A 72089-nucleotide genomic window follows, 5' to 3' on the forward strand; every position below is an offset into this window, starting at 1 on the left:
TTGAATATAAATACAATAAATATTATAATAATATATCTCTATTACGATTTTTTTTTCGAGGGGGGGGGGCCGTGAAATATTTTAATTTTTGCAAAGGGGGCCCCTGACATCTAGAAGTTTGGGAAGCACTGGTCTAAGGTCTCACGAGACAGTTTGGCCTTGACCAAGTGGTGGTCACTAAACGTTAGTGGTGCGTGGCAAACTTCCTTTATAGTGGACTTTAGATGCTGGCTTATCTATATTCTGTCTAGCCGCGAGGCATTGGTGGGGTCAAAGTACGTATATTCCCTCCGTCTAGGATATAGTATGCGAAATGTGTCCTTAATAAGACATCGCTGGATTATGTGTGTGAAGTTTTTTTTTTTTTTTTAAATGTTTTTAATTTCCCTGTCTAATTTGTCATTTTCTATGAAGTTCATATCCCCGGCGGCTATGATATTTTTTATGTTTATCATTTTATTTTCAAGTGTATCCCAGAAATGTTTTTTGTAGTTGTGTTCAGTTGGGCCCTATATGTTGATTAGCGATGCTCTTTGCTCTCCTCAGGCCATTCAACCTCGAGCGCTGTGTGTTCTATTATGGTGCTGTGTGATATGATTTGTACGTTGCTTCTTTTTCTGTTGAGTGTTGATAAACATGCAATCCCATTACCTTGTGCTGGCTCGCTAACGATGTCGTAATGAGACTGAGTCTGTATGTAGTCTCGTGTCTTGTAGCATTACAATGTCTGTGTGGTTCTGATGTATCGTGTTTCTTAGTGATTTCTGTGACTGCTTTTGCTGTTCATAATTTTTTTTTTTTTTTTTTTGACATTAGCAGATCTTTCCTCTCTGAGGTTTTACTTTATCTCTTTTTCCTTTTACGCTAGGCGTAAATTTCATTTTGTTCCTTCTCACTGTGGTGAATGCATTTGGGCTTTTTGTTTTCCCCCAGATTATCCGGACTTATAGGCTGCTTTTCATCATTCTTCGTCTTGAGATGTCCTTTTTTTTTCTGCAATGTCCTCTCTACAGTTTTGTTTCTGAGAGGATACGCAAGGTGGTTCCTCTTCTTGCATTTTATCTTCATCCTTTTCGGCATTTTCCTTATCTTCTGCGATGTCCTCGCTATCTTCTTCGGAAATTGCACACAGTTATTCTAAGCAGGCGCTATTTTCTTGAACATCGTCTGCTTTTTCCAGCTCATTTTGTGTACTTGGCTGGTCTGCAGCCGTTCGTTTGGCTAACATCGATGCGTACGTCTGAGGACATTCTAGGACAATTACACTGCTCGCATTTCGGAGCACTGCATTCTTTTGTTAAGTGACCAATCTTTCTACATCGAAAGCATGCAGGGGGACGTCCTGGGATGATGACTAATCCCGACATTTTTTGTACCTTTATAACATAAGGTATTTCTTTTGTTTGGGTCCCTTCATTCAATCTGATGGTTATCTTTCTTTCATTAGAATGGACATGTGCCCACACTTTGTTTATTATTACACGTCGGAAAATTAACTTCTCTTTTATGATCATTGTGGTTAACGATGTTGCTTGTATAACAGTTGGAATATTTTACCTATAAAGCACGTGATTTCGCGTGTTGGCGACCAATTCGGACGTCCTTCACATGAATCGACTATTCTTGGAAAGACGCGAAGCAGGGACCTACAAACGGTGGGCAAACTTTAAACACTCAAAACGCGGAGCTCCACTATAATAAGTCTGCTCTGGTCAGATTCCTAGCATACTTTCTACTGAGCTACACAGACTCTCGATATATGACATTAAACCTGAAATTAAGCAGTGGCATTTTAGTCAATGTATAAAGAGAAGAGAGGAAGTTGCTCTCGCTAGCCTTCGCGTAGGTCACAGTCATTTTACACATTTACTCAGGACTGATGATCCACTTGCATGTTAAAAATGTAATACGCGTGTTACTATTTGTCGTATTCTGGTCTAGTGCCAACACTTTACACGAGAGGGGAATGAAACGTTTACCATTCTAGCCAAGACATATACACTCAGGCAACAGACTCAGACAGATTGCTTGATATTTTTAATCTTTTACAAAGAATTAATTTGTACAGACACATTCCACTGTAATTTTATTTATATGTACCTACTGTATTGCTTAAAAACTTAATTTTTGTGCATACATATTATTTACTAATTCCTCTTTGACTTTATACATTGCAGGAACCTTTGCTGTTCTGGCACCAAGAAAAAGATAAACCAGCCACCAAACCCATTGACACTATATGACTCTAGCGTTTTGAAAACTTTTTCTGTGATTTTGAAACCTTGTCATATGATTTTTCCAGATCCACAAAACGTATACAAATCCTTTGTATAAATGTGAACGGTATTACTTATTCATTGTTATTAACTAGATGTAACTGAAACTTAAAAAGTTTCAAAATATTCTGTACACCTTAAGATAATGTAACCTTCGGAATCGGATTAGCCTTGTCTTGAACTACTTAAAAGTCACGAAATCTGTCTAGAAACCAGTATATTTACCTTTTATAAGTGTTTTGAGGTCTTAAAGCCCAGGTAGCATCTTCTAATATTCGTGCTCATCAGGGACAATGAAAAATCCTTAAGGGAGTAAAAACCCTGTTGAAGTCGATAGCATCCCATGTCAGATTTAAGCAAAATCTTGCTAGATACGAGTGGATCCATAACAAGGATGGATTAATAATATCTTTCACAACACATGCAATTTAACTTGCCAGATTGAAGCGTATTGGGGTCTATATTCTTAAATCTTTATTACATTTGTTTTCTCAGCTATTTATCTTAAAGTAGAATTTTTATCGTGAAACCAGCCTTTATATTGTAGAACCCAAAAGAAATCACTAATTTTTTCAACAAGAAAAAAAAAAAAAACTACTGTCCAAGATACACAGAAACTTAAAAAGATACACAAAAGCAGCACATTTTGGAGAGCATTTTTCTAGGAATTGATCAAAGGTTATTTACATAAACTTCTTAAATTATATTTGCATGCAAATAATACTTCTTAATTTTCGCTTGAGGAGTCATCGAAGTAATTTGGAAATACAATTTGTTTATGATCCAACATTTTAATTCGTTAAAATCGAGGCATGATAATATGGTATATTTAATCGTAACTTAAAATGAAAATCATTTGTAAACGATGCCAAATTATGTTTATAAATATAATCTACTGATATTTTCTAACATAAGTTTTAAAATTCCTCATTTGAATAAGTTAGTAACATAAAAAGAACTGTTTTCCTGGATCATGAATCCAATATTAGTTGGATTAGTTCCACCGAAACTCCAAAGGATACTGGAGTTCTCATGGAATACTTCCCGGTGGAGATAATTGAGTGCAGGACTCCAGTTGGCTTCACCACTGACACAGAACGCCAACTTCCCTTGGAAAATGTGATGCAGGGTGTTTAGCACTAATCCGTCTCGATCACAGAAGCTCTTCATATGACAATAGAAAACACTGATGTGACATCAACATCGGAAACAGGTTGAAACTATAACGTCATCACCAAAATAATCAAACAAAAAATAAGTCAGTTCTTTACAACATTAATATCCTTCTGTTAAGATGTACGGAATGGCCAAACCTTTAAGGAGGGACCAATTAAAAAAAACAAACCTATTCACAATGTCTCAGTCTACTTTCCAAGTCTCAAACTGATCTCATGAAGTCTCTGAAAAAATGTGAGCAGGTCATTGACAATATGTTCGTAGTTAAAGATGTCGCTTAAGGTGTCCACATAAGTGACATTTCAATGTCAGACTGTGAAATTGATTTCGTGATCGTAAAAATCGGGTTTGTTGGAGGACATCTGAGTTCAATTACCTGAATCCCTCTAATCTGCTTCCATTTTCTTCTCATTCTGCCATCTTGAACGAAGACAGTAAATCTGATACTTACATTTTCTTCTCGTACATTTAAATAACAAGGTGGATTCATCTCATATGTAATACAATTACCATCAACGATTTCCTCTAAACGTATGCCTGTATTGTGGTTACCTATAATCAAGTGGCAATTAACATTAAGTCCTCTCCTTAATCGCTCGTTTGTTAACAAATCCAAATCTTTGAAATCCATGCTGAGTCCAAGAATGAAGATATATCCTTCTTTAACTGTAATGGTTACTGAAAGTTCCTTATGTTCATCTGTTTCTTCATCTGTTAAGCCTGCGTTGGGCAATATTATCGATTGAAAATCATCGTGTATTCTGTTAAATATGCTAGATGAACAACGTCTTTTGTAATTGAGATCAGACCTTGTAATAACACCTACTGGAGCTAACTCAGATCGTAACACTTGCATACGTTCGTCCTCATCCATGGCCAGGAATCGAATATGAGGTAAAATCGAGCTTAGAGCGTCTTGCAAGGTCAGCCCCTTCCTCCTTTGCCGTTCTTGTTCACCCCAATTGCGCACAGCCCGAAAGAGATCCAATTCAGATGAAATGTTTAATGAGTCTCTTTTTACGATGAATTCTACTATGCTAGATTCAGATTCCAGAAAATCCTTAGTGCGAATAATGGCCTCAATATTTCTGTCGATGAATCTATGACATTTGCAAAGGTCTCTTTGGTCCTGTTGTATTGCATACCGAAGTAGAGTACACACATTTTCAATGGCCCGGGGAATGTTTCTAATAAAATTTCTGCAATTTTCTTCGAGTTCTCTTAAAGAAAACTCTCTGACACAAAAAATGGTGTCCACGGCCGCTTGCACTGACGTCAGCTGAGGTGAGTTCACATAAAAGTACCTGCAGAAGGAGAAAATAAAGGAATTAAACGTTATATAATTAGAAACATCAGTAATACGAGTCAATTTAATGTCAGCGAAAAATATTTTTGCCCCTCTTACCTCAACATATTTCTGAATCCTCTTTCAGTGACGTCATCTATTTCGATATAATCCACCTCTGAATCAGGGATATCGCATTGCAGCAGTCTTTCTAAGATAGCACTTCCTTTGGATACCAAACATCTGTTAGCTGGAACATGAGTTCCATCGGGTCCCACGCAGAAGGTGACATCGTAGAAACTCAGGTCTCCCATCATACGTGACAGACTGTCTTCAGGTGTGTTGTGATTCGTGTCTCATTCTGCCATTGTATTCTTCGTAAACAGCAAAATTACTCAATTGTCTTTATAGTAATAATTAGAACGATGACGAATCCAGAAAGGGGGAAATAGGATGATGCCAACTCAGGAAATCAGTGCGAGATTGCTCTAATTTTTCTTCTAAATACTAAGAAGGAAAAACATTATATAATTGATTTCAAGTAAAATTTAAAAAATTCGATATAATGTCAATATTGAAAAATGCAACTTAAAACTAAAACAACAAGAAAAAAAGATAATTCGTGTTATTCAATTATCTCCTGCAAATGAAGTCTGGTACGTTCATAAACTAACCTGCATTGCTTGAATAGTAACTGCTAGTGATGTAATCGATTTTCTAACATTACACATCTGCAGGTTTCTTTAAATTGTAAAATTCATACGTTTATAAACATTAAATAAAATAATAATAATTAATCCTGAAACGCCTTTGATCCCTTAAGGGATTATCCAAGAACATTTTTGTGTTAACCAGCTTTTTGAAGATTACAAGGTTGTATTTAATATTATATAATTAAATATTTTATAATTTCGAAACTTTACATATGCAAATGCAAACAAAAAAATTAGAAAAGGTAACTAAAATGTTTTAATATATAATAATTTCAATAGTTCTGTGATAAGTATTTAAGTATTTTTTAGCATTGAAGTCTATGAGAGACCGCTGGGGATGCAGTGATGTGTTAGCAGTCGCCTCGTCCTCGTTCGCCAACGGAAGTGCCGTCACCAGAAGGGGGGATGAAGTGAACGTTACAGCATGCACACGTCACAGTGACGCACCGATCCATAGAGGAAGACAGTGGCTTAACAAACACAAGCAGCACTCACGAGGATATAAATAAAACCACCATACCAGAAATGCAGTAAAAAATCAGATAGGTATTCGTTTCGTGCTTGCTATCAACATCGGAACGACTGGTGGATGTCGTGGGTTGTATGGTAGTGTCAGTTTCAATACAATGGACAATTTAAAAAAAAAAACAAAAAAACATCCAAACGTAACCAATACAAGCAGTACATACTATCTAAGAGACGAGAAATTTAGATTTTTTTACAAAACGAACAGCAACTAACTCCCTATAGCTGGCAACGAAGTAGACGAAGATGGCCAGTAAGTACAACAGCTATAGTAAGGTGGCGCTTCGGGTCTATGTTTTCGCGGGCGACTTGTAGAGCAGTATTTACAGAGCGATGAACATGAGGTAGTGTTAATATCACATTTTAATCTACGAAGTGCTTAACAGTTGCCCTCGAAATTGTGCATTCGTGCACTTAAAGGTGTCTGTCTCTAATCGCTTCTTATATATATATATATATATATATACATATGATAAATGAAAGGTATCAAAATCAGAGAGGAACCGATCAGTGTCTTTCTCCATTCATGAGTTAAGACATAACAACTTTTATCTTTCATCCCCGTTCATCTGCCCAAAACGAACTACGACTATACTCTGGTTCGACATCACGGTGGCCCCTTGCCCATCCTCCCCTCCATACAATAAACATTTCCGTAACTCATATCCGATAACTATCTGTAACTAAGGCATTATTGTTTCCCCCCTCACACACAAATAGACACGCTTCTCACGGAAACCAATTGCCTTATTTCTCTGACGACTTTGCTATGCCCTCAGCAAAAAATTTCCGACATCCTGTTATACCAGATCCTTCCTAATATACATATAATATATATAAAGTCAAGAATATTGGTGCAAGGATTAGCTCCAACCCACAATGTAATTCCCAAAGTGTTATCCATGTAGTGTTCATGTTATACCACTGTGTCCGCGGGCAGACTTAATTAAATAAATATATATATTTTGAATATCGAAACAAAACAAATTAAAATTGAAGAAGTAAGTAAAAATTGTTAACCAGAGGGGCAGAATGTTCATTCCATGAACATTCTACCCCTCTTTTATATCAAGGCTCAGTATATCTTCAGGAGTGCTAAGTGTTGAGCAAGGGTGTCGAGAGTTAACCCCAGTATTTATATATTTTTTCGAATTTTTTTAATAATGGAAAAGTAGCTTAGAACTAGGGATTTGAAAGGAAAAGCCAATGAAACAGGTGATGCTAACCTTAATTGGTGATAGACGTGTTGTAACGAGGAGTAAATTTGATACTGTTAAAGTAGAAGAAACAAGCAATTCAAAGAAAAATACAGTAGGAAATATCACAGTTCATATTTCGAATTCGGGTTTACTTTTTGTGGAGATGAAAGTGAACGGAAACCTCAATGTGTTTTGTGTTATGAAGGGTTGTCGAACAAGTGCATTAAACCTGAAAAACACCGATGACATTTAGGAACTAAACATTGTGATGTGAAAAATAAGCCAATTGAAATTTATCAGCGACGCTTTAGGACATTAAAACAAGGGAAAGATATAGTTTCGGCCATGGGTTGGATTATTATCAAGGCACTGGAAGCATCTTGTCTCTTAAGTCTGCGCACAGCAAAAGCAGAGAAACTTCATTCTATTGGGTAAAATTTACTACTTCCAGCTATAAAAGATGTGGTAAAAACAGAGGGTGATCTGAAGCGTTCTCGTCCTCGACCACAGATGGCGATGAAATTCTTTTAAAATGACTATAGGCATTTCAAAAGAACGTGTAGGATATATTGCATTCTTGATGCAAAATACTGCATTTTTGATCTGCTGTGAGCAATCTTTGTGCAAATGGGTGCCGCCCTTGCTGAGAGCAGATCAAAAATGCAGTCGCATGAAAATCTCTGAACAGTGCTTGGAGAGTTTTAACAAGAATAAAACTGATTTTGTACGTCGATTTATTATTATGGATGAGACTTGGATTCACCATTACACACCAGAATCCAAACCGCAGTCAAAACAGTGGATAGAAGCCGGTTGATCAGCGCCAAAGAATTTTTTTCGTCTAGTCTGGTTAAAAGATCGGAATAATATTTCTCGGTCACTGTTACAGACTATTACAGGCTACTGATGTTACAGATGATGCGCGGTTAATATGCTACATAAGATATGCGCATCATAACAGCATTCATGACGATGTTCTGATTGGTAGAACTTTGTCATCCCGAACAACTGGAGAAGAAATATTTCACACTCTCAATAATTACATAACCCACAAAGGGATCCAGTGGGAAAATGCATGGGCTTTTGTTCGGATGGAGCAAATTACACCAATTTTTTCTCTAAATTCGAGAAAAAATTGGTGTAATTGATGTACTTTTCCAATTAGAATCCTTTTTAGAGTGGGAAGTCTCATTCTGGTTGATTCTGATTTTCTGGAAAGGGTTTGTGACCACCTCAAAACTCTGAAACAGACTTTTGAAACACATTTTCCGAATAACTTTTATAAGAAATTTCTGTGGGTTCACGATCCATTTCAGGCTTGCAGTCACGAGAACGACCTTTCGTTATCGAAAAAAAGAACAGTTAATGGAGCTTTCGAGTGACAGTACGCTTAAAATGCATTTCCGTGACCTTGGTTTGACTCGAATCTAGATCTCACCTTCAGTGAGATGTGAATGCCCTCAGTTATCTGAAGAAGCATTGAAAATCGCCATGCAGTTTTCTACAGCCTTTGTGAGAAAAGATTTCCATCGCTTTTTCAAATAAAAACAAAATACAGAAATCGTCTTAGTGTGTGTGCCGATCTTCGCCTGAAGTTGACCAATATTGAGCCAGATATCCAGCAACTCTGCAAGGACCGAGAAGCTCAACCATCTCATTAAAAGTAAGTAGTAACATAATTATATCATGGTGTGGATTTTTTTTACTTTTTCTATCTTTTTTTTATATAATGTTAGTCAAGTAGCTTTATTTTATCGTCCAACATGTTTCGCAAATTTTTCTATCGGCATCTTCAGGGAATGCAAACTAGTAAGCTATATGAAGGTAAGAGACTAGGTTATAACTGATGGTTCTAATTCATACAAAAAATTAGTATTGAGCGAGACAATGCGCGTGTCTAGGGAACGTGGTTTATTCGTTATGGCTCATGATGTAATTGTCATGAAAGTTCATTTCTTTAATGTTTTGATCTGATTAAAGCTTTCCAAATTTCTGGTAAGGTTAGACCTTGATTCCTATTCAGGTTTCCTGTTGAACGGGTGACAATAGCAGCCTCGTTGAAGGTTCTTGAATGGTAGTTATCTTCTATTTTTGGCATAAGGCTCTTATCCCACTCAATGTGATGGTTAGTAGAGGCAAAGTAGCACGAAAGGCCTGAAATGTCTTGTCTGTTGTTTCTGGCATATCCTATGTGTTCTTTCTTTCTCGTTTCGAAGCTTCTAGAATTCTGACCTACGTAACTAATACCACACGAGCAAGGTATATTATATACTCCAGAGTACTTGTAGAATGGATGAGGATCTTTCGATGATCTTAAAAATTTCCGAATAGTGTTGATTGGTTTGAATGCTACTCTAATATTATGTGCTTTTAGAAGGTTAGCTAATTTTTTGGAAATGCTGCTGACAAATGGAATCGTAATTGTACTGATGTATTGGACGTCGTCATCACGTTGTCGATGTGGTATATCAGAAAAGAGAATCTTGTTGTAGAGTCTTTTTGGATAATCAAATTTTGGATAATCTTTAAATCCCCATTCATCTACCCACAACGACATTTTTATCTTGATCCCCCATTCGTATGCCCAGAGCAACTTTTATCTGCTGTCCTCTTTAACCCTGCGGAGGTCACGGTCGAAAAAATTGCAGCTTAGGTCGCGTGTATCTGAGAGATACGTTCATTACTAGTATGTGCTGAAATGCGATAAAACTTAAAAAAAAAAACTGCAAATATCATATATGATGGTTTATTTATTTTCAGTTACAATCTAGAAATTACTGAACAAAGAAATAAAAAGAATAAAAATTTAGCTGATTGTCGAGATGAAAACCAGCAAGATATAACAGACCTAAAATGCTTTCAATATTTTATCTATTTTTTTAACATCTCTTTCTCTGAGCTAACGGAAGTTGCGACTGTCTTCTTATGGGATTTTTCCTTCATTTTGATTCTTTGTCCTCTCCAAGAAAATACTCTTCTAATTCATATCTTGTTCGGATTTGACGAATCTTCTGAACGAAATTTCATATAATCATCATCTTCTCATTCGACTCCATCATTCTCATCATCGGACACGAATAATATTCGTTGAATCTCTTCAACATCTGATGGATTATCCAATTGATATATATTTTCCAGCCATTTTCAACGGTAAAAAAAAAAAAAAAAGTACTATACTGGCATCGGCTTCGCTTCGCTCAGATACAATTTGTTTGTATACAAAATCTGTCAGATCAGCCGTGACCTCCGCAAGATACGGAGCCTCGCTAAACAAGACGAGGGCCGCGTGTGATCGGCCGCATATTCGCGCAAGCGAACGTATCATTACCAGGGACCAAGGCGCCGCAGAGACCACAGCCGCTACCCCACTTGCCAGCAGAGAGAACCGAGCCACACCGTGATATGGTCAGGTCGCTTCCGTTTCATCCCCTTCCTGTAACGTCACTTCCGTAAGCGAACGAAGACCAGGGACCAGCTCACGCATGAATGCGTCCGATGCGGTCTCCCATAGGTCACCATGTTAAGCAACCGCCCGTTGAATGGGAAGGAGTCCGATTGTCGAAACGGATTAATTCCCAAACTGTAACGAGCGGAAATTTTAGTGAGTTGCGCTGTTACCACTAAAAGGTAAGAAATTGCATGACATGCTAATTTTGGAATTTCTAGAGGAAACATTAACCGCCACGCTTTGTCAATTGTAAATATAAATACCACATATTCTGCGTAACTTACCTTTAGTAGACATATATAAAATTAATCGCTATACTATCTCTTCTAGCAAGTTGACAGTTCCCTGAAGCAAATGCTGTCGCTGATCGCTTTCCAGAACAACACAAAAATATTAAAACGCCACGTGATAGATGTGAGTCATGTGACTGAACATCTCCCGCCTTTATCAACCACACAGGAGAAATAAACGAAATGACCGGAATGGCTCAATGTACATGCGCAGAGGTCTGGTTGAGTTATGACGTCACTTGGATTTCTTTTCCAATCTCAATAAAGCGTTTAACCAAGCGATGTTTTTCAGTTTTTGACAAGGCTTGCGTTTTTCTGTAAATATTGTGGCCTATGGGGCATCGATAAGCACACAGAGTATTGGCTCACAAGCCGACATTACTCATTTCTGCTTGTTATGCAGTAGTTGCCTGGTAACCATGGAAGGACGGGGTTTGTGAAGGATCAGTGAATACACATTCTTTAGTATATTAAACACATTTATTTAAACTAGGATACTTTAACACATTAATACAGTTTCAAATAAGGCTTCTAAACTTTCTTTCAACTAGGAACCACTAAAATTACAGGCCGCTTTCAAAGGCATTGGCCTTGAAGTACACAGCTTAACAATCCATTTCAATACGTACTTGTATGGTGTTTCGATTCACGCCCAATAAATAATTATAACTACCGTTAATATAAACTTTATATACAAACAAAATTTCCGCAAGTAGCGTAAAATCAAGAATTTTTTCTGTATACAACATTCGTGAGCTCTGTAAAAGTCGATGCAAAGTTTAAGAAAAAAATTCTTACTGCATCGAATTTTACAAAGAAAACACCGCCACAACCTACAGGAAAAACGCACGGCAAAACAAAATTCGAACAACCGATCTGAACTGCGCATGCTCTGAAATTGCAAGAGAAATTCACGAATAGAAGTGGAGATGACGTTTCAAGGACTGTCCTATTTCCAGATTGTAGGGAGGAAGTAGGACTAATGTGCTTAAATCTCGATGCTTATTGCAGACATTTACTTGAAATAAATAAAAAATAAAATAAAATAATAATAAATAATATCATATGAAAACAGGCTTTCAATGATAATTTAAATATATAGAAATACGAGCATAACATAACGGGTATTTGGTTCATTGGACCCTTCGACTGGAAAAGGACTGAGTTCGATTCTCGTCGTAACGAGAGAAATAGTTGTATGGGCTGTTTCAATTAATTGTACCGATCTCATATGGAAGTAGCAACTTTTTTTTATCCACGAAATTCGGGTTTTTCATCCCGCATACAGGCAAATCGATCATTAGAACACAAGCATTTACAGATGAAAAATACTGTCGTTGCGTGATGGACTGTAGATGGCATTTATGTATAGTTTTGTATAGTAGGAGTATTAAGTAGTGGGGAAGAACGGTGAGACGTGTGTAGTGGAGTGCCCTTGACCGATGAGTCCATGAAGGTGTCACGTGAATTCAATCATACACTCTACACTCACCACACCCAGTGGCAATCCATTTCAATCTTGCACCACCCTATGAGAGAAAAATCTAACTCTCGCCCCCTTCTTGACAGTATTCATTTAGAACCAAGGCTTACAACATGGAGTTTCCAGGTTAGGACCCCAATATGCAAGTTGCACATTACCAGAATCAACATGCAGCGTCGTCTTCAGTAGGTGCAAAGAGAGTGTACAATGGGATGTAGAAGCATAAAAAGCCGTGTTATTATGGAGCGACGTATCATGCTATACCCTCTACCAGACAGATGGACTGGGGTTAGTGTGGTGGATGCCCAGTAAACATATGTTACCAGAGTGCGTCACTTCTTCTTCTTCTTCTTCTACGCGTTATTCCCGCTTCCTATGCAGGGTCCGCGTGTTACTTTTAGATGCGACTTCTTGTTAGTACTACTCCCAACCGACCCGTCGCCTGGTCTGCCGCTGGGGGGGGGATATATTTTTGACTGTAGAGGCGTATGTTCACGGGGCCGGTTTGCCTGTTTGCGGGATGAAAAACGCCAGATAAACTGGCGGAAAAAACCCTACTGACCGCACCGAAGACCGGCTAACTTGGCTATGCCGGAGAAAGATCCTCAAATTCCTCACGTCTACAACGGGAATCGAACCTGGGACACTCCTTCCCCAGGCATATGGTTGCGAAGCGCAAAGCCACTAGGCTAACCGCGCGGTAGAGTGCGTCACTCCAAATATGAAATACAGAGGAGGTGGTGTAAAGGTATAATCCTATTTTTCCTGGTTTGACCTCGGATTTCTATTTGGGATGCCATGAACACTGAACTCCGAGAGGTATCTGAACATTCTGAACAGTTCAATGATTCCTACTTTGTGGCATTTCTACTGAAATGACAATTGACTCTTTCAACAAGACAATGGATCGTGTTAAGAGGCTGCAGCTAACTGCATTGACTCCATAGAGTTCCCTGATCTCAAACCTATTGAACGTGGGTTAAACTGTAGCATCCGGTGAGGTCAAGAGGCACACCACAGGATGCGTGTTGTGCCTCTTGAAGAATGGTCCAAAATTCCGATTGGTTGCTATTTTCGCTCGTGGAAAGTATTCCCCGAAGTATTGCTGCAGTAAACGCAGCAAAAGGTGGTCCTACGCTTTATTAAGGTTGGAGCCATGGCTGTTTGTTCCTCACACTATGGTGTCCGTTGACTTATTTCCATGTAGTGTACATATTGCACGATAGAAGTCCCAATTTCACTATAATTGTAACATTCTGAACATGTTTTTCTCTTGACACCTTGATATGCCTTTTCGAAATTTGCACAACTCAAATACCCTTCTTATATGTATTTTTTTCCGTAATTATTTTACTATTTGTCATAAAATCAAAATGTGATCCAGACAACTGGCCTGAAATTGGCAGAAAAAACTTTTTAAGCAGCAATTATGTTCATAGCATAAAAAATCTCCGTACAGGCTTACAAATGGTTGGAAGTTTTTTGTTTGTTTCGTATTTTCCTACGGTATTATCCAAGGAATTTGCTATTGCTAATCTTGACCATCGTTTCTCAACCCTTCGCAGACCAGTTAAATCTCTGATAATTTTTTGGCCAAGAAATATATAAAAAGTACAAAAAAAAATATTATAAGAACATCAATGCCACTTTATTTGAATATAATCCATTCATCATATCGTGTATTGTGACTTATAAAGTAGACGTGGTCCTGCAATGAAACCATTTCTTAATTTCGGCTTCATACTTGACATTCCCGAGAATCCTGATTCGCACAAATAACTTGTTGCAAACGCTAGTAACAGATCATTGCTGCCTTATGAAGACTTGAATATTTGTTCCTAATTTCAGTCTAAAAGTGATTTAAATTCGTGGTTCCAAAATTTGCTCTTAATGACGAAATCTGGACTTCATTCCAAAAACATTCTTGTTCTTTGTTAGTTAAATTATTTTTATTAAGCTCTGTGAAAGGATTGGTCATCTGCAAATTCATTTCTCGAATATATTTTGGGAATGCATCGTGCAGTGATTTTAAGTGATGGCAGATAATCGTATCCAAGTTATTCGTATCTAACTCTTGTGTGTTTGTAAAATCAAAAGAAGACACAAAAATATAATTTTTTTTTCGACTTCAGTTTGCCGAAATCTCAGTTTCTTTCCGAATCCCTCAATTTTCTTATATAAATGGAATACCTTTGTTCATACTTCCCTGCAAACTTAAATTTAAGTCAATCACATATAAAAACTTAAATAAACAAATTTTGCAATCCATTGTGTGTTGGAAACACACTGAGAGTGGCCTTTCTTTCAGTCAAGAATATTTCTACTTCTGTTCCTTAATTCAAACAATCTGATGACTATTCTACAGCGGGATAACCCCTCTTACTTCAGCATGATGTCATAAGTGCTCGTGTTCTGCACCTACTTACACCTAGCTGCTCCATCAGTACATATACCAACGCAGTCTTTCCAATCCAAATTATGGTTACAAATGTACGTATTTAACGCATTAAAAATTTCTGAACTTGTTGCATGCGAAGCTAATTCTAAACAACATAAAAACTCTTCTTTTATGTCCTCAACAATAAAGTCAATGTATCGAGCGTAACAAAGCAAATTGGCTTTTTTGAAACGTCTCCTGATTCATCAATTTGTATTGCAAACAGTGATGTTTTTTTAAATTAATTGATGTCCAACATTCTCAGATAATGTTACCTTCTTTGTGTCATATTTCAGCAAGCTGCTATTATTAAGATGCCTAACTAAAGAATTCCATAAATTATTAAATCGATGAAAATGTGTTTAATAAAAATAATGTAGTGAAACAGCAAGATCTAAAAGCATGCTGATTAACTGCAGCCGTAATAGTTATACGAGCGTCTAGCCCACGCGCCTTCCTCTCTATTTAGCGGGCTGCTGCCAGTCCATGGACCGGCCGTTGGAAAACACTGATCTAAAACGTACATATTGACACTCCTCCTCCTTGCAATAACATAAACGCTGACTTCTAGCGATTCACGAAGACATGAAACGATATTATGACGTATTTTTGGTTAAGTTTTATGTTATCGTAAAAATTGGCAAGAGGTGCTGCCATCTAGTAAATTCAAAATAAACTAATCTGCGATTAAATTACCCTAATATAGTCATCATCATTATCATCATGCTTATCAAGAATTTACGCCAAGAGTGGCCTGTTCCGGCGTTAGAAGTCATCGTTGAATCTTTTAAGAGGAAGTCCTGGTTTTCTTTTTCCTAATGGCTTGTACTTTTAAGGCTTGTTTTGGTAATCTTTCTGTTTTCATTCTTTGGACGTGTTCCATCCATTTATGTTTATATTTTTTTTAATTTTTCTATTATGATTTCTGGTTTAATTCCTTCATAATCACTTCGTTCCTTTTGTGATCAAATAGGGTATACTTTGCAGTTTTTCTCATAAACTTTATTCCTGCTGTTTTTAATCTTTGTTTGTCTTTTTGTTTTATTGTCCAGATTTCGCTTCCATACATTAAGACTGGTAGGGTTAATGTATTGTATACTTTCAGTCTGGTTTGTTTTTGAACTAGGTTTGGTTTAAATATAGAGTTAATTACACCTGTTATTTTTAAATATTTCGTGATTTTTAGGTTTATATCTTTTTCATTTTCATGTGATCGTACATCCTAAGTAGTTAAATGAATTCACCTGTTCTAAGATCTTGTTATCTATTACTATTTTAGTTCTTGCTGGATCTTGTCCTTTAAAGGCCATAGATTTTGATTTTTCCGTTGATATTATCATACCATAAGCTTTGGCTATCTCATTTAGATCTAAAATAGCTTTCTGTAAATTATCTTCAGAATCTGTAATTATTATTTGGTCGTCGACAAAATGGAGATTGTTTGAGGTTCACAGTAGGAGAAATTTTAACTCCTTGGTGGAAATTTTTATTTATTTTTATTATTATTTCATTTAGATAAATCTTAAAAAGAGTTGATGAAAGGAGACAACCCTGCCAGACTTCTTGGTTTATCTCTCTCAGATATGATAGTTAATAATTTAATCTTATTTGAATTTGATTATTTTCATATATACTTGTGATAGCTTTTAGAATGTTATTTAGTATTTGTCTTTCTTTTAATAATCAAAGAAATAATCAAAATAAAAAAAGAAGCATAACATAGATGGTTAAGCCATAGCTAAAAGGAAAGTCAGGAAAAGAAAGAGAATCATGGAACACATTTGTTTCTAATTTAAAACATGATTTGTATAATATAAGACGCAATGTGTATAACATTTTTAAAAATTTTAGTATAGATACTAAAGAAAGCGTAAAATTAAACACCGAATTGAAATTAGAATTTATAAATTTCTATACAGAATTGTGGACAGATAAATATTTTCAAAAAGATAAGTAGCAAAGATTTAATGAAAATTAAAGGAAATAACTAAAGAATAATTAGAAATTGGCCTGAAAGAAACAAGAGATGGAAAATCACCTCAAGAAGATAACTTAGGTTTAGAACTATATAAATATGCAGGAACTAGATTCAAAGAAAGTCTCTTATTTTTAAATAAAATCTATTCAACAAGCAACCCACCAATAGAATGGAAAAAAAGCAATAATGATTCCTATCTTTAAAAAAAGGTAGTAGAAATGACCCTAAATATTATAGAGGTATAAGTATTCTAAATTCCTGTTACAAAATATATAGCAGAATTTTAAATAACAAACTAATAAAATATTCCGAAAGCTTCATTTCAGAAGTACAGAATGGATTTAGAAAAGAACGATCATGAATAGACCCGGTCTTTTGCCTAAAATTAATAATAGAGAAAAGAAGAGAATACAATTTCGAAACACATATTACATTTATTGACTTTGAAAAAGCATTTGACAAAGTTAAAAGTATTTTATTTAACACGATGTTATGACGTATTTGTGGTTAACATTTATGTTCTCGTGAAAATTGGCCGGAGGTGCTGCCATCTAGTAAATTCAAAATAAAGTAATTTGCGATAAAATTACCCTAATACAATGCCAGGATATATTATTTGTTTTTCATTAACGTAATTCAGAAGTCATCATGAGTCTCAGTTAATTATTCCCATACAAAATTTTAATTTCTTATTTTTAAAGGAATGCTGAAGATTTGTATGGGATTTATTTACGAGGATATACGAACATCTACATAAATAAAAGTGCAGAGATTGACATTTCTATTTTGATAGAAATATTCAGATATTCAGATTTAAAGGCAGTTCTCTTCATAATCAGATCTAATGCAACCTTGTGCATTCGTCTTACAACTTATTTTCCATCAAACCATCTTCCTGTTCTCCCTTCAGTTCTAAGTACCGACTTAGCACTCAACTCTAGATTATATATCGCTGAATATAACGTTCCATGTACACAGGAGGAACATCCTCGTGTATCGATTAAAAATTTTCTTTCCGGGAGAATTTTCCAAGTCAGAGCAGGAAGTACACTCCTCTCCTATGTATAATCCACATTCAGTGAGGTGTGAGGTGTTACTCCTGTTGTACATAATAAAACCCCTTAATTTTGAAGTTCGGTTGTGCTGGATTCTCAGCCACGATGGAATTAGGGGGGAAACAAGATTGCAGCTGCTAGATCAGCTCATACATTCTTCACGTACTGATTGACAGTAACATATACAGACTACAGACAGTTTATATGATCAAAGCTAATTGCTCAATGGAAGTCATCATGGCAGGAAGCATTAACAAACAAATTATATGACATTAAACCTGAAATTAAGCATTGACATTCTAGTCAACGTATAAAGAGAAGAGAGGAAGTTGCTCTTGCTAGGCTTCGCATAGGTCTCAGTCACCTTACAAATTTACTCAGGACTGATGATCCACTTGCATGTTAAAAATGTAATCGGCGTGTTACTATTTGTCGTATTCTGGTCTAGGGCCAGCACTTCACACGAGAGGGGAATGAAATTTTTACCATTCTAGCCAAGCCATATACACTCAGGCATCAGACTCAGACAGATTGCTTGATATTTTTAATCTTTTACAAAGAACTAATTTGTACAAACACATTCCACTGTAATTTTATTTATATGTACCTACTGCATTGCTTAACTTAATTTTTGTGCATACATATTATTTACTAATTCCTCTTTGACTATTTATACATTGCTGGAACCTTTGCTGTTCTTGCACCAAGAAAAGATAAACCAACCTCAAAACCCATTGACACCATATGACGCTAGCGTTTTGAAAACTTTTTCTGTGATTTTGAAACCTTGTCATATGACTTTTCCAGATCCACAAAACGTATACAAATCTTTTCTATAAATGTGAACGGTATTACTTATTCGTTGTTATTAACTAGATGTAACTGAAACTCAAAAAAGTTTCAAAATATTCTGTACACCTTAAGATAACGTAACCTTCGGAATCGGATTAGCCTTGTCTTGATCTACTTATAAGTCACTAAATCTGTCTAGAAACCAGTATATTTACTGGTTTGGTGTTACTTGCTCACCGGTCTCCAGTTGGCTTCACCACTGACACAGAACACCAACTTCCCTTGGAAAATGTGATGCAGTATGTTTAGCAGTAATCCGTCTCGATCACAGAAGCTCTTCATATGACAACAGAAGACACTGATGTGACAGCAACATCGGAAACAGGTTGAAACAATAACGTCATCACCAAAATAATCCAACAAAATATAAGTCAGTTCTTCACAACATTAATATCCTTCTGTTAAGATGTAAGAAATGGTCAAACCTTTAAGGAGGAACCAATTAAAAAAAACAAACCTATTCACAATTTCTCAGTCTACTTTCCAAGTCTCAAACTGATCACAGATAGCTCTGAAAAAATGTGAGCAGGTCATTGACAATATGTTCTTAATTAAAGATGTCCCTTAAGGTGTCCACATAAGTGACATTTCAATGTCAGACTGCGAAATTGATTTCGTGATGGTAAAAATCGGGTTTGTTGGAGGACATCTGAGTTCAATTACCTGATTCCCTCTAATCTGCTTCCATTTTCTTCTCATTCTACCATCTTCAACGAAGACAGTAAATCTGATACTTACATTTTCTTCTCGTACATTTAAATAACAAGGTGGATTCATCTCATATGTAATACAATTACCATCAACGATTTCCTCTAAACGTATGCCTGTATTGTGGTTACCTATAATCATGTGGCAATTAACATTAAGTCCTCTCCTTAATCGCTCGTTTGGTAACAAATCCAAATCTTTGAAAAACATGCGGAGTCCAAGGATGAAGATATATCCTTCTTTAACTGTAATGGTTACTGAAAGTTCCTTATGTTCATCTGTTTCTCCATCTGTTAAGCCTGCGTTGGGCAATATTATCGATTGAAAATCATCGTGTATTCTGTTAAATATGCTAGATGAACAACGTCTTTTGTAATTGAGATCAGACCATGTCATAAAACTTGCTGGAGGTAACTCAGATAGCGGCACTGGTTCGTACCTATCCATGACCTTCAATCGAATATGAGGTAAAATCGAGCTTAGAGCATCTTTCAAGGTCAGTCCCTCCCTCCTTCGCTGTTCTTCTTCACCCCAATTGCACACAGCCCAAAAGAGATCCAATTCAGATGAAATGTTTAATGAGTCTCTTTTTACGATGAATTCTACTATGCTAGATTCAGATTCCAGAAAATCTTTAGTGCGAATAATGGCCTGAATATTTCTGTCGATGAATCTATGACATTTGCAAAGGTCTCTTGGGTTCTGTTGTATTGCATACTGAAGTCGAGTACACATATTTTCAGTGGTCAGGGGAAGGTTTCTAATACAATTTTTGCAGTTTTCTTCGAGTTCTGTTAAAGAAAACTTCCTGGCACAACAAATGGTGTCAAAGGCCGCTTGCAGTGACCTCAGCTGAGGTGAGTTCACATAAAAGTACCTGCAGAAGGAGAAAATAAAGGAATTAAACAATATATAATTAGTAACATCAGTAATACGTGTCAATTTAATGTCAGCGAAGAATATTTTTGCCCCTCTTACCTCAACATATGTATGAATCCTCTTACAGTGACGTCATCTATTTCGATATAATCTACCACTGAATTAGGGATATCGCACTGCAGCAATCTTTCTAAGATAGCACTTCCTTTGGATACCAAACGTCTGTTAGCTGGAACATGAGTTCCATCGGGTCCCACGCAGAAGGTGACATCGTAGAAACTCAGGTCTCCCATCATACGTGACAGACTGTCTTCAGGTGTGTTGTGATTCGTGTCTCCTTCTGCCATTGTATCCTTCGTAAACAGCAAAATTACTCAATTGTCTTTCTAGTAATAATTAGAACGATGACGAATCCAGAAAGGGAAAAATACGGTGATGTGAACTCAGGAAATCAGTGAGAGAATGCGCTAATTTTTCTTCTAAAGACAAAAGAAAGAAAGAAAAAAATTATATATTTGATTTACAGTAAAATTTAAAAAATTCGATATAATGTCAATATTAAAAAATGCAACTTAAAACAAAAACAACAAGAAAAAAAGATAAATAGTGTTTTTCAATTATCTCCTCCAAATGAAGTCTGGTAGGTTCATAAACTAACCTGCATTGCTTGAATAATAACTGCTAGTGATGTAATCGATTTTCTAACATTACACATCTGCATGGCTCTTTAAATTGTAAAATTCATACGTTTATAAACATTAATTAAATAATAATAATAATTAATCCTGAAACGCCTTTCATCCCTTAAGGGATTAGCCAAGGACATTTTTGTCTTAACCAGCTTTTTGAAGATTAGCAGGTTGTATTTAATATTATACAATTAAATATTTTATAATTTCGAAACTTTACATATGCAAATGCAAATAAAAAAAAGAAAATGTAAATAAAAGGTTTTAATATATAATAATTTCAATAGTTCTCTAATAAATATTTAATTTACTCATATTAATCAATGTTTGTTTGCCTTTCTCTTCATCGGTGGCCGCCTATAATTAGTGATAGACATGGGTTAGCTATCTCTGAATGGCTACGGGTGGAGATTGAACCGCCCACTCATTCTCCAAAAGTTAAATAGGGTTTAAAGGACTCGCCTAATCCTTATTAGGGAATAAAATGTACATCATTATTATTAATATAACACGATATAAAAGCAGAATAATGATTATCCTAAAATAGCTATTCAAAACCTCCCCATTATTGGATCCTACTTCCTCTTAATCTATACTCTGGATCCGTCATGTTATTTACTACGATGTTCTTAACCTGAAAATAGTTGCTAGTTGGTTTCTAATTCAATAAAGAGAAAATTTATATTTATAGACTGCGCCACTCTATATCTGAATTAGTTCAAGAATTGAAGATAAACCAACTCACAACTATCTCTCCTTAAAATATATACTGGCTGAGTATATTTAACTAACTTAATTCACCCGCTTTGGTTCGAATATTTTATGAATGGTGCAGTAAAAGAGATTCAGGCAAAATACAACTTTTGATTAACAAAAACAAACATTTAATTTAGGATCACAATTTATGCACATAAGTTCAAAATACCAATTAAGATACTCCAAACACTTCAGCTCTTCTGATAATACAGTCATACAAACTCTAACAAGACAAAACTGTTATCTCTATATTACAGACTTCTCACAATTCCTTAAGTTCCAAAATACAATAAAATCGCAGTAACACCGCTTTACAAGTAAACACTTTCAACTTTTCGCTTCAGTTAATCTTCGCGATAGTTACTGTTAACATAAGGAAATTCTGGGATGAAACTCACACACTTCTCTATATAGGAAAACTAAAGGTTGGAATAATCTTACCGATAATCTTCTATCTTCATCAATTTATACACAAACACTTTTTATAACCGCAAACACTTTTAACAATAAACAGCACTCATTAAAATAAATCTTCTAAGCATTAACTGAATTAATTCACGGCACAATACATATAATCAGACGCTCTTGTATGAATCACTACTGATCACTCTTGAATTAGGGCAATACACAATAATTCCTTAACTTGGGGTTTATATGTACAGATGTTCATTCCTCAGGCATTCAAATAATTCCTTTTTCACTATAATTCTAAACACCGCTATCATTAAACACAACTCTGTTGCCTCTATTTATTCTCTAGTTACTTCTTACTAAGCTTTACGTTTCAGTGTGTCCTTGAAAGGTCGGCCCTGAAAATAAATCTCAACTAAAGTATCGCAAGTCATTCAGTAGTCACTCAGCTATCTTCCGTTGCTTTATTTGTTATTGCGAAACTTATTAGCTAACTGCTTCTCGACTTGTAGACTTTATTTAGTTGCTCGAGTGACTTGCCGACTCTCTATTATCGCACTGTGATTGCCGAATGCTGAATGCCCGATTCCAACCTAATACCAATCTCTCTCTTATAAATCTCTAATCTCCTCATTAATATAAATCTCTAATCTCCTCATTAATAATTCCAGCGTTCGTCGCTTATATATCTGTTTTTCCCCTAAATTGCTCACGTCATTTCTTTCTAAAACTCTTTTCAATAATCCTTACGTGGTGTTCCAAAACGTGCTCGCTCACTTACATAAGTTTCCATGACAACAAAACAAAATATAATAAAATTGAGCTATTGCATAACGTTAAACTTTCGCAAACGGGAATAAATAAAGAATATTTATATTTCAATTAATGCGCAGTTAATTTATCAGATACAATTCCTAAAATATTGACATAACAATAAATAAAATAACTTATTAATATTTAATACAGTCTTTTCATTATTCATACATATAGCTTTGATTAAATAATTAAATATTAGACAAAATTAAGGTAGTTATATGAATATTCAATTCTAAAATAAGTTGTTTACATTAAATAATATTTACAAGTCTAGCCTATGTGATGGGAGATCATGTTGGATTCTGAAGCAAATAATAATTACTCCAATTCTCTATATAATCAGAATCCAACACCATTGTTCTTCAGTATTGATCATCTGACATTAATTAGTTTATGGAGTACATCTTGTGATATATTTAACAGTTCTTCGATGCAAGGATCAAACGTAACATCGATACACGGTATATTATAGTAGGAGTTACTGGATGGGGTATCTGGGGGCGGTTTTTGCTTCCTTTGGAAAATTACAAAATTGCACGACACACAATCCCTTACCTTTGGAGTGACATAGGGCAACCGACTGGAAATCCGGTAAATTCTTAGTTTTTGAATTAATCCATTTTTTAGAAGGGACTCTTTCCTTTCTAAAGGTCGTTTTTTTTTTTTAGCATTGAAGTCTATGGGAGACCGCTGGGGCCGCAGTGATGTGTTAGCAGTCGCCTCGTCACTGCTAACATGTGTCACTGTGACGCCAGCAAGCAGACGTCACAGTGACGCACCGATCCATGGAGGAAGACAGTGTCTTAACAAATACACAAGCAGCTCAGGAGGATATAAATAAAACCACCACACCAGAAATGAAGTAAAAAAATCAGATAGGTATTCGTTTCGTGCTTGCTATCACCACTCAAACGGTACACGTCATGACTCCATATTCTTGGCTAGTTACCGTACCGTCGTTGGCGGGAAAATGCAGTCGAACACCGTATCTGCCATACGCAGACAACATCGGAACGACTGGTGGATGTCGTGGGTTGTTTGGTTGCGTCGGTTTCCATACAATGGACAGTTAAAAAAAAAAAAAAAAAAAAAAAAAAAAAAAAAAAAAAAAAAAAAACATCCAAACGTAACCAAAACAAGCAGTACATACTATGTAGGAGACGAGAAACTTAGATTTTTTTACAAAACGAAATATATATATATGTTTCGTTTTGTAATTTCCTTATGTATATATATATATATATATAAAAGTCCGCAGGCAGACTTAAATTAATTAAGATCTTTTATATCAAGGCTCAATATATCTTGTTGAGCAAGGGTGTCAAGAGTTAACCCGGGTATTTATATATTTTTTCAGAATTTTTTTTTTAATAATGGAAAAGTGGCTTAAAAGTAGGGATTTGAAAGGAAAAGCCAATGAAACAAGTGATGCTAACCTTAATTTGTGATAGACGTGTTGCAACGGCGAGTAAATCTGATACCATTAAAGTAGAAGAAACAAGCAGTTCAAAGCAAAAATACATTTGAAAATGTTACAGTACATATTTCGAATTCCGGTTTACTTTTTGTGGAGATGAAAGTGAACGGAAACCTCAATGTGTTTTGTGTTATGAAGGGTTGTCGAACGAGTGCATTAAACCTGAAAAACACCTTTAGAAACTAAACATTGTGAGGTGAAAAATGAGCCAATTGAAATTTATCAGCGACGTTTTAGGACATTAAAATATGGGAAATATAGTTTCGCCCATGGGTTCCATTAACAGCAAGGCACTGGAAGCATCCTATCGCTTAAGTTTGCGCATAGCGAAAACAGCGAAACCTCATTCTATCGGGGAAAATTGGCTACTTCCAGCTATAAAAGATGGGGAAAAAACAGAGGGTGTTCTGAAAAGTTCACGTCCTCGACCATGGATGGCGATGAAATTCTTTTAAAATGACTATAGGCATTTCAAAAAGAACGTGTAGGACATAAGATATATTGCATTCTTCATGCCAAATATTGCGTGTGCAAGCTTTGCGCAAGATGGGTGCCGCCCTTGCTCACGGCAGATCAAAAACGTAGTCGCATGAAAATCTCTGAACAGTGCCTTTCCCAACATTGGAATCCTTTTTAGTGGGAAGTCACATTCTGGTCGATTCTTATTTTCTGGAAAGGGTTTGTGATCCCCCTCAAAACTCAGAAGCAGACTTTTGAAACATATTTTCCGAATAACTTTTATAAGAAATGTCTGTGGATTCGCGATCCATTGCAGGATTGATGTCACAAGAACGACCTTTCGTTATCGAAAAAAGAACAGTTAATTGAGCTTTCGAGCTCAAAATGCATTATTTAATTATTTTAAAAAAATTGTAACTTTCTTCAATGATGATACATTTTCATTGTTTACGTCCAATGTAATAAATTACGTTTCGATTTGGGAAAAAAAAAACTGTGCCATTCAGATTTAGTATGTTATAAATGGCAGAGTTTTTCCCAAATTTTGGCAATCCCCACATTTTTTTTTAATTATATAACTTCGAGGTCCATCGAATGTTTTAGTCATTTCAATGGTCCATGGGCTTAGATTGAGAAACGCTGTATTATACTATAATTATGAGGTGGTTTATTTATATTTATAGAAATATATTTTATTTATATATCCACCTGTGTGCTACTTGTATTGGTTACGTTGTGATATGTGTTTGGTACAATCCACGACATCCATGATGGTACTGACGTTGTTGTGTGCAGCAGATTCTTGTGGACCTCGGCCGCAAAGATACGCTAAACGAGCGAGCGTACCGTAACCAGATAGATGGACCGAGAGGAGACTATACCGTAAAAATCAAGATACGAAAGCCTCGCTAAACAAGCCGCGAGCTGGTTGTGGCCAGATAAACGGGGATGCATAAATGTCGTTGTAGATAGATGAATGAGGATGTCAGCGACGTCGCATTCATCCTCATTCATCTACCCACAACGACATTTTTATCTTGATCCTCCATTCGTATACCCAGAGCGACTTTTATCTGCTGTCCTCTTTAACCCTGCGGAGGTCGCGGTTGAAAAAATTACGACTTAGGTCGCGTGTATCTGAGAGATACACTCATTACTAGTATGTGCTGAAATGCTATAAAACTTTCAGAAAAAATAAAATAAATCAAAACTGCAAATATCATACATGATGGTTTATATATTTTCAGTTACAATCTAGAAATTATTGAACAAAGAAATGTATAGAATAAAAATTTAGCTGATTGTTGAGATGAAAACCAGCAAGATATAACAGGCCTAAAATGCTTTCAATTCTGTTTTGTCTATTCGTTTAACATCTCTTTCTCTGAACTAAATGAAGTTTGCGGCTGTCTTCTAATCTGTCTTCTTATTGGATTTTTCCTCCATGTTGATTCTTTATCCTTTCCAAGAAAATACTCTTCTAATTCATATCTTGTTCGGATTTGATGAATCTTGCGAACGAACTTTCATATAATCATCATCTTCTAAATCAGTCTCATCTTCTCATTATCGGACTCGACTAACATTCGTTGAATCTCTTCATCTGCTGGATTATCCAATCATATATATTTTCCAGCCATTTTCAACGGTTAAAAAAAAAAAAAAAGTACTATACTGACATCGGATTTCGCGGTATCGCTCAGATACAATTTGTTTGTATAGAAAATCTGTCGGATCAGCCGTGACCTCCGCAAGATACGGAACCTCGCTAAACAAGACGAGGGCCGCGTGTGATCGGTCGTATCATTACCAGGGACCACGGCGCCGTGACCTTCACAAGACACGGTACCTCACTAAACTAGACGTGGGCCGCGTACGATTGGCCGCATATTCGCGCAACCGACTGTATCGTAAGCAGACACCACAGCCGCTATCCCACTTGCCAGCAGAGAGAACCGAGCGTCACCGTAACTTCCGTTTCATCCCTTCCGGTAACGTCACTTCCGTAAGCGAACGAAGACGAGGGACTAGCTCAAGCATGAATGCGTCCGCTGCGGTCTCCCATAGGTCACCACCATGTTAAGCAACCGCCCGTTGAATGGGAAGGAGTCCGATTGTCGAAACGGATTAATTCCCAAACTGTAACGAGCGGAAATTTTAGTGAGTTGCGCTGTTACCACTAAAAGGTAAGAAATTGCATGACATGCTAATTTTGGAATTTCTAGAGGAAACATTAACCGCCACGCTTTGTCAATTGTAAATATAAATACCACATATTCTGCGTAACTTACCTTTAGTAGACAGATATAAAATTAATCGCTATACTATCTCTTCTAGCAAGTTGATAGTTCCCTGAAGCAAATGCTGTCGCCGATCGCTTTCCAGAACAACACAAAAATATTAAAACGCCACGTGATAGATGTGAGTCATGTGACTGAACATTTCCCGCCTTTATCAACCACACAGGACAAATAAACGAAATGACCGGAATGGCTCGATGTACATGCGCAGAGGTCTGGTTGAGTTATGACGTCACTTGGATTTCTTCTCCAATCTCAATAAAGCGTTTAACCAAGCGACGATTTTCAGATTTTGACAAGGCTTGCGTTTTTATTTAAATACTATGGCCTATGGTGCATCGATAAGCACACAGAGTATTGGCTCACAAGCCGACATTACTAATTACTGCTTGTTATGCCTGGGAACCATGGAAGGACAGGGGTTGTGTTTCATAGGTTTTCCAAGGTTTAAAACATTGTGGGGATTAACAAATTTTATTTACACTGGCGCCATCAAAACTCCCTTTTATGGCTAATAAATATAATTTAGATTACCTGCAGTATCTCTCTAATTCAATCCCAGGCTTTACTCTCAGTCGTGGCTACTCGTATTTAACTTTGCACACAGGTTCGCATTTTTTTTTTTTTTGAGAAAACAGTGCATTGGAATAAGGATCAGTGAATACACATTCTTTAGTATATATTATACATATTTATTTAAACTAGGATACTTTAACACATTAATACAGTTTCAAATAAGGTTTCTAAACTTTCTTTCAACTCGGAACCACTAATATTACAGGCCGCTTTCAAAGGCATTGGCCTTGAAGTACACAGTTTAACAATCCATTTCAATACATACTTGTATGGTCTTTCGATTCACGCCCAAAAAATAATTATAACTACTGTTAATATAAACTTTATATATACAAACAAAATTTTCACAATTAGCGTAAAAATCACGATTTCTTTCTGTATACAACATTCGTGACCTCTGTAAAAGTCGACGCAAAGTTTAAGAAAAAAATTCTTACTGCATCGAATTTTACAAAGAAAACACCGCTACAAACTAGTGGAATTGATATGTACAGGAAAAACGCCCTGCAAAACAAAATTCGAACAACCGATATGAACAGCGCATGCTCTGAAATTGCGCTGTTCAGATAAATAATTACAAAGTAATGTATGGAAAGAGTCTAAGAGAAGAAGGGTGACTAGCAGGAAACCTCAGGATTCTGTTCTTGGATTACTGTTGTTTAACTTACACACATGCTGGGGGGGGGGGGGGGGGGGCAGTTCACTTTGTCCATGCAAAGCTGCCCTTGAAGGTGATCGAAATTGGACGCATGCTTTGTTTCATAGTGTCGTTTTATATTGTATTCTTTTGATACTGACACTGACTTACGACAAATTAAACACACTGGCTTATCGTCGATCGGCACAAAAAAGTACAAATTGGCACACTTTTCATTAAAAACCCGACAAGAATCGCTCGATTTACACTTTGATCCAAAATGGCCATGTAATGGTTATTATCCACTGAATATGTCTCACACTAATGAAAGTCTGGCAATATAAAACCGTAACAGGCTATTGTTGACACGACGAACCTGCATGCGCTTATACACGAATATCACACTGTTCACGACTGACTGTGGATGAAATCCTCTTGTATTTATATGAAAATAACGAAGTATCAAGAACCTTCGAGATGTATCTGGAAGGCATCAGACAGTGCACTCAAACAAACTACTGCTTCAGCCATCTACCTGTGACGTTAGTACTAGTACTTAAGTACCGCTTGGCGCTGGTAGATGGCTGAAGAAGCATGTCTATTTAATATTTATTTTTATAGGATTTTATGTAAAGTATCAAATGCACAGCGTTCCTTGTGAATCTGGAAAGCATCTTACAATTCTAAATACCGCAGTATAGCTTAATGGCCCACAGACTTCATTGAAATTATTTTTTATTTAATCGCATTTTAATTTAGGTAGTTATTTTTTCAAAATGGCCGGCAAGCCACAGCAAAGAGCTCCACAGGCCATGCATTGAAGACCCTGGCCTAAACAGTTGCCTGCAACATTTTTAAAACCACCATTAAAAGGGCAAAGTCTAAATTCAATTGATGATAGCTCATTGAGTTTATAAGGCTTGTCTTGACTATTTAAAAAAAAAAAAAAAAACTGGACAGTAAAAATTCAAAATTAATTTCATTTTTCACCAAAGACCACCATTCATTCTTTATTTGAAGAACTTCTGTTATTTCACTGTTTTACTTTTCTAATGCATCTCGTATCTTATCTAAATTAAACTTAACTGATTTAACAGCATTTAGTCAGCATTCCTACTGTGTGCGTGTCCGTCCAAGACTGGTCGTAAGGTGAAGTTTGATGTGTTTCATCAAGATATTCCATCTTTGCACAGATCCAGAAAATATCATATATAATCTTGGAATTGTTCCAACGAATGTCATTGCCACTGGCACAATTGAGCCCATGTCTTCTAGTAACAAATTCAGACTATGTGCTGTACATGGCACAAAGAATGCTTCTGGATTTTCAAACAAAATTCTGGCTTTCACACTTTTTCTTTACCAAACATGTTGGCACCATTATCATAGGCTTGATAATGAAACTAAAATTTAAAGTTTTTTTTTTTTTTTTTTTTTTTTTTTTTATCAGTTCATTTAAGTCTAAACTTTTAAACCAATACTTTTTACAACAGATGTAAAACTAACAAAACTACTCATTAATTTTAAATTCCTTTTTTCTTTTTTTTTTTACTTCTGGTAATTCAATAATATGTATAATAAATGCTAATCGTTCACATGACTTTTATCTCTGGTATAGTCTAGTTGGACTGAGTAATATTTAGTTGTTGTTTTTTAATTTTGGGCTTTTATATGAATAATAGATCACAGTATTTCACTTTTTATATAGCCATTACAAACACTATCCACACATTAATTATAACTTCTCACTTATCCAGTATCATATATGATGACCACAATGCTTTCTGTTCAAGATGGCATGTAGAGCTCTGCAATATAAATTCAGATTTAACCCCTATAAGATGAAAGCAATCAAATACATGAACCATCTGACAAATTTTCAAGAATGAAAACATTACAGGCTTTTTTTGGTTTTGATCTTGTAATTACTCTATTCCACCATTAATCCCTTAGTGTTAGAACATTAATGGATTAATGAGCTGTAATGGAGTTGTGACCTTTGACACCACTTGATCCCAAGCAAATTGCTTTACTTAAAATTTGTGTATCAAAATTGTCTTTCAATATACCACTGCATATTATTTATTTTGTTTTTTCACAAAAATGATGATGTGAAATCAATCTTAGCAATACATTTATTTTATTGATGGAAATATTTGGGATCTTTTATTCAACCAGTAATGTAACAAGTCATTTTATTCTTTTTTCCCCAATTTAAATGAAAATATGGAAAGCATTTTCAAATGCTTGCATTGAAAATAATTATTAAATATTTATTAAAAGAATGTGATTTGAATAAATCTCTCTCTTTTTTTTTTTCTGTAAAATTCTGAATGTGGCTGTATGGCTGTCATCAAGCTTATAGTCTTTATATACATCGTTCCACTTTTATGAACAACCAATGAAGTTAAATTGTATTACTTGTTTCCCAAATTTGAGACCAATTCTGACTCTTTTTATATCACAAATTTATATGGAGTAATATTTCAAAATAACCTTGGCCTTTCAGATTTAAAAATGCAACATATATATATATATATATATATATATATATATATATTTAGAATGGTCATTTCAATGATAGTGCTAGTGGGTCAAGCGCTACGGAGGCGTTTTGAAGAGCTCCTGATTCAGATAAGTTTTACCAGGAATAATTAAGTATATATGTGTAATTGTTTAAGTAAGAGCGGCTGTAAACGTTGTACGCTACCGATATTATTAGTGTGGGGTTTTTTTTCTTGCTTAAACTAAATACGAAAACGTTAATATTAGACCTAGTAACCTGCAAAAAAAAAAAAAAAAAAAAAAAAAAATGGCGGCGGCATTGTCATTCCATGATTTTAATTTGGATTTCAGTCGGTTCGTTAAGTGTGAGGTCTGTTGTTATATGTATTCCTTCGATTACATAAATGATTTGTGGATGTTTAGTGCGGATGGAAGAAGGGTGTGTGCGAAATGTGACCTGAACGAGGAATTGATGAATGCGAATATGAAGTTGATGACAGAAAGTGCTACTACCGATTGTATCGCGAGTGCACGTTTGAAAGAGAAGGACGGTGAGCAAGACAGGCGAAAAAATGTTAAAAAATCAGGAAAAAAGAAAAAGAGCGATTTGACAACCGTAACGGATGTTAAAAGGGACGAGAGTGAGGCGGAAAGAAACGAAATTGTGAGAACGAATGAAAATAGAAATGGCGTGATGCAGAAATCGCAAGTAAAAAAAATCGAAGGAATGAATGATAGCGAAAAAAGAATGACTGATGGCGAAAGTTGGACGCATGTTGGAACGAAAGTACGGAAACAAAGAAAGATATGTGAGAGTGAAAGTGAGAAGAACGATAGCGAAAGTTGGACGCATGTTAGTCCGAAAGTACGGAAACAAAGAAAGATATGTGAGAGTGAAAGTGAGAAGAATGATAGTGAAAGTTGGACGTATGTTGGACCGAAAGTATGGAAACAAAGAAGGATGAATGAGAGGGAAAGTGAGAAGAGGGGGTCGAGAGTTAGAAAGATTTAATGATAGAGTGAATGTGTCGCGAGGTTCGGAAGGTGAATTGGATTGGATGAAGCAAGAAATGAAATGGATGCGGAATGAAATTAAGAGAATTCAGGTCAAATCTATTAAAATAAATCATGATGGCATGAAAGAGTTAACAAAAGATGAGCGAGTGGCATTGTATGGCGACTCCATTATTAAAGGTGTGCTAGAGGATAAAATGCACAAGGTATGTTTTCCAGGTGGTAAAATGAGTAGAGTGATTGAGGCATTGAATATGAGGCAGGAACGAGCAAAAGAGTTAATTGTATTAATTGGTACGAATGATTTGAGAGAGAACAAAGAGCATGTCAAAATGAATGTCAGGAGACTGCTTGGAAAGATAAAGGAGAATAGTGTGAGAGGAAGGGTGGTCAGTGTGTTGCCTAGGTATGATTGTGGTGAAATGAGGCGGAGAGCAAGGATTATGAATGATATTCTGGCTGAAATGTGTGAGGAGATGGGAGTACAGTTTGTTAATGTGTGGAATGAGTTTGAGGGACGAAGTGAGCTGTATGGGAGCGATGGACTGCATTTGAGTGGTTATGGTGTGAGTCGCTTGGAGAGACTGCTGCTGGAAAGTGGAGAAGTGAGTAGAGTGAGAGAGAATGAATCAGATCGAGAGGGGAGTGATGTGGAAGAACAGGAGAGTAAGACAGGAGAGATTGAAGGAGTGGAAATGAATGGGGAAGTGAGTGGTATGAGTATAGAAAATGAGAGAATGGGTGTGCAAGAGGAGCAGGGAAACGGGGAGGCTCAGGGTGGACAGGGGTACACAGCGTGAGAAAGGTGGATGCTCCAAGAGGAGGTGAGAGCATGTGTAGGCAGGAAAGTAATGGGATGATCAGGGATCAAAAGGAAACAGATGGAATTGCAAAGGGTTCTAAAATGAAGAAGCAGAAAGGGAAATGGCCCCAGTCCAGCATGGAGAGATCACATCGAGTGAGTGGTATCAGTGGAACTAGCTGTAGATCCAGAAATGAGTTGTTGTGTTTGTATACCAATGCTAGAAGTATGAGAAACAAGGCAGCTGAAATGGTTGCACTAATTGCGTCTGTGCACCCAGAGATTGTCGGAATAAGTGAGACATGGTTAAATGAGGATGACATCCTGACAGGAATAGAGATGGAAAGGTATGATGTGTTTCGTGAGGATAGAAGGGGTAAAAAGGGAGGGGGAGTGCTATTGATGATAGAGAAAGAGTTATGTCCATACAAGGTAGAGATGCAAGAGGGAAATGGGGCCAGTGGTTTTGAGGCAGTATGGTGTGAGATAGAGGTGAATAGAATCAAGTACTTGGTGGGATGTTGTTATAGACCTGGTAATGTGGATGGTAGTGATAGTGAAATGTCAAATAAGTGATAGTTAAATAAGCCAAGCAAATAAGAAAAGGGTGATCATTATGGGTGATTTTAATTATGGCAATATAGACTGGAATGAAGAGATAGCAACTGGAATTAAAGAAAATGAGTTTCTTGAGTTTTTGAGGGATAACTACCTCAGACAGTATGTAACAGAGAGCACAAGAGGATTAAGGGTCTTGGATTTGGTCATCTCATCGGAGGATGTAATTATCAATGAGGTATCAAATCATCCACCAATTGGTGAAAGTGACCATGAGGTGATTACTTGGGTGGTTGCCAGCAGTGCAAGGACCCCTGTGAAAAAAGGGTATATGTGGAACTACAAGGGGGGTGATTATGAAGAGCTCAGGAGACAGCTTGCAGGTGTAGCATGGAATGAGGAATTAGCTGGAAAAGAGATCAATGCAGCTTGGGGGATTTTCAAAAAATATTTAGTGGATGCAATGTCTAAATGTATACCACAGGTGAGAAGGTTAAATAAGGTAGGTGTGAGATGGATGAATAAAGAGATTAAGCATGCAATACAGAGAAAAAGGGCATTGTGGAAGCAGCATAAGAGAAGTGGAAGTAACCAATTTCATGAGGTCTACAAAGACCAGGCAAGGAGGGTGACTTGGTTGGTGAGAGTAGCTAAAGAGAGGTATGAACAGCAGTTGGCTAATGAAGCTAAAAAGAATCCTAGGGAGTTCTTTCGATATGTAGCCAGCAAAAGAAAGAATGATTATGGAAGGATGACATTGATTGGAGAAAATGGTATAGAGACAGCTGTTGCAGAATGTGTGGTGGAGATACTTAATGAGCAGTTCATAAAGATCTTTCAATCTTGTGAATGTGACTTCATGGAGAGATTAAGAGCAGTTGATGATGGGGAGGAGAGACTGACTGTAAGTGAGCAAGAGGTGTTTGGGGAGTTGAGTAAACTAGATGTAAATAAGGCTGTGGGACTTGATAATATATCACCACGTATTCTGAAGGAATGTGCCAGAGAGTTGACACCTACCTTGACATATTTTTTTAATACGAGTCTTGCACTTGGTCAAGTCCCTAAAGAGTGGAAGGAGGGCAAGATTGTGCCACTTCATAAAGGAGGTGATCGAACTCAAGCATCAAACTATAGGCCTATCTGTGTGTCAGGTGTTGTGGTTAAGTTGTTGGAGAAACTTGTGAGAACTATGATCCAGAGTTGGGTTGACAACAATGGTATAATCTTTGATGGACAGCATGGATTTGCTGAAGGGAGGTCGTGTTTTAGTAATCTGCTTACTTATTATAATAAAGTGACTACTTCCTTGGACAGAGGAGAAGGATACACAGTAATATACTTGGATTTCGCAAAAGCTTTTGATAGAGTACCTCATGATAAGTTGACAGTCAAACTAGAGCAGATGGGGTTGGATATTAGATTAGTGCATTGGATTGGAGACTGGCTATCTGATAGGTATCAACAAGTTGTGTATGGGGGTGCAATATCCAGGAAAAGGAAAATGACTAGTGGAGTGCCTCAGGGATCTGTTTTAGGGCCATTACTATTTAACTTGTATATTAATGATATTGGCGAAGATTTGGATGGAGATATTCAGTTGTTTGCAGATGATGCAAAGTTGGGAAGAACCATAAAGAGTAGTGAAGATGTTGTGGCCTTGCAAGAAGACTTGAATAAATTGAGTGATTGGGCAAGCAAATGGGGATGTGAGTTCAATGTTGCAAAATGTAAGGTTTTAAAATTTGGAAAACAAAGATGGGATGCAGAATTTATGCTTGGTGAGAATATATTGTTGGAAGTAGAGGAAATAAGAGATCTTGGAGTGATAGTGGATAAGGATCTAAAATTTAGGGGACACATCGCCAAAATTGTGAAGACAACACAAAGCCTTCTGGGAATGATGAGGAGGACATTGACGTGTAGAAGTAGGGAGATTCTTGTTCCATTGTATAAGGCTTTGATTAGGCCACACATGGACTATTGTGCCCAGATTTGGTCACCTGGTTTTCAGAAGGATGAAGAGATGTTGGAAAGGGTCCAAAGGCGACTGACTAAGGTAGTTTCTGACCTCTGGAATGTCGAGTATGAGGAAAGATTGAAAAGATGTAATTTGCAGAGTCTAGTGGAGAGAAGGAAGAGGGGAGATATGATAGAGACCTACAAGTTGGTAAGGGGTTGTTATAGGATCAATGGTGGAGAAGTTCTACAGAGAATAGTGGGAGATCAGGGGAGAACCAGAGGTCATCCCTGGAAACTGTATAAAGAGGGTATGAGTAAGGGAGTGAGAGGCAGGTTTTTTTCGTGCAGAGTTGTGAATGATTGGAATGCCTTGCCTGAGAGTGTGGTGTCTGCAGGGAGTTTGAATGTGTTTAAGACCCGGTATGATGAGATGTGTGTGAGATAAAAGGACCTCCTAGATGAGTCTTTGACTCCATGAGGTCTTGTTTTAATAATAATAATAATAATAATAAACTATGGTGACAACATCTGAAGCATATCGTATACAGATTCATTCAAATTTTTTGTTTATTTTGAAATATTTCAATTACAATCGGGGGGGGGGGAATTGTAATTGAAATATTTCAATTTAAATATTGAAATATTTCAATTTTCAGGTGCTGAGGGGGGGGGGGCCTTCAGCACCTGAAACTAAGTTATAAATTACTATATTCTGTCTAATTTCCTATTAGTTTAAACTTTTTCACAGGGAGTATTTCAGATTTCAGTATCCAAAATCTATTACTTCACTGTACTGTTTCAAGAAAAGAAATAAAATAATAATACTGTGTGTGTTTGCTCAAGCAAGTGCATCTAAAACTGAACTATTTATTTACAATTTGATTATTACAGCCACAACTTTCTTTTCCTTCTTGGCCTGGCATCAGTTGTTTTAGGAAATAGTGAACAGTTCAAATCATCACCACATAAGAAATTTTGGAAATATAATAAGAAATTTTGGAAAATTTCTTATTATATTTCCCTGTATAAAAAGTTGTTTATATTTCTGCCATAAAAAGTTGGTTTTGAGTGTTACCTTCCCCTTTAAAAAAAAGAATAGATAAGAGCCTAATAATTAGCAACTGCCAGGCTGAAAGCTTAGATTACTCACCACTGTGAGAAATAAAGGGAAAAAAAAGGAAAAGAAGGGACACTTCCCAGAAGGGTAGACTACAAGTCCCCCCCAAGTAAAAAGCAGCTGATATTTCTTCTGGAAGCCAAGCCAGTACAGTATTTTTTGTCAAAATTAATTCCATCTATGTCTAATTATCCCAAAGGCAACATAATTTCTTATTTATAGTAATCATAGCATCACTTTTATTATTAAAAAAAATTAATGATCGGATACAATTACTTTTTGTACCTTTTGATTTGATAGAATCACCTTTTGGGGGGGGGGGGACGATAAAAAAATTGCAGCTTTCTTACAGAAGTTGTTCATAAGATTAGTTTTTTGGAGGAGTGAGTATTTAGTCAGCTATTCAAATATTTCTACAGATATTTCTGATTATATCTTATTTCCAACTTGAGAGAATTAACAGTGTCATTCACTCTGGGAGCATGTACCATCCCATATACTATTTTTCACATATTATTATGTGAAAAGTTGTTTTTCACATAATAAAACTACTTCAGAAATGCTATAAAATATAACTAGCAAGAAATGTTTTCTTTTCATATATAAAGTATATACTTCTTCATGGAACATGATCTTTTACAAAACCAAATTGTATTCATAATGGTCTTTCCATTTTTGTTATTTTTTACCCTTCTTAAGAAAAAGTTTGGAAGATTATTTTCTCGCTATTTTTCTGCGAGTTTGACATTGAAAATATTTGTAAAAATGGCAATACGATTGCTTTAGTTGCATGTTAAACTGAGGAGTTAAGCCCATACATAATCATTTTTTTCAAAACTGAGGAGGGGGGGGACTGCAAATAACAGTCTTATACATGTGTAAAGATTTGTTCTGTATTCTGTAGAGAAAAACTATCTCTGAAGTGATTTTGATTTTTAAGATCATAAATAAACAATATAAGACACTTAGTTTAGAACAAATTAGGCAAAATTAACAAATTTACTCTGTCAAGCAAATACAACATTTAAGTAAGGTAAATGATTACAACAATTTCCCATACTGACTGATGACCATTTTATTCACATGATAAAAAATTATATTAAAGTCCTGTCATTAGCAACAGACTACAGTTATATGATACGAGAACTAGAAATATATATATATATATATATATATATATATATTGTGTACATTTATATTGTGGTACCCTTGCATCCTGGCCTCAATATGCAAACCTGTTTGGCCAAGTGGTTAGCATATCTGCTCTCTAATCCTGCTGTGAGCACTGAAGTTGTTATTGTCCTTAGGTGGGAGATGAATTTCAAAGGCAAACCCCCGGTGTAAGCCTACTGCATCTCTTATTGAAGGACTGAAGTGGCTTGAAAAGTTCAATGTATGGTCTCTAGAGTATGGTTTCTGGATTATGTAAAAAACATATAAACTTGTATAAACAGAAAAATAGAAAAAATCCTTGGCAAAACCCACAGTTCTACAGAACAGATGTAAGCTCAAATTGTCCTTTCAAAAATATAAAAAATGGCACTTTTTTGGAGAGGGCAATTCAACTTATTTTCATCCCATCCTGTGCACTCTACCTGATGCATCATCAACTGTGTATAACATTTTGGCAAGTAGCTTTAGTGCCAAAATAGTTTGCCACTGTTTCACATCAGCTGAATGATGATGACTTTTCAGCAGGAGAGTAGGGAATGCTGCTACTGCTGAGAAGATGCACCTAATCCTATCACTGAATAAAATGATGCAGGAATGTTATGGCAATGAAGCAGTTGCCAAGTATGCGGATGTCACAAAGACACCAGTAACAGGATATTTTATCAATTATCGAAACTGTGATACACACACATACAAAAAAAGACATGTAGCTATGAATTTCACAAGAGTGCCAAAAAAAAAAACCTAGCTACACTTCTGATTGGAATCCTTGACAAACGTCCCAACATCAAACCTTCCCTACACTATTGCCTGTACAAGGAAATATTCGTTTGGTTGCATGCTATTCTTTACAAATGACTCAGATGGCATGGTTCTGAATATTTCATTTTTTATCTCTTAATAATTTTTTTTTTGTGTGTTTGTGATATGCAGAGCTCTGTAAAGTGTCCCCGCTTTCCCCCATTAACCAATTTCTATATGGGATTTCTGAAAAACCAAGCACTCAACACAGTTACACATAAACCAACAGTTTGGCTATACTATATAGATAATATTTTTGCTATTTGACCTCATGGCCTAGACACATCAGATACATTTTCAGTACATTTAAGCAACCAAAATCCAAAAATACATTTCACCAGCAAAAAAAAAAAAAAAGAAAACAACAACTTTCTTCCCTTCCTAGACACACTGGTAACAAGATTACTGAATTCATTATCAATCTCTGCGTATTTATTATAGAAAGCCATATATATATATATATATATATATATATATGTTAAAGATACCAAGCTATTTTAAAACCTGGTTTTACTCCATTTCCCAAGTAAGCAAACAGACAAATAAGTCAAGTTTGCACCTGCACGTAATGCAAGTCCAGCTGACCCTGCAGGTAGTGCAAGACCAAGATAACTCATGGTAAAAGTAGAATAAGCTCTGATCACTAATCTTAATATTTACCCATAATGCAAAGCACATCTCCTGGAGGAGATGTATGATGCTTTGTGTTAAAGGCAAGGGGCCACTACCCAGACTGGTTTCGACCTTTATTGAAGTCTCATCAGTGGGAGCCAGGCTAGAAATATCAAGATTTTAGTAATACAGAGCTTATAAGTATTTTACCAGAACAAGTTACCATAAGGTGTTTTAACCTTATTAAATAAACATCTCAGGAGGAGATATTTTACCCAAGGTAAAATACTTTCTACATTTTTATCTCCTCCTGAGATTTTTATTTAATAAGGTTAAAACACCTTATGATAACTTGTTCTGGTAAAATACTTATAAGCTCTGTATTACTAAAATCTTGATATTTCTAGCCTGGCTCCCACTGATGAGACATCAATAAAGGTCGAAACCGGTCTGGGTAGTGGCCCCCTGCCTTTAATACAAAGCATCATACATCTCCTCCAGGAGATGTGCTTTGCATTATGGGTAAATATTAAGATTAGTGATCAGAGCTTATTCAACTTTTACCATGAGTTAGCTTGGTCTTGCACTACCTGCAGGGTCAGCTAGACTTGCATTACGTGCAGGCGCAAACTTGACTTATTTGTTTGTTTGCTTACTTGGGAAATGGAGTAAAACCAGGTTTAAAATAGCTTGGTATCTTTAACATTTATTATACCCAAGGTAAAATACTTTCTACACACACACACACACACATATATATATATATACATACAGGAGGGTACTTACATTAGCAATCACACTACCACTCCCTTCAGTATGGCATCTTCAATACATTTACAAACATACATTTTCAAATGCCCACAGCCCTAGAAACTGAACTCAGATATCGTTGAAACACTTTTCCCCATAAAATAAACAAAATACTGCATGACACCTCCCCCACCAATCCTAATACAACCAACACACAAGACTGCAACAAAATTATTCCCATCCCTTACCGTATCGTAAGCAGATACCACAGCCGCTATCCCACTTGCCAGCAGAGAGAACCGAGCGTCACTGTGACTTCCGTTTCATCCCTTCCGTAAGCGAACGAAGACGAGGGACCAGCTCAAGCATGAATGCGTCCGCTGCGGTCTCCCATAGGTCACCATGTTAAGCAACCGCCCGTTGAATGGGAAGGAGTCCGATTTTCGAAACGGATTAATTCCCAAACTGTAACGAGCGGAAATTTTAGTGAGTTGCGCTGTTACCACTAAAAGGTAAGAAATTGCATGACATGCTAATTTTGGAATTTCTAGAGGAAACATTAACCGCCACGCTTTGTCAATTGTAAATATAAATACCACATATTCTGCGTAACTTACCTTTAGTAGACAGATATAAAATTAATCGCTATACTATCTCTTCTAGCAAGTTGACAGTTCCCTGAAGCAAATGCTGTCGCTGATCGCTTTCCAGAACAACACAAAAATATTAAAACGCCACGTGATAGATGTGAGTCATGTGACTGAACATTTCCCGCCTTTATCAACCACACAGGACAAATAAACGAAATGACCGGAATGGCTCAATGTACATGCGCAGAGGTCAGGTTGAGTTATGACGTCACTTGGATTTCTTCTCCAATCTCAATAAAGCGTTTAACCAAGCGACGTTTTTCAGTTTTTGACAAGGCTTGCGTTTTTCTTTAATACTATGGCGCATCGATAAGCACACAGAGTATTGCATCACAAGCCGACATTACTAATTACTGCTTGTTATGCCTGGGAACCATGGAAGGACAGGGGTTGTGTTTCATAGGTTTTCCAAGGTTTAAAACATTGTGGGGATTAACAAATTTTATTTGTTACACTGGCGCTATCAAAACTCCCTTTTATGGCTAATAAATATAATTTAGATTACCTGCAGTATCTCTCTAATTCAATCCCAGGCTTTACTCTCAGTCGTGGCTACTCTTATTTAACTTTGCACACAGGTTCGCATTTTTTTTTTTTTTTTTTTTTGAGAAAACAGTGCATTGGAATAAGGATCAGTGAATGCACATTCTTTAGTATATATTATACATATTTATTTAAACTAGGACACTTTAACACATTAATACAGTTTCGAATAAGGTTTCTAAACTTTTTTTCAACTCGGAACCACTAATTTTACAGGCCGCTTTCAAAGGCATTGGCCTTGAAGTACACAGTTTAACATTCCATTTCAATACATACTTGTATGATCTTTCGATTCACGCCCAAAAAATAATTATAACTACTGTTAATATAAACTTTATATATAGAAACAAAATTTTCACAATTAGCGTAAAAATCACGATTTCTTTCTGTATACAACGTTCGTGAGCTCTGTAAAAGTCGACGCAAAGGTTAAGAAAAAAATTCTTACTGCATCGAATTTTACAAAGAAAACACCGCTACAAACTAGTGGAATTGATATGTACAGGAAAAACGCACTGCAAAACAAATTTCGAACAACCGATCTGAAAAGCGCATGCTCTGAAATTGCAAGAGAAATTAACGAATAGAATTGGAGATGACGTTTCAAAGACTGTCCTATTTCCAGAGTGCAGGGAGGAGGTAGGACTAATTTGCTTAAATCTCGATGCTTATTGCAGACATTTAGTTGAAAGAAAAAAAATAAATAAAAAATATAAATAAAATAATAATAATAATAAAGAATAATAATATCATATGAAAAGAGTTCCGATAATGAAAAATTACATGTCTTAGGTTATTTTAAATATGGCAATGGAGGCGTTCAATGATAATTTAAATATTTAGAGATACGAGCATAACATAACGGGTATTTGGTACATTGGACCCTTCGACTGGAAAAGGCCTGAGTTCGACTCTCATCTTAACGAGAGAAATAGGCATCTGGGCTTTTTCAATTAATTGTACCGATCTCATATGAAAGTAGCACTTTTTTTTTTGCCAGGAAATTCGGGTTTTTCATCCCGCATACAGGCAAATCGGTAATTAGAACACCCATTTACAGATAAAAAATATTGCCGTTGTGTGATGGACGGTAGATGGCATTTATGTATAGTTTTGTATAGTAGGAGTATTAAGTAGTGGGGAAGAACGGTGAGGCGTGTGTAGTGGAGTGCCCTCTAGCGATGAGTTCCATGAAGGTGTCACGTGAATTCAATCATACACTCTACACTCACCACACCCAATGGCAATCCGTTTCAATCTTGCACCACCCGATGAGAGAAAAATCTAACTCTCGCCCCCTTCTTGACAGTATTCATTTAGAACCAAGGCTTACAACATGGAGTTTCCAGGTTAGGACCCCAATATGCAAGTTGCACATTACCAGAATCAACATGTAGCGTCGTGTTCAGTGGTGCAGAGAGAGTGTACAATGGGATGTAGAAGCATAAAAAGCCGTGTTATTATGGAGCGACGAATCACGCTACACCCTCTACTAGGCAGATGGACTGGGGTTAGTGTGGTGGATGCCCAGTGAACATCTGTTACCAGAGTGCGTCACTTCAAATATGAAATACGGAGAAGATGGTGTAATGGTACAGTTCTGTTTTTCCTGGTTTGACCTCGGATTTCTGTTTGGGATGCCATGAACATTGAATTCCGAGAGGTATCTGAACATTTTGGAAAATGCAAAGCTTCCTACTTTGTGGCATTTCAACGGAAATGACAATTGACCCTTTCAACAAGACAATGGACCGTGTTAAAAGGCTGCTGCTAACTGCATTGTCTCCATAGAGTTCCCTGATTTCAACCCTATTTAACGTGCGTTAAACTGTAGCATCCGTTGAGGTCTAGAGGCACACCACTGCACAACAGCCAGGACCTCATTACATGCCTACAGGAAGAATGGTCCAAAATTCCGATTGGTTGCTATTTTCGCTTGTGGAAAGTATTCCCCGAAGTATTGCTGCAGTAAGCGCAGCAAAAGATGGTCCTACACTTTATTATGGTTGGAGCCATGGCTGTTTGTTCTTCACATTATGGTGTCCGTTGAATTATTTCCATGTAGTGTACATATTGCACGATAGAAGTCCCAATTTCACTATAATTGTAACTTTCTGAACATATTTTTCTCTTGGCACCTTGCATATGCCTTTTCAAGATTTATCAAAAACTCAAATATACGTCTTATATGTATTTTTTTCCGTAATTATTTTACTATTTGTCATAAATCCAAAATGTGATCCTGACAACTGGCCTGAAATTGGCAGAAAAAACTTTTTAAGCAGCAATTATGTTCCATAGAATAAAAAATCTCCGTACAGGCTTACAACTGGTTGGAAGTTTCTCAACCCTTTGTCTTTCGCAGACCAGTTAAATCTCTGATAATTTTTCGTGACACAGCAATATAAAAAGTACAAAAAATAAAAATAAAAATATTGTAAGAACATAAATGGCACTTTATTTAAATATAATACATTCATCATATCGTGTATTGTGACTTATAAAGTAGACGTGGTCCTGCAATGAAACCATTTCTTAATTTCGGCTTCATACTTGACATTCCCGAGAATCCTGATTCGCACAAATAACTTGTTGCAAACGCTAGTAACAGATCATTGCTGCCTTATGAAGACTTGAATATTTGTTCCTAATTTCAGTCTAAAAGTGATTTAAATTCGTGGTTCCAAAATTTGCTCTTAATGACGAAATCTGGACTTCATTCCAAAAACATTCTTGTTCTTTGTTAGTTAAATTATTTTTATTAAGCTCTATGAAAGGATCGGTCATCTACAAATTCATTTCTCGAATATATTTTGGGAATGCATCGCGCAGTGATTTTAAGTGATGGCAGATAATCGTATCCAACTTATTCGTATCTAACTCTTGTGTGTTTGTAAAATCAAAAGAAGACACAAAAATATAATTTTTTCCTCGACTTTAGTTTGCCGAAATCTCAGTTTCTTTCCGAATCCCTCAATTTTCTTATATAAATGGAATACCTTTGTCATACTTCCCTGCAAACTTAAATTTAAGTCAATCACATATAAAAACTTAAATAAGCAAATTTTGCAATCCATTTTGTGTTGGAAAAACACTGAGAGTGGCCTTTCTTTCAGTCAAGAATATTTCTACTTCTGTTCCTTAATTCAAACAATCTGATGAGTATTCTACAGCGGGATAACCCCCCCCCTTACTTCAGCATGACGTCATAAGTGCTATGTTCTGCACCTACTCACACCTAGCTGCTCCATCAGTACGTATACCAACGCAGCCTTTCCAATCCAAATTATGGTTAAATGCATACAAATGTATGCATTTAACGCATTAAAAATGTCTGAACTTGTTGCATGCGAAGCTAATTCTAGACAACATAAAAACTCTTCTTTTATGTCCTCAACAATAAAGTCAATGTATCGAGCGTAACAAAGCAAATTGGCTTTTTTGAAACGTCTCCTGATTCATCAATTTATTTTGCAAACAGTGCTGTTTTTTTTTTTCAATTAATTGATGTTCAACATTCACAGATAATTACTTTCTTTGCGTCAAATTTCGGCAAAAAATCCCACGAATTATTAAATCGACGAAAATATGTATTGAATAAAAATAATGCAGTGAAACAGCGATACGCACCCATCGAGATCTAAAAGCATACTGACTGACTACTATTAGATATCGAGCGTCTAGCCCCCGCGCCTTTATCTCTATTTAGCACATGCGGAGCGCTAGCGATTGCCATGATTCCCTGACAAGTAGGAATCGGTGAGCGCAGAGGACTATCGTAGGCTATTTTTTGTGGACCGGTCAAGGTTCTTCGCGGGCTGGTCCCAGTCCGCGGGTAGGCGGTTGAGAAACACTGATCTAAAACGTACATATTGAAACTCTTCCTCCTTGCAATGACGTTACCGCTGACTTCTAGCGATTCGTGAAGACATGAAATGATATTATGACGTATTTTTGGTTACGTTTTATTATTTAAATTAAGGGGATATTAAATCCCACATTGTTTCAAAACCTTTGAGTTTCTTATTCGGTTTTGAAACAATGTGGAATTTAATATCCCCTTAATTTAAATAATGTTTACATCGCCAAAATGAAGTCTATTCGCTCATTATTTTAAACAAGTTAAGTTTTATGTTCACGTGAAAATTGGCCACAGGTGCTGCCATCTACTGAACTCAAAATAAAATAAAAAAATTTGCGATAAAATTACACTAACACAGTACCAGAATATATTATTCGTTTTTCATTCGAGTAATTCAGAAGTCTCCGTGGGCCTCTGTTAAATCACTTATCTTTACCTTGCTTAGGCTTGTATAATTTTGCAAATATTAATATTTTGGTATTTAATATACTCTTCAAAATGTAATAGAAATTGGATTTTTTTTTTCTAAAATATTCCCAACTTTGTAAAAATAATTTTTTTCCAACAAATTTAAATTTTATTAAAATAAGCTTTTTTTTTTTTTACTAATATTTTTCTTAATTTCTTATATTTAAAAGAGTGCTGAAGATTTGTATGGGATTTATTTACGAGGATATACGAACATCTACATAAATAAAAGTGCAGAGATTGAAATTTCTATTTTGAAATCGGATTGAAAGGCAGTTTTCTTCATGATCAGAGCTAGTGCATTCTAGTGCCCTTGTCTTACAAACTATTTTCCATCAAACCATCTTCCTGTTCTCCTTTCAATTCTAACTACCGATTTCCCATTCAACTGTAGATTATATATTGCTGGATATCACGTTCCATGTACATTTTTCTTTGACACGGAAAAACTTATGACATAGCCTGGATGATATAGCATATTAAAAGACCTCTATATCTTCGTTCTCAGAGAACATCCTCTTGTATTTATTAATCATTTTCTGTCCGGGAGAATTTTCCAAGTCTCAGTAGGAAGTACACTCCATTCTTATGTATAATCCACATCCAGTAAGTGTTACTCCTGTTGTACAAAATAAAAACCCTTAATTTTGAGAAGTGCCATAACGAGGGCGTGGCGACAGACGAGCCCGACACGGGCGCAACTAGGTTTGGGGAGCAAAACGTAAAAAAATATAAAACATAAAAATAAATAAATAGATATAAAAATCTGCTATTTTTTTATTGTATTTTTAAATTTTGGCAATACGCCGCTTTAGACAAACAAATTCTGCAACTCAATTTGATGGGGGTTAATAATAAGTATTTAACATATTGCAATGACTAAAATATTTAACTTGTTACATTTAAATTTTTATACATTTTTTTCATTTTTGGATTAGGGGCGCAAGTTAGACACTTGCCACAGGCGCTTCATACCCTCGTTACTGTACTGATTTTGAGGTTCGGTTGTGTGGATTCTCAGCCACGATGGAATTAATAGAAACAAGACTTCGGCTGCTAGATCACTTTATACTTTCTCCACATACTGTTCGATAGTATGTGGAGAAATACACAGACGCAGACTATAGACAGTTTATATGATCAAAGGTAATCGCTTAATGGCAGGAAGCATTAACAAACAAATTATATGACATTAAACCCGAAATTAAGCATTGGCATTCTAGTCAATGAACAAAGAGAAGAGAGGAAGTTGTTCTTGCTAGGCTCCGTACAGGTCTCAGTCATCTTTGCACATTTACTGAGGACTGATGATCTACCTGTATGTAAAAAATGCAACACGCATGTTACTATTTGTCATAGTCTGGTGGAGTGCCAGCACTTTACACGAGAGAGGAATGAAATTTCTACCTATCTAGCTAAGTCATATATAATCAGGCAGATATTATCAAACTCAGACAGATTGATTGATGTTTCTAATATTTTACAACGAGTTAATTTGTACAAACACATTCGACTGTAATTTTATTTATATGTACCTGCTGCATTGCTTAATTTAATTTTTGTGCATACATATTGTTTACTAATTCCTCTTTGACCATTTATGTATTGTGGTGACCTTTGCTATGGCGCAGTATGACCTTTGCTTTTCTTGCACACAAAAAAAAAATAAATAAACCAGCCACCAAACCCATTTACACCATATGACTAGCGTTTTGAACAATTTTTCGGTTGATCTTCAAATCTTGTCATAGATGACTTTTCCAGCTCCACAAAACGTCTACAAATCTTTTGTATAAATGTGAACGATATTATTCATTCGTTGTTATTAACTAGATGTAACTGAAACTTGAAAAGTTTCAAAATATTCTGTACACCTTAAGATAACGTAACCTTCGGAATCGGATTAGCCTTGTCTTGCACTATTTAAAAGTCACGGAATCTGTCTAAAAACCAGTATATTTACCTTTTATTCATGTTTTGAAATTTTAAAACCCAGGTAGCATCTTCTAATTGTTGATGCTCATCAGGGACAAGGAATGATGCTTACGGGAGCAAAAACACTGTTGAATTCGATAGCATCCCATGTCAGAAAGCTAAATTCATCATAAGGGAAATCTTGTTGAAACGAGTGGGTCCATAACAAGGACGAGATAATAATATCTTTCACATCCATGTGTCATTTAACTTGCCTTTTGGGGTCTATATTCTTAAATCTTTATTATATTTTTTTCTCAACTATTTATCTTAAAGTGGAATTCTTATCGTGATAACAACCTTTATATTCTAGAACCCAAAAGAAACCACTAATTGTTTCAACAAAAAAAAAAAAAAAAAACACTGTCCAAGATACACAGAAACTTAAAACGATACCCAAATGCAGCACATTTTGGAAAGCATTTTTCTAGGAATTGATCAAATGTTATTTACATAAACTTCTTAAATTATATTTGCATGCAAATAATAATTCTTAATTTTCGCTTGAGAAGTCATCGACGTAATTTAGAAACACAATTTGTTTGAGATCCAGCACTTTAATTACATACAACGAGGCACGATAATATCATATACTTAAACGTGGTTTGTAATGAAGATTATTTGTAAACAATGAGAAATTATGTTTATAAAAATAATCTACTGATATATTCTAACATAAGTTTTAAAATTGGTCATTTGAATTAGTAACATACAAAGAACTGTTTTCCTGGACCACGAATCCAATATTAGTTGGATTAGTTCCACCGAAACTCCAAAGGATATTGGAGTTCTCGTGGAATACTTTCTGGTGGACATACTTGCTCGCAGGACTCCAGTTGGCTTCGCCACTGACACAGAACACCAACTTCCCTTAGAAAATGTGATGCAGTATGTTTAGCAGTAATCCGTCTCGATCACAGAAGCTCTTCATATGACAACAGAAAACACTGATGTGACATCAACATCGGAAAAAGGTGGAAACAATAAGGTCATCACCAAAATAATCCAACAAAAAATAAGTCAGTTCTTTACAACATTAATATCTTTCTGTTAAGATGTACGGAATAGTCAAACCTTTAAAGAGGAACCTGTTAAGAAAACAAAACTATTCACAATGTCTCAGTCTACTTTCCAAGTCTCAAACTGATCCCATGTAGTCTCTGAAAAAATGTGAGCAGGTCATTGACAATATGTTCGTAATTAAAAATGTCCTTTAAGGTGTCCACATAAGTGACATTTCAATATCAGAATGCGAAATTGATTTCATGATGGTAAAACTCAATTTTGCTGGAGGGCATGTGAGTTCAATTACTTGATTCCCTCTAATTTGTTTCCATTTTCTTCTCATTCTGCCATCTTGAACGAAGACAGTAAATCTGATACTTACATTTTCTTCTCGTACATTTAAATAACAAGGTGGATTCATCTCATATATAATACTATTACCATCAAAGATTTCCTCTAAACGTATGCCTGTATTGTGGTTACCTATAATCATGTGGCAATTAACATTAAGTCCTCTCCTTAATCGCTCGTTTTGTATCAAATCCAAATCTTTGAAAAACATACGGAGTCCAAGGATGAAGATATATCCTTCTTCAACTGTAATGGTTACTGAAAGTTCCCTGTGTTCATCTGTTTCTTCATCTCGTAAGCCTGCGTTGGGCAATATTATCGATTGAAAATCATCGTGTATTCTGTTAAATATGCTAGATGAACAACGTCTTTTGTAATTGAGATCAGACCATGTAATAACACCTACTGGAGCTAACTGAGATCGCAACACTTGCATACGTTCGTCCTCATCCATGGCCAGGAATCGAATATGAGGTAAAATCGAGCTTAGAGCATCTTGCAAGGTCAGTCCCTCCCTCCTGAGCTGTTCTCGTTCACCCCAATTGCACACAGCCAGAAAGAGATCCAATTCAGATGAAATGTTTAATGAGTCTCTTTTTACGATGAATTCTACTATGCTAGATTCAGATTCCAGAAAATCCTTAGTGCGAATAATGGCCTCGATATTTCTGTCGATGAATCTATGACATTTGCAAAGGTCTCTTTGGTCCAGTTGTATTGCATACCGAAGTAGAGTACATACATTTTCAGTAGTCAGGGGAACGTTTCTAATAAAATTGCTGCAATTTTCTTCGAGTTCTCTTAAAGAAAATTTACTGGCACAACAAATGGTGTCCACGGCCTCTTGCAGTGAAGTCAGCTGTACTGAGTTCGTATACAAGTACCTGCAGGAGGAGAAAATAAAGGAATTAAATGATATATAATTAGTAACATCAGTAATACGTGACAATTTGCTGTCAACGAAAAATGTTTTTGCCCCTCTTACCTCAACATATTTCTGAATCCTCTTTCAGTGACTCCTTCTATTTCGACATTATTTACCTCTGGCTCAGGGAGATTGTTTTGCAGCAGTCTTTCTAAGATAGCACTTCCTTTGGATACTATAAATCTGTGAGCTGGAATTTGAGTTCTATTGGGTCCCACGTAGAAGGTGACATCGTAAAAACGGAGGTCTTCCATCATAAGCGACAGACTGTCGTCCAGTGTGTTGTGATTCGTGTCTCCTTCTGCCATTGTATTCTTCGTAAACAGCAAAATTGCTCAATTGTCTTTATAGTAATAATTAGAGCGATGACGAATCCACAAAGGGGAAAATACGGTGATGTCAACTCAGGAAATCATTGGGAGAATGCTCTAATTTTTCTTCTAAAAACAAAAGAAAGAAAGAAAAAAATTATATATTTGATTTACAGTAAAATTTAAAAAATTCGATATAATGTCAATATTAAAAAATGCAACTGAAAACAAGAAACAACAAGAAAAAAAGATAATTCGTGTTTTTCAATTAACCCCATCCAAATGAAGTCTGGTACGTCCTTAAACTAAACTGCAATGCTGGAATAGTAACTGCTAGTGATGTAATCGATTTTCTAACATTATACATCAGCATGTCTGTTTAAATTGTAAAATTCATACGTTTATAAACATTAAATAAAATAATAATAATAATTAATCCTGAAACGCCTTTCATCCCTTAAGGGATTAGCCAAGGATATTTTGGTCTTAACCAGCTTTTTGAAGATTAGCAGGTTGTATTTAATATTATATAATTAAATATTTTATAATTTCGAAACTTTACATATATGCAAATGCAAATAAAAAAAAGGAAATGTAAATAAAAGGTTTTAATATATAATAATTTCAATAGTTCTCTAATAAATATTTAATTTACTCATATTAATCAATGTTTGTTTGCCTTTCTCATCATCGGTGGCCGCCTATAATTAGTGATAGACATGGGTCAGCTATCTCTAAATGGCTACGGGTGGAGATTGAACTGCCCACTCAGTCTCCAAAAGTTAAATAAGGTTTAAAGGGATCGCCTACTCCCTATTCGGGAATAAAATGAGTTAGATTATTATTATTATTATTATTATTATTATTATTATTATTATTATTATTATTAAAAAAATTTACCTTGGAATTTACCTCGATGCAGATATGAACTGGAATAGCCACATAAACCATCTACACAACAAACTCCGAACAATAACTGGCAAACTCTACAGATTAAAAGACATAGTTCCCATACGCCTAAAAACACTAATATACAAAGCACTATGCCAAAATATACTAAGATACGCTATAACAACGTATGCTTTCTGTGCACCCTACAAATTAAATAGATTAATGTCGCTACAGTACAAAATGACGAAACTGATCTTTTGGGAACAAAGAGAAAATCACGACCTTATAACCATTGCAATGGCAGAACACAAAATACTGACAGCAAAACATTTATGTTACTATGCAGCCTTGCTAAAACATTATTTCGATGCCAACTACAGCACAGTTAGAAATACATACCGTATAACAAGACCTCAGACTACTAATTATATCACATATAAATACAATAATTCCTACGGAAAGGCCACGCGAAACTTCTTCATCCCAGACATGATAAACAAATTACCTTTTGAATACAGAAATCTTACAAACTACAATAGCCTGAAAAGAGCTCTAAGGACATACTACGAACAAGAAACACGCACCCAAAATACCATACAAACTTAATGAAACACAATATATTCGCTCAGGCTTCCAGTTCAGCGATGCCTCAGTACATTCCAATTTATTGTGGGGGGGGGGGGGGTGCGCCCGCGCGTGTGAGTGCGCGTACGCGAATTTCTCAATCATAGATTCCGTAGCATCCAAACACAGCAAAAAAAAAAATAAATAAAAAAAAATAAATAAATAAAGCAACCCAATAAATAATAACCAACTGGTGTCATCCTCAGATAAGCTTACATTTAAGCTTCGAGGATGAAAGGAAAAAAATATTAGTTCTCATCCAAGATGTATCATACGTAACCAAATGCATGTAATGTACGTATCACAAGAAAACCAATGTATGTATTATATGTAAACCAATGTACGTAATGTAAATATCACATGTAAACAAATATAAGTAATGTATCATATGTAAACAATTGTATGTAATGTATATAATAACTGTAACAAATGTATGCAATGTAAAAAAAAAAAATTATTTTAAAAGTAAATCATGAGTTTGCACCATATGTTTGTGAAAATAAGGACACATAATATTCAGATTGCATATGTGTAAATACTGTTGTATAATCACACGTTTTCAAATTTGGAAAAAAAAATAGTAAACCACAACATGTAATATTATACAACTTATGTAACTCTGAACAATATAATTGTAAATTATTATTATGATTGTTATATAAAAAACAACAACTTATCATCACTACCATTTAAATCTCATTATATGTAGCACAAAGTGCTGAACCTTGTAAAATAATATACTGAATAGATGATCATTGTACATATGTAAATATTTGAAATAACAATAAAAAAAATAAATAATAATAATAATAAAATTATTATTATTATTATTATTATTATTATTATTATTATTATAACAGGATATAAAAGCAAAATACTGATTATCCTAAAATAGCTTAAGATATATTTTATGAGTATAATTTAATAAAATGTTCCCTATTTAAGATATTATGTATTTAAAACCTTCACATTGTTCTTAAGTATTGATCATCTGACATTAAATAGTTTATGGAGTACATCTTGTGATATATTTAACAGCTCTTCTATGCAAGGATCAAACTTGAATCTGAAACCGTGGCCCGGACTTCTCCTCATACACAATTCAACCGCTGTATCATCCACTTTAATCTCAGATGAGTCTTTGACTCCATGGGGTCTTGGGTAATAATAATTATATGACTTTATTAACGAACTCGCACAATACATCCAGTTCACGAGGACGCATATGGCCACCCTTTGTATACTGCTGTTTACCACTAATCATTAATTCATTTCACTGTTCGCGTATATGGTCCTCGAAGAGTTTGTTTGAGCACACATTATCGATGGATTGGATGATTGACTTCGTTGGGAATAATCGCTATTTCAGTGGTGTGATGGTAAGGGCGTGTTTCGGTTTCCTGGATCAAATGGCGTTTAAACATATCTCTCCCAAATGATTGCGATGATTAAGCCACCAAGTCTTCTGTCCCATATATCACTGAACTATGTCTGCTAAATGATTCTCTAAATTCGGCTAATAAGTACTGCCCCTTAGGGGATTTTCCTAGATCCATCTTCCTTTAATCTCCGGTGGCTTAACGTCTCCGTTACTCCATATTTTGTGCAACTGCTTAAATCCAACTACATATGTTTCGTTCGTGTAATGATTGGAGCCATGATGGTTATTTAAATTATTATTATTATTAAGAGTTTCATTAAATTAAATCTAAACTTTTGAAATATCTCAAAACAAGCGATCGTATATTTTGCTTATGTTAAACAATAAAAACTTCTTGTTAATATACTAACCAGAAAATAGGTTAAATTTTATAGGAAAGTGTTCAGAACTCTAGCAACTACTGTCTCTTGTCAGCATCACGTGATCCCAAAACACGTCACACTAACCATGACAACAAACTAAGCTCACGCAAGCGGTAACAAACATTGGCTACTGCAAGCCAAATACTCACCAGAACAAAGTAAAAGATATTTAACATAACACCGATACACTGTATATTATAGTAGAAACTAGTCGATGGTTTGATGATGTTTGTCATTGCCGAATTCAAAGGATCAGATTTTATAGCTGGAATATCAAATTCCTCGTTTCACCTTTTTCATATACCATAATGAATAATATAAGCACGTAAACACAAGAAAGATATTTAATTAACCAAATATTTCGGTCTGGAAATAGCAGACCATCTTCAGTGGTATTACAAGAACAGTTTAAAAAAAAATTCAAGGTTGAATACTAACAATAGTTGAATACTAATAATCATTTAAAAATAGAACAAGCCGAGTGATGTTATATCACTAAGTATTAAAGGGAATATTTTTAAGCAGAGACATGATTGAAATAAAGATATTAATTAATAATATTAAATACCATAAAATTAATATGAATAAATGAGTTATCGTGATTAGAGACTTTCCCAGATGTTTCTCATTCCGATTCAGGTTAGGACGACGGAGTAAGGCCTCTACGTTTTCTTTGAATAAACGTTCAAATTTATAACGGGATCTATGTAAGAGGCGAGTTTTTGACCAAAGGATGTTGTGGTTAGTTTCAATCCGGTGCCGAGCCAATCCAGATTTTTCAGGTTTGTTGTGATGAATGGAGGATTGATGTTCTTGGATTCGTTTTTCAAGAGAACGTCCAGTTTGTCCAAAATAAGAGATATCACAGTTGCAAGGAATTTGATAAACTCCAGGAAGAGACACAGTTGAGCGTTTGTCTTTTGGAGAAGGAAAATGGGAAGATAATTCGTTAATAGGTGAATACGTAGCTGTTAACTCATATTTCTTCAGAATTATTGCGATTGGTTCTGAAATCCCCGAGATGTATGGAATTGGAACTTGAATCTTTGTATTGAATCTTTGTTGTTTTGTGGTGGATTATAAGAATCGAGATGTTGAGTACTCTTTTCGGAAAAGCCATTGAGTCTTATGTGTTGTTGGATAGTAGAAAGTTCTTTCTGTAGAAAATTAGAAGCAGAACAATTAGTTTTGGCTCTTCTGATTAGACATTTTATGATTCCTGTTTTTTGACAAGGATTATGGGGTGATTCTTTAAGAATATAACGACCTGAAAACGTTGGTTTCCTGTAAACTGTAGTTGTAAGAGTATTTGAAGGTGACCGGATGAGGAGAACGTCTAAAAAAGATAACTGGTTGTTTTCTTCCATTTCCATAGTAAACTTTATACGATGATGTAAGGAACTGATACTGTTTCAAAAAGAAGGTAAGGAGTCTTTGTTGTGCAGCCATACAGTAAATATCTCATCTATATATCTTACCCAAAAGGATGGTTGAGGGAAAATAGATGAGAAGAGGACTTTGTCTAGATGTTCTAAATAACAGTTGGCTAAAGCAGGAGAGAGACAACTTCTCATGGCCGTTCCTTGTACATGGCTGTAAAATTTTATTTTTGACATAAGAAATATCCAGAGTGTATTACGAAATCGAATAGTTTTATAATGTCTTCTGGAAAGATGTCAGCAAGTAATTTTAGTCTCCTTGAGAGGCACATTTGTATATAAAGATTCTATATCAAAGCACACCATAAGAAGTGTAGGTTGCAATGAGACATTTTTCAATTTTTCTGAGAAATTTGAGGAGTTTTTTTAGAAAGGAACTAGAGTTGCCTATATGAGATTTCAATAATTTAGCTAGATATTTGGCTATACGGTAAGTAGGAGAATCAGTACAATCTACTATTGGACGAAGAGGAAAGTCAATCTTATGTATTTTAGGAAGACCATAAAATCTAGGAGGTCTTGCAAAATGAGTTTTAAGTCTTTCAGTTGTGTCTCTATCTAAACTGATGACTTCATCTAAGAGAGAATTTAATTTCTTTAGTTGTCTGTTGGTTGGATCATAATCAAGTTCTTGATATGTGGAGCGATCTCAAATTACAGAAGAAAATTTTCTTCTGTAATTTGCTGAGTCCACAACTAATGTTGCTTTCCCCTCAGCTTTGGCGAGGTGATTGTTTTTTCTCGAGGACTGTAAAGATTTCATTACAGAAAGAGATGTGTTGGAAGGAGGAAGTTTGACCTTAAGTAGAGAAGAAGCGACTTCTAGGCGAAGAGCATTAGCTTTATTACTAGTTAGATGACCAAGATTCCGTTCAATGTTAACTAGGAAATCTAGATATGGTATCTTATTAGGAACAATAGAAAAATCATCTCCTTTTAACAGGATGAGGATTTCGTCAGTTAGAGGACGTCCGGATATATTGACAATCGAATTATCTGGAGTTTTGAAGGGCTTGAATTGTTTAGACGAAAGAGCTTCATATTTTCGGTTTAGATGTTGACTTAGTTTATTATATGCTCGTTGAGTAGAACGTTTGGCCAGACTTAGAACTATGTGTGAAAGATGTGGATCCAAGTTTGTGGAAATATAGATGCGAAAATCAGAAATATGATGACTTTGAATAACAAGATCACGTTTAGCAGCTTTAAGTTGGTTACGGATTAACAATAAACTGGTGTTGCGGTAAATATTATGAGCTCCAGGAGATTTTATAGTTTCTTTAATCTTAGCGAAATTAGGAATAATCTTGTTGTCACGGCATTTAAAAAAAAAAATTATCTTTGCTCGTAATCTACCTTGTATAACTGAAAGTTTTCCTAATTTACCAGTTATTTTGGTGGCATTTTCTTCATGAAGGATTAAAATTTGATGTTTTAAGGATATTTGTGACATCAAGATTGAATAATATAAGTTTACTATATTATAACTTTAATATAACTTTACTATAATATAACTTTATTTTTTTACTTTAATATAACTTTACTGTATGGCCGCACAATAAAGACTCCTTACCTTCTTTTTTAAACAGTATCAATTCCTTACATCGTATAAAGTTTACTATGGAAATGGAAGAAAACAACCAGTTATCTTTTTTAGACGTTCTCCTCATCCGGTCACCTTCAAATACTCTTAAAACTACAGTATACAGGAAACCAGCGTTCACAAGTCGTTATATTCTTAAAGAATCAGCCCATCATCCTTGTCAAAAAACAGGAATCATAAAATGTCCAATCAGAAGAGCCATAACTAATTATTCTACTTCTAATTTTCTACAGAAAGAACATTCTACTATCCAACAACACATGAAACTCAATGGCTTTTCCGAAAAGAGTACGCAACATCTTCTCGATTCTTATAATCCAAAACAAAACAACAAAGATTCAATACAAAGATTCGAGTTCCAATTCCATACATCTCCGGGATTTCAGAACCTATCGCAAGAATTCTGAAGAAATATGAGTTAACAGCTACGTATTCACCTAGTAACGAATTATCTTCCCATTTTCCTTCTCCTAAAGACAAACGCTCAACTGTGTCTCTTCCTGGAGTTTATCAAATTCCTTGCAACTGTGATATCTCTAATTTTGGACAAACTGGACGTTCTCTTGAAAAACGAATCCAAGAACATCAATCCTCCATTCATCACAACAAACCTGAAAAATCTGGATTGGCTCAGCACCGGATTGAAACTAACCACAACATCCTTTGGTCAAAAACTCGCCTCTTACATAGATCCCGTTATAAATTTGAACGTTTATTCAAAGAAAACGTAGAGGCCTTACTCCATCGTCCTAACCTGAATCGGAATGACTGTATATCTATATCAAAAATCTGGGAAAGTCTAATCACGATAACTCATTAATTCATATTAATTTTATGTTATTTAATATTATTAATTAATATCTTTATTTCAATCATGTCTCTGGTTAAAAATACTCCCTTTAATACTTAATGATATAACGTCACGCGGCTTGTTCTACTTTTAAATGATCTATTGTTAGTATTCTACCTTGTATTTTTTTTAAAAACTGTTCTTGTAGTGCCACTGAAGATGGTCTGCTATTTCCAGCCCGAAATATTTGGTTAATTAAATATCTTTCTTGTGTTTACGTGCTTATATTATTCAGTCTTTATGTCACAAGTATCCTTAAAACATCAAATATATACCATAATATCAAAGCATACGACAATGCGTCGACTGTGTTAGTCCTAGCAGAAATAAATTTAATTATAAATATCACATATTCTGCGTCTGCGTAACTTACCTTTAGTAGACAGATATAAAATTAATCGCTATACTATCTCTTCTAGCAAGTTGACAGTTCCCTGAAGCAAATGCTGTCGTTGATCGCTTTCCAGAACAACACAAAAATATTAACACGCCATTATTCTACATATTCTTGCTGTCTTCTCAAACATTATTCGTTCACAGTAAGAGTACGTAATAGATCTGAGTCATGTGACTGATAAACATTTCCGCCTTTATCAGCCACACGAGTACAAATAACCGAAATACCCGGAATGGCTCAATGTACATGCGCAGAGGTCTGGTTGAGTTATGACGTCATTTGGACATCCACTCCAATCTCAATAAAGCGTTTTACCAAGCGACGTTTTTCAGTTTTGACAAGGCTTGCGTTTTTCTGTAAATACTATGGCCTATGGTGCATTGATAAGCACACAGAGTATTGCATCACAAGCCGACATTACTAATTTCTGCTTGTTATGCAATAGTTGCCTGGTAACCATGAAAGGAGTGACGGGAGTTGTGTTTCATAGGTTTTCCAAGGTTTCAAACACGATTTATTGCAATATAAATTATTATAAATTGCGCTTCTAAAATGATGGTTTCATTACTAAGAATTGGTGTGTTTGTTCTTCACATACTACTAAAGCTGATCCGAAATGAGACTTTAAATTCAAGTTATGAAAATAAGCAAGGAGAAAAATAGTTTTGGGAAAGTAACGCTTGGCAACATTTGATATGACTGTTAGATATTTGTCCTATAATGATGTTAATAAAAAAAAAAAAAGAGGGGAGAGAAAGAAAGGCATAAAAAAAAAAGATTGGGAATTTTTCTTGTGATGATGGCGATTTCTGAAGACATCGCATGAAGAAAACACCGCTACAACCTAGTGGAAATGGTTATATGTACAGGAAAAACGCACTGCAAAACAAAATTCGAACAACCGATCTGAACAGCGCATGCTCTGAAATTGCAAGAGAAATTCACGAATCGAAGTGGAGATGACGTTTCAAGGACTGTCCTATTTCCAGATTGTAGGGAGGAGGTAAAACTAATGTGCTTAAATCTCGATGCTTATTGAAGACATTTACTTGAAAAAAATAAAGAATAAAATAAAATAATAATAATAATAAATAATGTCATATGAAAATAGTTCCGATAATAGAAAATAATATGTTTTAGGATACTTTAAAAATGGCAATGGGGCTTTCAATGGTAATTTAAATATATAGAGATACGAACGGGCATTTGGTACATTGGACACTTCGAGTGGAAAAGGGCTGAGTTCGATTCTTGTCGTAACGAGACAAATAGTTGTATGGGCTGTTTCAATTAACTGAAGGTGGGTTACCGATCTCATATGGAAGTAGCAACTTTTTTTTTCGCCAGGAAATTCCGGTTTTTCATCCCGCATACAGGCAAATCGATCATTAGAACACGCGCCTTTACAGATAAAAAATACTGTCGTTGCTTGATGGACGGTAGATGGCATTTATGGTAGTTGTGCATAGTAGGAGTATTAAGGAGTGGGGAAGGACGGTGAGACGTGTGTTGCGGAGTGCCCTCTAGCGATGAGTCCTTGACGGTGTCACGTGATAATAATAATAACATAGGTCAGTCATTATTGAAAGTGCTGTTTGATTGGTCCTGCGTTCAAATCCCATCTAGAAGAGGGAAAGAACCTTCAAAAGGTGAGTTAGCTGGTGTCATATACAACTAGAGAAATTTCTCTGGGTTTTCCTCCCACAAAGCACGAACCGACCAAATAAATACTAGCTGTATGCAGACATAGCACTCAGAATGCTTCGGCCGTAATTCAAGAATCAACAAATCATCCTCGACCTCAGGACACAATACAGTTCATCTGTGTAATGTCTTTCCCGTTGGGGAATAAACAAGAGAGTATTGGAATTACTTATTTATTATTATTTTTAGACAGACCTACAGTGAGTCAAGGATTCATTGAGAGGCCACATACCCTATACCAGCTGTCAGGCCTGTTCTTGAATTCAATCACACAATCTACAATCACCACACCCAATGGCAATCCATTTCAATCATGCGCCACTCTAGCTCTCACCCCCTTCTTGACAGGATTCATTCTCAACTTCCAAGGATGCCTTGAATCTTTTCACCATACTCCAAAAGAATGAAAAATTCCGTCCAGTGACTGCAGTCTATAAATTCTCACTCTGTCTTCATAATCAGAATTCAACAAGCCTCATAGCATGTTTAATACTCTCCTTCGTACCCTTTCCACTGTATCCCAATCACCAATGACAAGCGAGGAGACCAGACCTGCCCACAATATTCCAAGTAAGCTCTTATCATGGCCTTGTAAAGAGGCAAAATGACTTCCTTATCATAAATTAAGTGGATATTGAACCCAATATCATTTCATTCTAAATACAGAAATTTTAAAATTTCGTGCGAAAAATGACCAATATATATATATATATATATATATATATATATATATATATATATATATATATATATATATATATATATATATATATATACACTACAGACCCTGTAGTCTGTGTACTGGAAGATTTTACTTTTTAGGGGATGGCTAATATCGTATAAGTACGAGGGTGGTCTGAAAAGTTCTCGGCCTCGACCATAGATGGCAACACTATCAGCAAGATTTTTTTTCTGTCATAAGCATCTAGCAAAAGTGTTGTTTGCATCCCTTGAAATGGATAAAATTGAGTATCGTGTGGTTATAAAATTCTTTGTAAAAGAAGGTTTAATGTCTAAAGAAATTCATTCGAATTTCATAAAAGTTTATGGGCCCTTCTCTCCTTCGTTTTTGACAATTAAAAAACGGGCTGCCGAGTTTAAACGTGGCCATACCAGTCTTGAAGATGATCCACGCGAAGGACGTCCAAAAAGTGTAACAACACCAGAAATCATCGATCAAGTGCACGATATGGTATTGGATGACCGGCGAATCAAAGTGCATGAGATTGTTGAGACTATAGGCATTTCAAAAAAACGTTCAGGATATATTTTGCATGAAGAATTGCAAATGAAAAAGCTTTGCGCAAGATGGGTGCCTTGCTTGCTCACAGCAGATCAAAAACGCACTCGCATGAAAATCTCTGAACAGTGCTTGGAGCGTTTTACCAAGAATAAAACTGATTTTGTGCGTCGATTTATTACTATGGATGAGACTTGGATTCACCATTACACACCACAATCCAAACAGTAGTCAAAACAGTGGACAGAGAAGACAAAGAAGACAAAGTCGGTTCCATCAGAAGGAAAGGTTATGGCATCGGTGATAAAATGCTAAAGGCATTTTATTTATTAATTATCTTGAAAAGGGAAAACAGTAACCAGGAAATATTATTCCGATCTTTTAACCAGATTAGACGAAAAAATTCGTGAAAAAAGATCCGGTTTGCAGAAGAAAAAAATCATCTCTCATCAGGACAATGCACCTGCCCACAAAGGTGTTTCGGCAATGGGAAAATTAAGGGATCTGCACTATGAATTGTTGGAACATCCACCCTATTCCCCAGATTTGGCTCCCTCTGGCTTCTATTTCTTCCCAAAACTAAAACTCTTCCTCGCTGATCAGCGTTTTTCTTCGAATCAAGAGTAATTGCAGCTGTAGAGGGATATTTGGCAGATCTTACTGAGAACCACTACAGGGACGGGATAATGGCCTGGAGCATCGCTAGAATAAATAATTAGTTGTTGAAAGTTTTCCACTTGGTTAAACTATAAATTACAGATACCAAGAAATTATACATTTGGTTTAATCCTTTATCCAAGTGTGAGCAAACAAAGTTTGCTCCTGAAGTGTCTTCAGGAATGGGGCAACTCGTGGTAAAGATGCAGTGTCTTCACATCACTTGGCTTAGTATTCCATAATGCAAAGCATTATGGAATAATATCCTTGCGGATATGTATAACGCTATGCATTATGGGAAGGGTCACTACCCAGAGAAGTTTTGAACTTTGAGGTCTCATCAGTGGGAGCCAGACCCAGACCAAGGTTGAAGTAATGCAGAATTTCTTGATATCTTTAATTTATAATATATCCAAGTAGAAAACCTTTCAACAACTAACTATCTCTAATCCAGAATATTATAATAAAAAGGTGAGACACTTTTGGCAACTCGTAAGTAAAAATATGACTTTTGAATTACTTCAACGTTGATATCCCCTCTTGGTCTGGCTCCCACTGATGTGCTTTTGTGCGGAAATGGCAAGGTTGTAGCCAATGAAGTTATAAATGAGCTTGGCTATTGCTTTTTCCCGGTCTGGCTCTCACGGATGTGCTTTTGCGCAGAAGGGGGCGATCCTTTCCATAAGATATGAGCGGCTCTGCTTGTGGGGTAGTGTTTTGGCTGTCTCTGAGTGGGGTCACCGCTGAGATTACGCTTTGCTTGGTGGTGGGGTGCGCCTGCCACTGGGGGGAGGGAGAGAGATTATGTTGAAAAATAAAAATAATTTTGAAATTATACATTCGTGTTTTTCATTGTTAGCCCGGGGAACCTTTCAGACCACCCTCGTATATAATAGTAGTAATACTAATAATAATAATCAATGCAGTCTTTTAATATGTTTCTTCTGCTAAGTCAAAAAATAAAACTTAAAAAAAAAATTATAATAATGAGCAAGTTCTTTCTTCAAACTAAAGGTTCACAGATCGTAAAGGCACGACCTTCTATTTAATAAGACGATTATGACCAATTGCTATACCCACTTACGACGCTTCTTATCTGGATTCTCAAGAATGCTCTTGGAGTGCTTTCCTTAGCTAAGTAAACACACACCGTTAAGAGTCGAGCACGTGGAAAAGTTTACGATAAAATTACACAATGGATCTCTTCGTTAATCTCTGCTATGATTAAATTATATAGTACGATCCCAAATTATGCAGTTTTACACTACAAGGTCAATTTTTTTTTGGTACTTGCATTTTGAAGCGAAAATATCACTTACTCCTTTTTTATTATTATTTGTTTCTTTTATATACATTATTTATTTATTAAAATTATTATTCTCAAATTGCAACTTCTGTGTTTGAGTCTAATACGCATTGCGAGTCACAGTGCATATTAGACTCAAACATAGAAGTATTACAGCAATAGTATCGTGCTTCTTGTCACTGAGCTACAAATTCTGGTCTATTTCCATGTGGCGCCTACTCTGCTACGTAACCATATCGACTGTTGCCATGGGTACATTACGTCCGTTTGATCATGCGCAAACGAAAGAAAGTATATATACAGGGAGAGTAGATGAAATGACTACGCTTTGGTCATAGAACAGCTTCAACGGTTTATGCGATAAATTGCATAAAACCGAGAAGGGGGCTAAGCAAATTACCTTGGGGAAATCAACATTTTCAATTCTTGATCTTTGAATAGTCAGTCAGCCATGTAAAATTGTATGGAAGTCGCTTAATACAAGGTTAATTGAGTCCATACGCCTGTAGCGTTTTATAGTCTCGCTTTAAATATTCATTTAAATGCTCACTTGTTAGATAATTTAAGAAATTTGTGCTTGAAATCTACTTGATCCAACTAAATTTCAAACTGTTGATTTTTTTTTTTTCCCTATTTTCTTTCGTCGATTATCTGAAGAACTTGCTACTGTCATTCATTGTAAAAGAAGGTTTAACGTGCTACTGTAATTCATTGTAAAAGAAGGTTTAACGTGCTACTGTAATTCATTGTAAAAGAAGGTTTAACGTCAAAAGAAATTCATTCGAATTTTATCAAAGTTTATGGGCACTTCTTTCCTTCGTTTTTGACAATTAAAAAACGGGCTGCCGAGTTTAAACGTGGCCGTACCAGCCTTGAAGATGATCCACGTGAAGGACGTCCAAAAAGTGTAACAACACCATAAATCATCGATCAAGTGCACGATATGGTATTGGATGACCGGCGAGTCAAAGTGCGTGAAATTGCTGAGGCTATAGGCATTTCAGAAGAACGTGCAGGATATATTTTGCATGAAGAATTGCAAATAAAAAAGTTTTGCGCAAGATGGGTGCTGCGCTTGCTCACAGCAGATGCCCCAGTCCTGAAAGTACTTCAGGCGGAAACTTTGTTTGCTTACACTTGGATAAAGATTAAACCAAGTGTATAATTTCTTGAGATTACGCTTTACTTGGTGGTGGGGTGTGCCTGCCACTGGGGGGAGGGAGAGAGATTATGTTGAAAAACACAGGGAGTTAAAGGATTCGTTTATCGATAGTGACGCATTTCCCCATATTTTCTACAACGAATTTTTTTTTGTTGTTGTTGATGATGATGGGACGTCACGTTTATGGTTTTCATGGAAATACAGTAATCCCTCGAATAGTGCGTGATTTTTTTCGATTTTCGATACTCAAATTCGATTAGTGCGCCTATACACATCTTACAAATAAATGTTAAAGATTTTAAAAATTTTCTATCTGTACATTTTTATGGCTAACTATTTTAAAAAACTCACCAGAATGAAATAATTTAGTTACCGATTTAAAACATTTTACAAAGTTATTTTTAATGGCATACTACCCTACTTCCATATACACTATGTTCCAAATTTTTACCGTCAAATACAACTTCTCTCATACAACCTATGGACCACGGGATTATCTCAACTTTTAAGGCATACTACCTGAGAAGAACATTTAAACAGGCAATAGAAGCAACAGCTGGTGAGAATTGTATGACATTCGTAGAATTCTGGAAGAAATTTAATGTTAAATCTGCTATTGAAAATATTCATCAATATTGGAATGAAATTATTGCTAGCAATATGCGAGCCGTTTGGAAGCACATTCTTCCACATTGTGCAAAAGATTTTGGAAGCTTTTCAAATGAAATGGATAATGTTGTTGAGGAAATTCCCATTTGTAAAATTGTAAAAAAAAACTGATAAAATTCTTTTAAATTAAAAAATAAATAAAAAGTTTTATCATTTATCATCCTTTAACCCTTTAACAGGCAAAAAAATCCAGAAGTTCAAAAAATTCAAAAGTACAAAATTTCATTTATTTGCTACCTAACTTTTATTTTTTTAAATTCTTTTTTTTTTTATTATTATTTTTTGGGGGCCCCAAATATAATTTGCCTAGGGGTCCCAACTATCCTTAATCCGGTACTGATTAGGCGCACTAATCGAGGGTTTGCTGGAACACGTGTTTTGACCAACCAGACTCCATTCATTGACCGTGCTTCCATCTATTGACAAATAATTGAACTTCTGATAAAATTATTTTCATTCGTATGGTTAGAAGATGGTTTTTGTATAGACTGTCTTTAATTATAAAATATCAATATTCAACAAATTCTCACTCGATTCTTTTTTTTTATTTTTTTTGGAGGAAATTAGTAAGTAAAAAGTCTGTCCATATATTTCATATTTTATTTTCCCATATACTTCATATAAATTTAATCCTAGCTTTAACTGACTTATCACTCTTATTGTGATGTGAATACGTGGAATGTTAAATTCCGTCGACTCTACTTTCAAAAAGTTTTTTTTTTTTTAAATATAGGGGAAATTAAAATAAAAAGGGGCATAAAGGCCTATGAAACTATACGCAGGTGTTTTCATAAAATCGTCTAGTAACGTTCTTTGCCCTAGAACGAAGGCATTTTACTGACAAAAAATACTATTGTGGTGGTGGACGGTAGATGGCGTTGGCGTGGGTAATAGTAGTGTCGTTGTGTAGTTGCAGTATTAAGTAGGAGAGACAAATTGCGTTTAGTGAAGGAGTGTGCTCCCGCACGCGATGAGTCCTTAGACTCCTTGGAGGTCTTACACAATAATACTAGAACCATTACTATAGTTGTTATTAATAATAATAATAATGATAGATCAGAAGAGAGGGTTACAGGTACAATTCCTGTGGTCTGCTTTTCTGTGGCCTTTTTTTCATCCAGTTCCTGTTTTAGGCAATTCCACTTATTTCATAAAATTTAACCATAGAATTCACACTATTTCAAATAGTAATACGGGTGTTTGGGATTAGGATCACAAAATGGTGGCAATTGTATGCAATACTCTTTCTTCAATTTGTCTAAAGCCATTTGCTCAATTTTCGCTTATGGGTAAGAGTGGAGGGCAATCTCTTCTTCTCTATATTTCCAGAATTTAGTCAAAGATGAAAGACAACTCTACTTACTTCTTTTGTAGAATAAAAAGTCGTTTAGAGAATTATTTTATTCTTCAAATGTTGCGGACTTTCGAAGAACAATAACAAATTGATAATAGTCAACTTATTACCAAAAGTACAGCAAACTAATTTTTATAATAAGAGCAGTCAAGGACTCTCTAGGAATAAACGAAAGGGGAAAATGAAGAGTTTTGATGCAGGCCATTTGATTCTTCTCTTGATCAAGAGATGATAGCAGTTGTCTAGTGTGCTCTTCGTCTTTTCATGCCTTCAAAATCATTGGTAGCAATGAACTCACTATCTCTGAAGGCTAGGAATAAAAACCAGCCTCCCTTCCGATTTCCAAAAATCACACAGCGCTAACTGAGCATCATCTACTTATTTTGGAGAATATAAAGCGTCTTGGGATTTATTTTTTGATATAATTCATCCCTTTGGTATAAAGAACATTTGCAATTGTTTCTAAACGCCTCTTTGTCATAAAAATAAATAAATAATATTATGATATACGATGTCTACACAAATGTACTAAATTTTTCTAAATTTTAAAAATTTAGAAAACATTTAAACTATGTTCGTCGATGTTGCTTTTTTAAAAAAAAATCATTGTTTCCAAATAATTAAACTACACTAAGAGATGATGTGTGAGTGATGTAAAGAGGAAGGGCACACACAAATCGGCGTCTTCTCAAATTGTTCCTTCAAATACGACGACACCACAACCGTCAATACACAACGCCATCTACTGCCAACCACCACAAATAGTATTTTTTTTTCTTTTGTCTGTAAATGATGTTTTTTCCTGACGAATTTGCCTGGACGATGGATGAGGATCACCTTTAGTTGAAAAAGCCCGTATAATGATTCTTCTGGTGTGAAGAGTCTTTTCCAATCGAAGGGCAATGTCCCGTTATTCTTCCAATTGCACTACGAAGGATTAACAAAATATAAAAAATAAAAAATGCTGTGACTACAACATAAGCTTTAGGCATATGCTATAGTTACGTGTGCCCTCTTTTTCAAAAGTCATCCCCTAGAAGGAGGTTGGCAACCATGTCACGGAACTTTTTTTTTCTTTCGTTTGCTGCTCTGGAACATTTATGATAATTCAAGTCATTCCAGTCCTGAATGTCTTCGAACTACATTCTCCTGAGTCTACCTCTCCCTCTTTTTCCATCGAATTTCCCTTCTAATATTAATTTCTGAATGCCTTCTTGTCTAGTTAGATGTCCAAAATATTTAAGTTTTCGCTCTTTAATTATTTTCATTAATGTTCTTTTCATTTTTGCTTTCTTTAAAACATCTTCGTTTTTCCTTTTCTGTCCATGGTATTTTCCACATTCTTCTGATGGTCCACATTTCGAAAGCTTCTAATTTTTTTCTCTGCTTCTTTATTTAGAGTCCAAGTTTCGCTGTTGTAAAGAAGGCTTGACCAGATATAGCATTTTATTAATCTTTTTCTTGTGTCTATATTAATGTCTCTGGACGTTAGAACAGTCTTCATATCAATAAAGGCTTTTCTTGCCATCTCTGTTCTTCTTTATATATATATATATATATATTCTAGTAACCAATGTGGTTACGCATACAATGTACAGTTCCTTCTAATCAATTTTCTTTTCTATTCTAAATTCTTAAGTTTCTTCTTTAACATATTATCTATGCTATCACTTGAACAGTAATTGCGTTATATTATAATTTATAAAAAATTACTTTTTACTACCTCGATTATCACTTGTGATGCATGGCTAATTGTACTATGTTATAACAGTATTATATTACTACAAATACTGGTGACTGAATTTAAAACTTTTATTTAATTCCGGTTTGGACTCTCTTTAGCCCGAATCACATATGTGGTTTGGCATAGTTTTTTTAACTGACTCAGATTTGAGAAGAGGACTTCCGGATCTGTTCTTCTAATATGTCGCATAAATTCTGAATAGGGTACTGAGCCGGGCTTTGTAGTGGCCAAGGAATATGATGGAAGTGGCTGTGATGCTTGCTGAAACACAGCTGTACAATTCTCGCGCGATAGACAGTATGATTAACGTCCATGCAACAATCGTTACCTGCTGAATAAAATGCCCAACATCGCAAGATAGACTTAATCGGTAACAATGTTCAAATATTCCTTGGAGAATACCCGACCTTCCAGCAATATCGGGATACCCGTTACGTACCAACAGAATGTGCCCCACACCACGAACACAAAATGCAGACCCTTCAATTGTGTTTACGAGGCAAGCTGTGTTCAGTGCTTCATGGAGCTACCTCCAAACTCTGCACCGGTCGGTACAGAACAAGATACACAGTGACTGGTCGAACTATATGACCTTTTTCAGGTCTTTCAGTATCCATTTACGGTGTTTTCTGACACCACAATAGACGAACTTTCCGGTTCTTCAGAAATCAGAGATTATCATATTGGTATGCGACTGCCAATACCGATCCTATTCAATTCCTGCGCACAGTTCGGTCAAGAACAGCGATCATTAAATTATTCCGTCAACTACTGCACACACAGGAACAAGCCTTTTCAGATAACAGCGATCTCGTTCCTGACAGACTATCTTAGGACCACAGTTATCCCTTTTAGAAAACAATGTGGGTTATTTTTCCACTGATTCAACTCGAAATATCTCACCTGCATGAGACACTGTTTTCAGTGTCTCATGCAGGTGAGATATTTCGAGATAAACAGCAGAGGTGAGATATATCACCTCTGCTGTTTTCAAAATCGTGGCTCCATCCAGATGGGCACCCACAATAAGCCCTTTATCGAATTCTGAGAAGACCCTTTGTTTTTGTCATGATCAACGCTATTGGCGACTACCTGTGACGCACGTAAGTATTAATGGCAAAAGCCATTAATCAAACAATCTCTCTCTTTAAACTATTGCAAAAGAATAAAAGGAAAATGTTAGCTTTTCTACATTACAGAAATTGGTAATTACATACCTCAATGAGATTCTTCCTGCGACTATGATCTGCAGTACCAGATTTTTCATAATGCATGTTCTACCAAATCTCGATCCAGACTAAATGCCATTATTTTTCTCTCTCTTCCAACATGAAAAATCTAAACTTACATCTACTATTAGACTCTTCTATGACTCAGGATAATCCAAAAATTCGAAGAATGTCATTAATGTAGGTCATATGCTGAGTATTAATGACATTCTTCGAATTTTTGGATTATCCTGAGCATAAACAGATAGAACTCAAACCAAACAACGCCATCATTACTTGTTCCTAGGATAATTTTGAATTATTGTCAGAGACTTAAAAAAAACATTTTGTAACCATTCCATGGGGATGATACTCCAGCATTTGCAGGAAGTCAGTCATTTGTCAGCTGTAATCTTGAAATTAATGTTTTATGTAAACATTTCTTTTTAATATTTTCCGTTAAATTAAAATGTCTGCAAGGTGCATGTTTTTATATTATTCGTACTTGTCCAGTTCTGGAGAAATAGACATGGATGTCCAGAGCTTCTTTGGCTCAGTCTCAATGAGGTTGTACCAAATTGAGTAGCTCAGTGGAAAAGGCACTTAAAAAAAGCTTTCAATCTACCCATAAACCCCAAATTAAAAACCTTCTACTACAAAGTACACCACGCTTGTTTGCCCACCAAAATGTGGTGCACAGCGAAAGGGATCCCTCTTCAAGGCCCCGCCAGATGTCATTTTTGCTCCCAACCAGAAACACTTTACCACTTAATGATGTACTGCCCTCACACCTCCCGAATATGATACACGGTTCAAACATTCATAAAACACAAACAACCCTTTACAGAACACAGGTTATACTGGTTAAACGAAGGGAAAATTAACACAACTAAAGCAATCATTATTATAACAACCATGTACTCGATTGGGACATACAGATGCGACAAAATTTACGGAAGGGAAACAGGACCAGACATACTCAAGAAAATAAACAACATATTAAAAGAAACAATCACAGATACCATAAACAGAAACAAAATAACAAAACACCAATGGCGGCAAATAGGTCTCATCTCAGAATTCGAAGAACAACTGCAAATCATAGAAATAAAGGACCCACCATAAATTAAAAAAAAGCATAAAACACACATATACACGATAAAATATACAAAAGCGAAAGAAAAGCATATTGTAAACTTTTTCATTAAGCTGTATAACCACTTGTACATTAATTGCTTTATGCTATAATTAATTGTAATTCTGTGCATAATATTTGTCAATTATAGAGGTAGTAGTTTAGTTTTATGTATCAAAAAATGTCAATGACAGTTTATATAGTGGAAGAACCTGATGACATTTTGCTGATCCGGTGGGTAACTCAAATATCTGCCAAAATGTAACCCTCTCCTTCTATGTTAAAACAAATACTACATATGTATATAGACATTTGCAATCTGAAAATGATAATAATGAAGCAATAAATCATGTAATGATATGCAAAAACAAGTTTTAGTAATTATATGTTAAGAATATTTATGATATGTAAAATAACTACATGTGTATGTATAAACATGATATATGTAAATAGCGCTTAACACTTCATGATAAGTTAATAATGTATAATCCAAACTGTATATGTATAATGTACAATCCAAAATGTTCACAGCCAAATATAAAAGTGTCAAGTCAAACATAACAAAGGGCTATAAAGAAGTGTCTCCGAAAGAATAATTATATGTATTATAAGTAAAATAGTCATATGCACAGAAGACGTATTATATGTAAAATAGTAATAGGTATATATGTATATGTGTGTATATGTACATATATGTACATTTATATATGAATATTGTCAGATTAGTTAACAATATAAAATCCATTGTTGTATATTTTAAAACAAACCTTACATAGGTTTAAGGAAATGTGTCTCTTATAGGAATTTCATTATAAAAAGGAAATATGAATTATGGAAATAGAAATGTGATGACTGGTAACTTAAATTCATAATACAGAATTCCATGGATAGTAAAGTTATGTTACATTAAAAGAAAAATACTGCTCAACTCGTGTAAAAAGGACTGTAGGAAGAAGTAGACACTGAGCAGATTATTGATGTTAAAAATAAGGAAAAATAAATTGTACATAATATATATTATTAAGATCAAGAAATGTAAATCAAAATGCCAATTACAATAAGCATTCTATGTACAAATGTATATATATTTATTTGGATTGTACGTAGGTGCTTTATGGTAAATAAAATATACTCAGTGGAGATGGTATGTGCCTTCCATGGCGCTAAATCGCCCCAAGAGAGAGCGTCGTAAGTTCGATTCTAGCGGCTGACTAGAGGAACTTTTACTAAGCCTTTTTTTCGACCGGTTCTCGAGTTAGTCGCTCTCTGGCACGGGTATGCGGGTTTTTCCCCAAGAACTCAGGTTGTTCGTCCTGTAAACTCAAGAAAATCGACAGTAGAACCCACACTATTTTCAGACAGTAAACATAGTGACCACGAGATGGCGACACTTGTCAGTCGCCTCTCTTCACCGGACGCCATGATATTAGGGATGGGCCATCTTCTGTTTTGATCTACTACGGTTTTATGACATGAGCCTGTGAGGTCAAAAAGGGTATGTATGACGAGAGAGCGGTGGAGCGGAGCGCTCTGTTAATTTCCTGCATTTAAATATAAATAAATATAAATAAAATAAAAGAGGATCAGTGATAAGAGAGTACATTTGATTTGAGTATCATTGTTTATGATACAATACAGATAAGGAGAACGAATTCACATTAAAACATCCTTTTATACGCAGTGCAGATCAAATCATAAGTATTAGTAAACAAAGATAGAAAAACTTACTGTTTACTTTAAAAAAAGTGCGTTCCTGGCCTGTTTTGTGAAAAATTTCGGATCACAGCATGAACATTAATAGTTATGGCAATGTTTGATTCGATACTTAGCTTGGCCCCATCCACAAGACGTTTCTGAGACATTGTAGACCTTAAACAATTCTTAATTAGCTTACGTTTGCTAAATGACCTCCCTCTCTCCAGAAGCTACCGTTGCTGGAATTGTTAAGAGTATTCTCCTAACAAGCTCAACAGATCTCATGGCTTAATCTATGTATTTACAAAATTTGCGTGATGTACTGACGGTAAATGTTGCATTTCTTTTCCAAAATCATCACCATTAAGGTCAGCAGGATATTGTTCTGATAAAGATAGTTTTTTGGCCATGGTGAGATATTTCCACAAGAAGTAATGTTTCTGCCAACTGCTGAACAGCGCTGAAGCGGACACTTAAACCTGCTATAAGATTGTCTACCAAAACGTAAAACATGCAGTTTCTGAAGTAGGCCTCTTCTGGGGGTCATCTGTGTCATTAATTTTTTCCAAGTTAGCAGCAAGTGTGCTGTCTTCAGGCCGCCTTGTCCTTTTGCTCCTAACCCCATCACATTTACAGGAGAGTTTTATTTTTAAATTTAGGTTTGACGCAACCAATTTGGCTTCATTCCACATGCATTTCCAGTTGTTTCGAAGTTCTGTCAGCTCTGTGAGGAGAGTTTCTATGTTTGTTACTTCAACATCCAGTATAACATCTGTACTCTAGATGACCTTGTTTGCAAA

General features: G+C 35.6%; 2 protein-coding genes across 9 annotated transcripts; both read right to left on the bottom strand.

The window, feature by feature from the left end:
* Nucleotides 1-3069: 3069 nt before the first annotated feature.
* On the bottom strand, nucleotides 3070-40485 carry LOC150098617 (BTB/POZ domain-containing protein 3-like). Of its 8 annotated transcripts, none has more exons than XM_090405038.1 (3): nucleotides 20404-20531; nucleotides 4858-5244; nucleotides 3070-4756 (listed from the first exon to the last, which is right to left on the bottom strand). In XM_090405038.1, exons 2-3 carry the CDS (start codon nucleotides 5052-5054, stop codon nucleotides 3730-3732), a joined length of 1224 nt encoding a protein of 407 aa, XP_090261164.1. In that variant the 5' UTR covers nucleotides 5055-5244; nucleotides 20404-20531; the 3' UTR covers nucleotides 3070-3729. The 8 variants fall into 8 exon arrangements, with proteins under 8 accessions (XP_090261164.1, XP_090261163.1, XP_090261159.1 ...); XM_090405037.1 differs by lacking the exon at nucleotides 20404-20531 and adding an exon at nucleotides 10907-11443; XM_090405033.1 differs by lacking the exons at nucleotides 3070-4756; nucleotides 4858-5244 and adding exons at nucleotides 17360-20302; nucleotides 40337-40485 and having other exon boundaries at nucleotides 20404-20783.
* Nucleotides 40486-47759: 7274 nt separating this feature from the next.
* On the bottom strand, nucleotides 47760-57528 carry LOC150098618 (BTB/POZ domain-containing protein 3-like). The gene is made up of 3 exons (XM_090405030.1): nucleotides 57392-57528; nucleotides 49558-49937; nucleotides 47760-49456 (listed from the first exon to the last, which is right to left on the bottom strand). Exons 2-3 carry the CDS (start codon nucleotides 49803-49805, stop codon nucleotides 48430-48432), a joined length of 1275 nt encoding a protein of 424 aa, XP_090261156.1. The 5' UTR covers nucleotides 49806-49937; nucleotides 57392-57528; the 3' UTR covers nucleotides 47760-48429.
* Nucleotides 57529-72089: the final 14561 nt, after the last annotated feature.

This window comes from Typopeltis vanoorti, chromosome 15 (genome assembly GCF_054136105.1).
Source record: "Typopeltis vanoorti isolate ZY-2024b chromosome 15, IOZ_Tvanoo_1.0, whole genome shotgun sequence".
NCBI classification, from domain to species: Eukaryota; Metazoa; Arthropoda; class Arachnida; order Uropygi; family Thelyphonidae; genus Typopeltis; species Typopeltis vanoorti.

Bases quoted from the DNA above. Each gene is read 5' to 3' on its own strand.
- LOC150098617 (XM_090405033.1), bottom strand. From the start codon at position 20,651: ATGGCAGAAGGAGACACGAATCACAACACACCTGAAGACAGTCTGTCA. The intron at 20,303-20,403 runs GTAAGAGGGGCA...CTCCTTCTGCAG, and splicing joins GGATTCATACATATGTTGAG to GTACTTTTATGTGAACTCAC.
- LOC150098618 (XM_090405030.1), bottom strand. From the start codon at position 49,805: ATGGCAGAAGGAGACACGAATCACAACACACTGGACGACAGTCTGTCG. The intron at 49,457-49,557 runs GTAAGAGGGGCA...CTCCTCCTGCAG, and splicing joins GGATTCAGAAATATGTTGAG to GTACTTGTATACGAACTCAG.